This window comes from Drosophila willistoni, assembly GCF_018902025.1.
Source record: "Drosophila willistoni isolate 14030-0811.24 chromosome XL unlocalized genomic scaffold, UCI_dwil_1.1 Seg141, whole genome shotgun sequence".
Taxonomy (NCBI): domain Eukaryota; kingdom Metazoa; phylum Arthropoda; class Insecta; order Diptera; family Drosophilidae; genus Drosophila; species Drosophila willistoni.
Window position 1 is genome coordinate 6,652,375 of NW_025814052.1, and position 72,089 is coordinate 6,724,463.

General features: G+C 38.1%; 1 protein-coding gene across 1 annotated transcript; it reads right to left on the reverse strand.

Moving 5' to 3' along the window:
- Window positions 1–28,666: 28,666 nt before the first annotated feature.
- LOC6648618 (chondroadherin) lies at window positions 28,667–34,632 on the reverse strand. The gene is made up of 2 exons (XM_002071569.4): window positions 34,148–34,632; window positions 28,667–29,829 (listed from the first exon to the last, which is right to left on the reverse strand). The coding sequence occupies exons 1-2, from the start codon at window positions 34,268–34,270 to the stop codon at window positions 28,669–28,671; spliced, it is 1,284 nt and encodes a 427-aa protein (XP_002071605.1). The 5' UTR covers window positions 34,271–34,632; the 3' UTR covers window positions 28,667–28,668.
- Window positions 34,633–72,089: the final 37,457 nt, after the last annotated feature.

The window sequence follows — 72,089 nt, forward strand, 5'->3', positions numbered from 1 at the left end:
AATATGTGGTATGTCTTTGTAACCCATTTAAAAAGCATATATACCCCAATATTTATTTGATACATTTTTGCATTAATATTAACTACATTTCAAGGGATCAAAATGCGCGACACGAAGCGATCTGCGGTCGGCTGTCCTGTCTCGTTCTCCTTTTCTCTGGTGAACTGTTTTGTTCACTGCTGCAACTTCTCAACGTAATGCTCTTGACTTGGATGCCTTTGGTTGACCGCCGTCAGAACAGCAGCAACAGCAGCAGCAGCATTACGTCAATTGCAAATGAGAAAGGGGGTCGGGTAGGGGATTTTTGGATCTCTACCATGTCTTTGGCTCTGGCATTCAGTGGCAACCGCGACTTGTATAGTTTATGTGTTTAATAATGCAGAATTGTGTTAAGTTGAGTCGAGTCAAGTCGAGTTGAAATGATGCCGCAGCGGAGTTGCTGCTGCTCCTGATGATGATAATGATGATGATGATGATGGTGGCGGGGTGGGTCAGGGAGGGGAGGGGACTTACCTCTTGGGCCACATTCACATCATCATCATTTTGGGGGGCAGGCATTGTTATTATGTGCCAACACGGTCGTCAACGTGACGCTCAACAACGACAATATCAGCATATGTTACGATTGTTGTGTGTGTGTGTGAGTGTTTGTGTGTGTTTGTGAGTCCTGTGAGCGGCATCTTCTTCCTGCCGCTTGCATTGTTCGATTAATGACTTAACGACGTGAGTTGAATAACTTTGATTTAGTGTCATCTCATTTTGTGTGGCACGCAACTGCAGAATCCAAAGGCAAAGCCAGAACCAGCTAATTGTATTTATTTACTGGGCGTGCCACACACACACACACACACACACACACACACACACACACACATACACACAAACGAGCACACACCAAAAGAGTGTGAGAGAGTGGAAGAGAGAAAGACATGTGCTGGCAGCTAAAGCCTTGAGCCTTTAATTAATATTAGAATCCCCCATGGCAATCAAACGAAGGCGCATGAGTAACATTTTAATACAGACAAAAAAAAAAAAAATAAAAAAGAAAACATCAACTCAATCTTTTGTTTTCTCTTCTCTTTTATTACACTTTCGAGTGACCAATAGGGCAACTGAATCATCCTCTAATGTCCATAAGACACACTATTTAGTGGGCAACAAACACATAAATTATCTCATTAATGACTAATCGTCTTTAAGTAGAAGTCTTGGCTATAAAACTGTATAAAAGCCACCGAAATTTCCATTTAAATCTAAAAATCAGCAATTCCATTGTTAATTTATATGACCTTCTTGGCATATGCGCAATATTTGTATTTAGAGTAGTGCTCTAAAATATTTGCCACAGCCACTACAACATATTCAAAATGCATTCAAACCGCTGACTCGCGTACTTGAACAACTCCTTGTTGGAAGTTCTCCATTGGAATTTCAGAACTTCAATGGAGAACTTCCAAAAGTTCGATGTTTAAATTCGAACATTGTGTTTTTTTTTTCCTGTGTTTTACTTTGTGACTCAAAATTCTTACTGATCAGAATATTGTTTACTATTTAGTATTGGAAATGCTTGGTTCTTTTAATTTTTGATGATTTTAATACATTGCCCTATGATCAAGAGGACAATTTTAAATGCATCCCCAAAGTAGGCAACAAATAGTTGTATTTTTTTGAAATTTGCGAAATTCTTTGTATAACTGTGAACAATCAAAAATTAGTTATTGCAAAAAGTAGCATCCAACATTATTTTGTATTTTATATAAAATCGTAATCAAGATTTTTATATAAAAAGATATAGTCCAATAAACAATAAGTGGAAATGCAAATGTGTTTTCTTTCTATAATCATTTCTAAACATCAAAAAGTGAATTCTTCGATTGCCTATTGAATACATTAGTAGGAAATTTTGTTCCGCCATCGATAATTTATGTATGTACATACATTAAGCAATAGTTTAGACTAAAACAATTTACCAAACTTAAGTTTATATTGAATTTATAGACAAATATGGTCATATATTATCAAATGTAGAATGTATATGGGTGACCCAACTCATCAGCTTGACTCCTTTGCTCTAACTGAAAACAATTTCTCCCATACACACACACACACACACACACATGCACATTCCCATTAAATTTGACACAGCTGACGCCGCTTTGACCAGTTGCATGTGCTTCTTCAGCTACATATATGAGACCCAAAAAACGCTCAAACATTTTGGGCTATGAATAGTGGTAGTTGTGGCCCGGCTCCCCTTCCGTCAGAGGCCTCAGGCCGATCACGTTTAATTAGCTCTAATGAATATTTAGCCTAGACGACTTGTGCCCCCATTTTCCCCTTGCGCACTTTCTCCTTTCTTTTTCGATGTTACTCTTTTTGGCTCATACGCCTTTTCTATTAGTATCCAGGCGGAGGATTTTGGTATATATTCCCTTATTTTGTTTTCTTTTTGTTTAGCTCGTTATTTGTAATTTGTTGTAAGTTTTTGTTTCAGTTTTTATTATTGTCGGTCGGTCGGTTGGTTGGTTGGTTGGGATGGCTGGCTGGCTGGCTAGCTGGCTGGGCGGTTGGTTGGTTGGGTCGCCGGTATTCTTGGCTCTCCTTTGCCACATCCTTTGTCCGTTTTATCGACATTGAAATGTGGCCCCAAAACAGTTTCAGCTCATAAAAATACAATTTGCTGCTGCTTATTTTTTACGATGCACATGAGGGCGATGGTTTCGCCCTGTCCATGCTCCTCATACTATCCCAGGTCCTGGCCCTACTCCTCCTAGCTCTAGCACTGGTTCTGGTTTCGGTTCTGGTCCTCTCTCGGTTCATCCTACTTCAATGGGTTTTTGGGCCAAAAACTATTTTGCCCAAAACATGAAATGGTGCGCACACATGTGGCTCCAAGTGCGTTCCAATGTCCAATTTTTCTAGTGTGGTACCCACCAGAAAAACTTATGAGTGGGCGTAACGATGATGGTGACGGTGTCGGTGATGGTGTCGGTCACACAAAACCGGGTCGGGGGGGGGGGGGGGCGGGGGGGACGAGAAGCAGACGCAGGCGGGCATGGCCCACATGCAGCTGGTCAACGAACATTTAAAACGTTTAAACGGGATTTGTTTATGTGTAAGCGTTTGAGTTTGCGTTTCGGTTTCGGTTTGGTTCGGTTCCAGCAGTTCAGGTGGCTGTGAACCGAAATTGGCAAAACTAACATAAACATAAAAACCATCAGGACCGACGGCAATCAGGCTCAACGAAAACCCAATGTATTCATAATCCAGCCTAATAATCCTAGGGCTACTCTGCAACCCGACTCACTCACTCATACATCCCCTCACTCTTTCTGTTTCCGGTTCAATTTTTTCTCTCCCCCCACCCTCTACTTATTCCAACCTTTTTTTTTTTGTAGTTTGTCCCCTTTTACAAATGTAAAGTCAAGAGCAAATATTTCGATTATGTGATTTTCAATTACCAAACACACAAAAACAAAACAAAAAAAAAAAAAAAAAAACAAAAAAAATACCACAAAATTTTGTTAAAAATTTCATTAGGTAATCGTTTTTATTAATATTTTCTACGATCGTTTAGCGCTCTTGAAGTTTGCTATCATTTTGGAGTATTATTTGAGGCAGATAAAATAATGTATAAGATTTTCTTGAAAATTTTGTTTGATTAAAAAACTTGTTTAAAATATTTAGCTTGTTTTTTGACTTGGCTAAAACTGCGAGTAAAGTTTAATATGATAAAAAAAATATTTGGCAACACTTTTGCCGATTATCGATTTATTAATCAATGTTTTCTCTTCTTTATATGAGAAGACTGAGCACATTATTTCGTCTAAATTGTTTTTGTAACTTATTAATAAAAAAGTTAAATGTTAAATTTATAATTAAAGTCGAATTAAAGTAGCCAACGATTGATTGTTGAATTGAAAAGCATCACCTATGAATCAATTAGGCCCTCGCAACTTGGGATATTGAATTATATTTAGATATTACATATCCGCCATGCGTTTGCCCTTAACCTAATGTACTCGCACATCACAAAGACACACACATGTTCACACATACATAGTCATTTACATTTCTCTGTGTGAAACGAGATGAGGCTGTTTCGCAAACAGAGGTGAGATGGGGCCAAATTCAAAGGTAGACAGCAGGTTTGGGTTTCAGCAGCAGCAGCAGCAGCAAAATTGAAGTCATTGCACTTATTGTATAATTATGCAGTTTAATGAATACTAAAAAGCTTCTTCTGTTGCATGGTTGGGTAAAGTTGCTTACAATTTAGTTTGGGATAGGTTAGTTGACGGGGGCAGAGGCAACACGTGCAATAAATACAAACTGCGCAGTGGAAAACAGCAAAAACCCCGGAATGCTGGAGTAAAAAAAAAAGGCAAGAAAATGAAAATGAACGTGTGTATAAAATTAAGAAAATGAAATGAAGAAAATTGCAAAAACAACAAGATCAGAAAAGTACAGAACAGAACAGAACAGAACAGAATGGTAATACAGTCCAAAGGGAAAGTGTCTGGGCTTGTGGGTGTCTGTGTGTGTGTGTGTGTGTGTGTGTGTGTGTGTGTGTGTGTATGTGTGGGAGGGGGGCCGTCATGTTGATTATTATAGTTATTATTGTCGACAGGGAGTTGCAGTGCGAATGCGAATGCGGTGCGGATGCTGCAGCATTTTGCAGCTGCCCGAAGCCAATGTCGGACAGCAGCAAAATGAGAGAATGGCCAACAACAAGTAACGTACATTGCGAGTCAAAATCAACCAAAAAAAAAAAATAAAACCAGGCCCAAACCCCAAACCCAAAACCCAAAGCAGACTCAACCAGACCAGAGATAACGATGCGGCATTTAACATAAACCGTTTTGCTTATTGCTTTGCTCGGTTCTATTATTATTATTATTTTTTTTTTGGTTTTTTGGCCCATTGTGATCCTCCCTTGGCCCATTGTGTTCCCTTGACATGGCTTTTAAATTTTTTAGTCAAATATTTTGTGTGTTTGGCATTTTTGTGCTCTCTAGCAAATGAAATGGATGATTTAGAAATTATTGAAAAACTTTATTAAAAACATTTGTGCAGATATTTATATTTAGCAAAGATCATTAACACTTTTGGATAGAGTATTTGTTGGCCAATCAAGTGGAAAATTTTATATTTCTGCTGCTTCAATTGCTACATCTTGTTCTCTTTTCATCTGTTTCGGTTTTGTGCTTCTTTTTCTACGTTTTCTTCTTGTTCAGTTGCGTTTTTAATTTTGTTCCTGCTCCTCAGATGCGTGTGTGTGTGTGTGTGTGTATAGTGCTAGTAGAGGTGTGTCTGTGTGTGGGTGTGTGTGTCATTTTATGCATGAATTTTTTAATAGCTTAAATATGCGGCAATAAAACTTTAGCACGCTCATCTTATCGCCAAACGCCTGGCAAGTTACTCCCAGTGACTCCTTCCTTTCATCCTCATGGCTGACCCATCCGCACCGCACTTTCACCATCTTCCGACCCCCCTTGCTGCTCCACTATAGACATGCTGCTTGCCATCTTCTCGCTGCCTGGCCCACGACATTGCACGTACCTAATAAAAGCCCAAGCCACGCGAAGATGTGGATGGAGTTGGTAATGCGAGTATATGCGGGAGTGGAGGCTAGAGATGGCAGCTGCCGACATGGCGCCATGCACGTGCTCATCCACCTGCAGCTAGCCAGCGAAACCCCACCCCATCCCCCACCCCATCCCCCACCCCATCCTCCACTCCTCATTCTACCACTGCCGAGCATCTTGACTTTTAACTAGCTAACTTGATAAAACTACAAAACTATACAATAAATATGCAAAAGCGGCAAGAGAAAAAGCAAACTAAAGCAGAGAAAAACTACTACTACTACAAAAAAAAAAAAAAAAACATGCTAAAAGAAACCGTAACCAGAAGAAGGTGGTAGGGAAGGTGGCCGGAAAAGACGGAGTAAAATTGGCGAAGAGTCTTCCAGCAGCATAGATATAGCATAGCATGGCATAGAGAGTACATGCATACATAAGTGAGACGGCTGGCCATTGGATGAAGATGCCCTCAAGCATGCTCCCTGGCTCTACCTACTTTCCGTCCTTCCTTCCTTCCGTCCTTCCTTCCTCCTGACCTTCCTTCCTACTGTAAGTGCCTTGGGGTATCCTTAGCTAACACCCTCTGGAGGTGTCGCTGCATTGGCAGTCTCGCAAGCAATTTAGCTTAGTTCCCGCTACGCTATACCCCTAAGAAACCATCTACCGTTCCGCCGCCTATTTAGCTTGTCGCCAAATGTTTCTTTTTTTTTTTTGACCAGGGACGGATTAGCCTAAATAAAGAAACACCCTTAACATTAAACATAAAAAAGTGCTGCCTGTTACAAAAGAAGGTCTAAAATCTAGTCAAATGTATTTTAAACTTTTCATTGAGCAGGCTCGAGGTCATTTTGTGAAGCCAACAGAGATGAGCAGCTGCTCTCATCAGCGCTAGAACTGATTGGGAATTACAATTAGTTTTGCAATATTTATCGCAATTTATGAAAATGATAAATTTAATTCTGTACTATTCTACTCAAAAGTGTGTGTATTGAAACTTTAATGCTGTTTTTTTCCCTACCTCCATTCTTCGTCTCTGTGTTTCTTTAATCATTTCCATTTCATCATATATTCCAAGATTCTATCCAAACACACAGTTATCGTGTCTTTTTGGGTTTCCGGTGCGTGCGTGTGCGTGTGAATGGCTAGCCCATTGGCCCATTTCGGAGCATAGTTTTTTTTTCCTTTTTTTTTTTTTTGTCGAGTTTTATGGCCTTGTTATTTCATTAGCATAATCAAATGGCTGATCGATCTCCATCGCACCATTTTTGTCTCCATTACCATCTCCATCTTTATCTTCATCTCCATCTTCGTTGGAATTTTTTAGCCTGGGGGCGTGACTATACCCACTATACCCAAACATACATACATACGTATAAGTACATATCTTAATTCTCTAGTTAAGTTTCTCGTTTTCCTTGCTCTTTTCAATCAATTCCCATCGCTTTTACCGTTGCCTTTGTGCTTTTTACTGCTCACACACACGCACACACATACGCACCCACCCACAATACTTTAGCTTTCTCGTTCCCCCCCCCCCCCCCCCCCCCCCTTGCCATCCTTCCTGCAATCCCTGGCACTCCATATCCGTTCCGGTGGCAAATCTCTGCTGAAAGCCATCAACTTGGAGGCATTGTCAGCGACATAACAAGGACAACGCAAAGCTGAAGAAGCTGTTTACACTTTTCTCAGAGAATGAGAGAGGCAGACAGAAGAGAAGGAAAAAAAAAAAAGTTGTGCGTTTTGCATAAAGTGCGCTTATCCCCGCAGGATATGACTGGCAATGACGCGAGGCCCGCTTTATCCATCTTCTCTACTTTGCTCTCCTTCTCCATCCCCTTCTCGTCTTTTTAGCTTATGCGACCCTCTGCTGTCAGCCCTGTCTAATTTCGCACAAAACTGGGCAAAATTCTTGTCGGTAGAGAGAGGGGAGTGCCTCCCTCTACTCTCTCTCCCTCTCTCTCAGTCTCTCTCAGCAATATGTCAAAAGCGTTGGCTTGGCTTTTCAAGTGCACGTGCCGAAATGAAGCTGGAAGTGTGTCAGGCGGCATTTCCGTTGCAGTCGCATATTCTTCTGCCATATCTTCCTACCGTCCTACCATTGCCTTCCCTTTCTCCCTCTCTATCTCTCTCTCTCTCTCTCTCTCGCTCTTTCTGGCTGCTTACCACAGTTCACCCGCTCAAACTACACCACACAATGATGCAATGTCGACGTTGTCTTTTGTGTGTGCGCGTGCATGTGTGTGTGTGTCTGCGCTTGTCGCTCGCTTTTGAGTTTCAAGCTTTGATTTATGTTAACGCTACCTGTCCAACTGTCTCCTATAACCCCCTCCCCTACCCATTTACCGCCACCTGAATATGCCACGCCCGGTGGGCTCAAATTGTCAGCATCTGCATAGAACAGCGGATAATGGTCAACTGAAATACGGCCAACCAAATGACTGACCGACAGACCAACTGAGCAACCGACCACCAAACAGCTTCATGCAGCTGAATGTCAGAAATATGTTTGTAGATATGTATGTAGATAGGCTGTGTGACATAATCCAAAGCCAAAGCAAGAGAATGAGAAAGAGAGAGAGAGACAGAAACGAGAATTTGCCTAATCTACAATTTATCGACTATCTGTCCAACGAAATTTTTAATCAATAATTTGGAAAATGAGAATTCTATTTTTGAAAGATCTAATTGTAAGCAGCAATAAATATAATCTCTAAATTCAATAGGGTAGAGTAGCTTGAAGAGAGCCAAGCAAAAACAAATCAAAAATATCAATGTATGCAAGTGTGAGCGTGAACAGGCAAAAGACAGGCTTATGCGAATGAAAGGAAAGCCAATAAAATATTTACTCTCGCAGATTCGCTCTCTCCACTCTTCACCTTGGCCCAGCCTCACTCGTTCTCTTTCTTTTAGTTTTAATTAACCGCTCATCGTGTTTGTTTTTCGTTGTCAAGTGGATTCTTATTGGGTTTTTTTTTGTTGTTGTTGAAGTATAAAAAGTTTTACGAATTGTTTAATAATTAAGTTTTGCATGAAGTTCTTGAAATTATATCTGAAATTCTTATATGCCCAATCCAAGGAAAAGAAAGAGAAAGAGAAAAAAATAGAAACCTCGTCTATGCCCAAGAAGGAAAAAGAAAGAGAGAGTGAAAAATGATGGCGCTCGTGTGAGTGTGTGTGTGAATTGATCGAGATTAGTTTTTGTTGGTTTTTTTTTATGTGTGTGTTTGAAAAATAACAACAAGAAAACGCAAAGCAGAGTTAAAAGGAAGAGTAAATCCCATGTAATTCGTAAGGTAAGCAACTTTCTACGTTTTCTTCCATTTCTTTTGCATAAATTTTTACTTAAGAAGTTTATTAAATGTAAATGTACATACCTAAAAATTAAAAAAAAATTTTAGTTCCATAAAGCGGCTTTACTATAGCAGTTGTTTAAGTTAGTTGATTGCACTTTAAGTAAAGGAAAAATAAAGGTATTTCGTCCCGTCCCTCCGGACCTATCTTTGACGCTTAAAAAAGGCATGTATTACCGCTATTTTCAGATTTGGCACAACATAATCAATTAGAAAAGTAAGTGAAAGTTGGAAAGTCGAATCATTTTTTCTGAAATTAATTCATTTATGGTCGACTTTAAGTAAAAGACTTAAAATAACTGAAAGTCATCAATAACCCTTTGGATTATTTTATACTACACTTACATATATAACAATGAAGTATCCCCAATGTAGTTTTAGATAATTTCAAAACATGTGTTTACGCAGAGAAGAGAAAAGAGGAGTAAAAACGTTCCTCAAATTAAAATATATGCATTAATAAATAATATGGAATGACATATGAATATACATATGTAAATACTTATGTATATATAGAATACTTTTGATACATATTCATGTAGGCTTCTCCATTGTTGCTCACTTTCGCTGTTTGTCCTGAATACGAAAGTGTCGAATGGTGTCGAATGGTTAAACGAGAAGTGAGGAAAGTGCAATTGCAAGTCTATAAGAAACAATGCGAGGCAATCACTGTAAACAACTGTTGGCCTGTTGGAGCCTGGCACAAGTTGCTGCTGCTGTATGTCCTTTTTTCCGTTCTCTCTCTCTTTTATTTTTTCTGGTTCGTTTTTATTTATTTTTTTTTTTCCAACTTTCAAATTGAATCAAATCAATTTCGCTTCATTGAATGTTTACCATTTTACGCGCGGCCAACATTGAACTCGCTCTTCTTCGGCTTGTTGTTTTCACGCGCATTTCAAGCCCGATGCCCGATGTCCGGAGTCTGGAGTGTCCGGCCGTAGACCGGACGTGAAGGCGTCACGGTTGAACATGACCCCTTATCTTGGCTTGTCAATTGGGTTGAATTCACTTGAATCGACGACATCCATTTATCTTGGGCCAATTATGAATTCACTTCGTTTTCAATTCTTGGATATATTTTTGTACATGCATACGAAGAAGAAACGAAAAAGGTTAATTCAGAAAAAATACAGTTCCCGAGCAAAATCTAATACCAACACCAAAGGATTTAAACTCATCCATGAAGTTTTCCAAATATATTACACGAACATAAGGCTAGGAACTCATCTATTCATCTCAAAACTAATTATAAGTTGGAATTTAATACTGAAATAAGTTCTTAACTTTTCTTTCCTTTTTTTTCGATACGAGCACTACCTGTCTCATTCTGACGCATCATAGAAAATGATTTCAGAATTCGGTCTATTGGGAAGTGAATTAAAGTAAAACTAAGATTTTGCAAACAAAAGAATCTGAAAGAGATGCGAAATTTCCTGACGTGTGAGTTCAAGACCTTACGCTGATGCTGAGAATTGCCTGGATAGTGATTTCAAATATGATTCTAGTCCTAGTTCGAGTAAAAAAATGGATCCATTAATGGATTGTATATATATATACATGTATGTGTGTATGAAGGGCAAGGCCATGTACGGGTTAATAGATGAAGTTGGCTTACGAAACATTTATATATATATATTTTATTTTTTATTTTATTGAGCAGCTAACTGTGAAATTAAATTGTGAATTAAGAAAACTTGGCCTGGCAAGGTAGTCGAATGGAAGGGAGAGGGGCGGGGGAGTAGTTAGGATGGTGTTAATGCTAGTTGGGGGGATAAGTCTGCGAGGAATTCAAGTTGCCATTGCACATTTCTTTAATGTTCTCTTCCATCGCCCACACAGAGCGAGAAAGAGAGAGAGAGAGAGACAGGAAAAACTCTTTTGGCTATTTGCAGTAAATTGAAAAAGTATTAAATCAATAAATAAAAGTTACACACACACACAGTCAGAGGCACAGACATAGCCCAAGCACACACTCATGGGACGTGTAACTTTTTGGCCATGTGCGTGGATTGCTGCTGCTTCCTCAATTGCTGCTGTTGCGCTTACGTTGCACATTTGCCAATACACAGGCCCCCGCGCCTCCGCCACCACCATCAACCCACTCGCTCATCTGTTTCAACTCCCAGGCAAACCAAACCCATTGGCAACTACTTCTCTCCGTGCTATGACCATTTGGGGTTACACACGCCGCGTGTTAATTACTCAGAACATTTTAAACGGCACAAGAAGCAGATTGGTTTGTGGGCGGAATGACACAGGAGCAGATTGTAGCGCATTCAACTGGCCAGCGGGCCATGGCGACCCGCGAAATTTGTTGTATTGATTTAAAACGAGCAGCATCAGCCACGACGCGGGGGGCGGGGGTCAAGTAAAAGTAAGCCAAAGACGAACAAAAAAACACCAAAAAAGTTGCCGAGTGTGAGGAGTGTTGAGACGAGGTGGGGTGAGGTGAAGTGCGGATGGAACATTTGCTACTTTTGGTGCTACTGTCGGATTGGTTGCCCAGGGTAACCCAGGTAGATGGCAATCAATGCAACCAACGAACACGTAGAAAATGCTTTTCAATTTGCTACCAAAATGTAGTCGACCCATGGCATATCCTCATAATAAAATTACTATTTTAACGTTAACCAACACTACTCAAAAATGTGTTGAACCGTAACGTTAAACAACACTGTGCAAAAATGGAATAATGTTAAATGCAAATGTCTTTTAATTATTACAAAACTCAAGCCAAAACAAAAGAAATTAGGTTTTTTTCTTCTCCCGCTCCTTCTTTTCTCCTCTTTTCATTTGGACATGATTTCAACAAAACTGTTGACATCTTGATACCCTCCCTCTTTTTTGTATAGCCAGGCCAAAAGGTATAAAAATGCAACCAGTGCAGAATGAAAGAAGCCAATACCAACAAAAACAATTGGCTGGTAAATAAAGCGTTTGCCGGATCGACTGTTGGCTGGATAGAGAATCAAGAGAAAGAGACAAGAAGAGAGAGAGAGAGAGAGAGAGAGAGAGAGAGGGAGGGAAGAACTCACTATCATCATTGTCGTTGTCATGGTCATCATCATTCTCATCATCATCCCCATCATGGTCATCATTGTGATTGTAATTTCTGTTGCTGCAATGTTTTTGTTCAAAGAGATCAAGTTGCTTTTGTTTTTTATTTCGTTTTCTTTTTTTTTTGTTTTCTTTTTTTTTATTTTTTGCATGTGGAGTTTAACGCGTATTTTTATATAATTTTTTTACAATTCTTTGACAATGCCTTGTCAGGGATTTTGCCATGGGCCAGTCAGCTCGCATCTACGTACTTATGATGTTTATTAAATGCAAATGCGAAATTTTTAAGCATCTTTGGGAAATTTAATTAATAGCAAGTTTTAACCAATTTCCATATACACCACACACACACACACACATACACAAGTGACCTCCCTTTGGTTCCCCGCCTGTTTCACTAGCAACCTGAACTTCAATTCTTAGGTTGAGGGTTCACTTTTTATTAGAATCGTAAATAGTCTTTATGAGCTGTACGTGCCCAAAATTCCCAATAAGCCAAAAATATTTCCCTTTTACCAAGAGCAACAGCAACAAATTATCAGCCACGCCTACGTGGGCTCATGTAACCATCAAGTAAGGGGCAAGCAAAGAAAATAGAGCGAGAGATAGAGAGAGAGAGAGAGAGAGGGCGAGAGTTACTGAATGAGATGCAAGAAATTTCAAGGGTTTTGCCCTTCCCCATTGCCATGAAATTTCATAATCATTATTATTATTATTATTATTATTATTGTGATGATGATAATGCAAACAATAGAATAATGTCCATTAATAGTGCAGAAATCTGTCAATGAGAAAATTCACAACAGGCAAATTGCATAGCTCTAAGAAATTTGAAATTGGAATTTAAGCACTGCAAAATGTAAATTAATTCCTATATATAGAATAAAATTGAAATTTAACATTTAAGATTCTAAAGCCCTGGAATTTCACAAAGTATAGTTTGGGGCTGAGGTCGGAAACCGTTCGATCGGATATAACGGGTATATCCTGGTGATGGCCAAAAGGAAAGTTGTAAATATCAAATGCTCATGATGTCTTTTGATTTTTAAGAATGTCTATGTAACATGTTACTTTGGTATCAACGATTTTTAAGAAATGCAAAAGCAAGAGAAAAGGAGAGAGAGAGAGATAGAGAGAAAGATTGAGAGAGAGAGATAGATAGAGAGAGAGAGAGCAAGGTAAATATTTATTGCATTAAATAATGAAAACAAGCTGCGTTTTGACATTTTAATTGAATAAAATCGTTTTGTGGTCTTTAAAGGATTATTTCATGGCCAAACAAAAGGGGCAACATTTTACCAAATGTCTCGTTAACCCCCCCAAACAAACTGAACCAACCACCCACCCATCACTGCCACCTCCACCCAATGTTTTTCCTACTCCATCGCTTTTATATACATATAACTGATGTGTGTGTGTGTGTTTGTGATTGTATTTGTAGATGAGTGTTTGTCTGGGCATCGGCATCCGAAAATGCATTGCATGAAAGTGCATTTGAATGGCGTTTGTTGTGTTTGTGCATCAAGTGAAAACAGAACTGAAGTAGAGGCTATATAACTAATATGTTGAATTTATCTACACAGATGGACACACACACACACACACACACACACACACACACCGACGCACATGGAGGAGATATACATACATCTATTAGGGTGTTTCTTTTCAAGCTAATGATCAAGGGCTTGCAATCTCTTGGACAAATGATTGAGAATTGGTTCTAAGACAAGAAAAGTAAAATTGTCTGCAAATTGTTATACTCATTTGCTCTTTTCAGTGAAAAAAGTTAAAAGTTAAAAAACCATAGCTCAAATATAAAACAAAGTTTAATATATTTTTTTGCAAGTTATACCAAAATTGCAGAAATGTTAAATGTTTTGATACAATAATGAAACGATTAACAAAAATGTCAATCCTTTTTTGTTTTGCAGCTGAAGGTCGATTAATAAAAAACACAACATAACAAAAGTCTTGAACTAAGTTTATGTTTAATCAGTAGTTGATCTCGGTCACCAGTTTGTGAGAAAACATGATTCCGTTATGGGGTGTCTGGGGAAATTTCTTCCGTTCCTCTCAACCTTTCCCAAGATCAGCCAATGAGTTTAAATGAGAATTGTAAACTAATATTTATGTTGAGCCTCTCAAAATAATAAAAACTTGCAATAATTACATTCTTTGACAGAATGTTACCTATGTAAATCACCTTCATGTGTCTAAGATTGTAGTATTAAATATCAAAATACTCTACCTAAAGCAAAAGTTTTTTTTCAATCTGTGGCCATTATATTGAGTAACCCCAACTAAAATGTAGATCTATATATGTAGATATGTATCAATATACTTATATATAAACTTATCTAGGTAACTGACTATGTGCATAAGAGAGTGCCGATGCAATGTGCCGGCTGTCTATGCGTCAGGTCTGTCTGCACAGTGTGATGTGTTTACCTATGCGCATTTGATGGCAACGTAATCATCAGCATCGACATAGTCATCATCATCATCGTTGTCAGCAAACTAAACACCCGTTGGCCACAATGGCAACAGCAACAACAACAATAACAATAACAGCAAGTTCAAGTCTCACCTTGCTTTGTGCCCTCTCGCGCTCTTGGTCCAATATTCTCGTGTGATTTGCATTTAATTGCAACAATTTTTTGGTCAGACAAGAGGCAAGTGCCCTCGCCGACTTGCACATGCGGGGGAAAGTACGGAGATGTACGTACGTATCCTATATATGTATATATGTACATATGTATATATGGAGAGATTGTTTCTATGGTTTCTGTTTGCCATTTTTGTTGATGCTGTTGTTGTTGTTGTTGTTGTTGTTGTTCCCTACGCTTAAGCTGCTTTAAATTTATTGGTGTGCACAGTTTAAGCTTTTTTTGTTTTTGTTTTTCCCCATTCCCAAACATTTCGCCAATTGCCCAACTGCCACCTGACACCCTTCTCGCCGCTTCGTCCCTGTTCGCAAAAATGGATACAACTTGCCAATTATGCCATTCGATGGCCAATGGACTAAACTCTGACTGTGAATGCAACCTACTGCTGCTGTAATGTCAATTTTTTGCTTCTTTTTTCTTTGCTCTTTAGTTGTTCATTCCCCCCGCCCCCCCACCCTTTGTGGAAAGGGAAAACTGTAAAAAAAAAAACCAAAAGAACTTAAAATCAATGCTCATTGTTGGGTCAAGGTGTCGACTAGTTTATTACCCTGCTTAAAAATGATCAAAGCTAACAGGAAAGTAAGTACATACATCAAAGTCAGTAGAAGGTAAGAAAGTAAAATAAATATTTGAGTTTCCCCCTTAAGTGAAGGAGATTTGAATCATTTAAAAGATTTCGTTTAAAGTTTCTTATATGAAAACACAAAACAAAAAAGTTATGTATTCGCCCTGTTGGCCCAGTATGCTTTAATCACTTGCCATATATATTTTAACTGCTCATGAAAACTGAAATTTTTGGAAATTTAAGTTAAAAATAAACATATGGAAATTTAGATAAGTCCTCTATAAATACCCTTATGTGTGCAGGGTATACAAAAAAAGTGGAAAAAATCGTGAAACCCAATAAAACAAAATAACAATTTTTCACTGCATACTTTGGGGCTTTTAAATCGCGCGGCATTGTTCGCTGCCTCTCTCTTTCTCTCTTACTGACTTGCTCTATTGTCGTCGCCAGTGCTAAATGTGGCATTAAATTTTTCGACCAACACAACTAGCACACACACATAGACACACACACCCACAGCTAACTGGACAGTAAAAATATGGTCGGAAAACTTCCTGCTCTGTCTAACGTAGCATAGGGTGCTCTGGGCATGCTAACTAGTCTGTTGTTTGGATGTAAATGACTAAACGATATAACTAAATAGATTATATTTAGGTTGAATACATATACATACATATACATACATATACAAACATACATATGTATATACATATGTATAGAAGGCAACTTTCGGCTTGAGGCTTTAAATGTAATTAATTGATAGATGCATTCAATTGAATTGTTTATGCTAAATATTTTTCAATTGCATTTCTATTTGTTATTCTTTTTAACTTTGTTTTATTTATATGAAAGTTCTGCCATGGGAATACAATTTAACGTTTTAACTTTTATTTTTAAATTCTTTTATTTTTTTGGTCCTATCTCTCTCTCTCTTTCTCTCGCTAATTAAAGGTTAAGTGAAGTTATAATTTGGAGAGCCATTTTAAATAAGTCGTATATTTTTTAATTTTTAATAAAAATCATTTTTATTTATTACATCTAAGTAAAATAATAATTTTTATTCACTTTTGAATATGTAGTATATAACAATTATGGTCCTTGTTTTTTTTTGTTATAAATCAATAATAATATAAATAAATTGTTATTCATAACTTTAAAAAACTCTATTTTAATTTCATACTGTTGTACATGTCGTATGAGTTATATTATATGTAACTTTGATTTTAACATGTCGCATGAGTAATTATTTTGAATGATTTAAATGTAGTTTCAAAAAGACATATGTTTTGTTGTTAGGGTATTTGTTTAGGAGTTATTGCTTTTCAATTTGAAGGTGGTGGTGATTTGTGGTGATTTTTAGCATAGAAACATATGAATCGTTATGGGTCTTTGAGCTTTAGATGCTAATGGGGCTTTTTCGTATACGGTTTAGTATGGATTGTAAAGTCGAATTAAAATAGATACACTATAAATATTGTACTTACACTGTTTTGATGGATACCTTGTGATAACCTTAGGATGAAAGTTAATTAAAGTTAGGGTATTTCATAAATTTACACTCCCCTTCGCCCTTGTCGCGTCCCCCTGAACCATGAACCATTTTCGAATGCCTCGCTTCGTGCAGTTACCAAAAACTGCTGTCGTTGATATGTAGTTGTTTGGCCATTGCGCGGCTGCTTCCGCACTTAGCAGTACTTTGGACTAATTTTTAATGCCGCTCATATTTTGTGCACAAACACAGACAACAGAAAACAGCAACACCAACACCAACAAGTCAGCCGCAGCTTTAGCCGCAGCTCTAAACCTTGCTTACTACAGGTGGCCACAAAAGTAATTGGCCAAAAATGGTGTCCTTGTGCGGTAGTTGAGTAACTAGTTGATTTTCCAAAATGGTTTTCCAGTTAAGGCAAATTCATCAGGAGAACGGTTGAAACTTTGTCGTTTCTTTTTTTTTTTCGTTTTGTTTTTGTTGTTTCATCGTTTGTCTACATTGTTTTGTACACTAACTGTTGATAGCTAGTGTGTGTGGGTCTATGATACAACTGGGTGAAATCATTTCTGGGGCTGCCTGCAACTTGTTCCTGCAGATACAGGAAAGGCGACTTATGCATACATTTGTCTTCCGTCTCGTGCGGCCCAAAAGATAGAGTGGGAGAGGGGATAGGACAGGAGGAGGGGGTGATCTAAATGGGTGACTGACGATGAGGATGGTGGAGAAGGAATTGGGGTGGCTTAACAGCGTGTGTGTTTTGTTTTTCGGTTTTTGTTGTTGTTCTTTTTTCTTTTATTTTTTTTTCTTGGTTTTTTTTTTTTTTGCATTTTTTGCTGTGGCTGCGGTTGACTCGCGATATTTATTATTGTTGCTGAAATTGCTGTGTGTTGTGTCCTCGTCGTCGTTGTCGTTGTCGTTTTCGTTGTCGTGGCTGGGAGTCCTTCTTTTACTCCATCTCCATCTCCGACTTCATCTCCAAACGATGCCTCCTTGTTGTTGGTGACGCATTTAAAGCTTTTGCGGCATATACTCGTAAATAAAAAACTAGCAAAGCGGAACAGGCAACAGCAAAAGATGGTAATACAAAACGGAGTAGAGAAAGGACCACAATCACCAAGCCAGGACAATGGGCAGGCTTTAAGTCCCCCCTCTCCCCCCACCCCTTTCTCTGTCTTGCATTCTCTGTCTCTCTTTCACTGTGTCGACTATCATCAGTCGAATGGGAAGCATCTGCGTTGCGCCAATGCTTGATTTATGTATTAGCAGTAGACCCCAGACCGGCACTTACCACGCCCACTTTATCCCTTTCTAGTTTAGGAAAATCAAAAAGAATCCCTTGGCTTGGCTTATGAATTTTATTAGGTTTATGTTTAGGTTTTCGTTTGGCTTCATCATAGATTTGATTATTACATTATCGTTATCGGTTATCGCTTATCGTTTTATCGCTTTACGCTTGTCGTTATGCTAAAAAAAAAAAAACAACAAACATCACAATTACACACACACGCACTCAAACACCACACACACACACACACACACACGTTTTGTTGCACCTGTAATAATATTTTCTTTATATGTATATTTAACCTACAGTTAACATTATCTCGAATATGCTCTTAAATAGGATTACTCAAATTAGACACAAAATTAGACAATTAATACAATTACATAATACATTAATTTATATTGGTTTTGTAATATATATTATATATATATATATGTATATATTTATATTTTACTGCTTTATCAATTATTCTATTTTACAATTGCAACAATTGTTTAAACATTCGACACTCGCTAAAGAAGCATTTCAGAACGAGCCAGAGAGCGAGAGAGAGAGGAAAAGATAAATACATACATTTCTAAACAAAAATATAAAGGAATTTCCTCTATTTTTATGTATAAAGTAATTTCTATATACTATATGGCTATATGTATTTATGCTTCATTTTTCTAATAACAATTTTCCACTGCTAACGAACAAAATGCAAAAGATTTGAAAACGAGTAGTGTTGGGCGACTCCCTCTTAAGAGAGTGTTGTTAAGTAGTTCTTTTTGACTCACTTGTTCATGCATTTGCTCATATGCCTACTTGATTAGGTAAACATAACCAACCACGAACAAGAGATCTTTACTTCATTTCAATAAATCAAAATTGAGCCCAGCTCTAATTGCCTTTGCGATTGGAGCCAACGAGTAAAAAGTGAACAACTGACTGAGTGATATGAACAAAATGAGCAATTTGACACAAAACTAGCAAGAGTTGGTAAGTTAAGTAATTTTCCCAAAGTTTGCTTTTTGATTGATTATAACTCACAACAATGACAGAACTAGATCGTAATCAAAAAAGACCAATTCATTTCATATTTGTAGAAATTTGAAAGCATTGTCATGTCAATAAGTGGCAAATTATTCACGAATAATGAATAACTTTGCCCCTACAGTTATTCAGATTATAATTGGCTAGTTGAAATATTACAAAACTTTTGAACGAAAACAGATTCTCTTTAAGCTGCCATAATGATGAGAATAATATTTCAAAACTATTGAATTGAACAAACACATGAATATGGACTAACTTTTGTTGGGCAAACTTTCTAAATAAATAATATAATAATTATGAGAAATTTGTTTCAAATAAGCAAAGACATGAAAATTCAAAAATTTGTCTATTGCGCCACTTCAATTTGAATTCATTGAACAATTTCTAAATATCCTAAAGTTTTATTTTCATAATTTTCATATGGTTTTCTTTTTTTTTTGTTGCTTGTTGGTTAGCACTTTATGCAAATTAATTTGCCTCTCTATGAACTTGATCTCTTTAGAAATAATTTATTTTTTGCCAGTTTCTCTAAGTTTCTCAAGCATTTATATGCATTTTTGTGTGTATGTTTATAGCGAATGTATGTTTGTATGTATCTATATATGTATATGATTAATTGATCGAGGAGTTTTGTGAGTTGTGAGAGATCTTTTGTGCTTTTGTTCGTTCATTTAAATATGTACAGTCTCGCGCAAAGTAGCTAAAGATTCTTTTCGATTTTTTACTTGTGTTTATGTTTTTTATAAAAAGAAACAAATTTAATTACTGTTATCACATATTTATCCATATCAATAGTTTATATATATATATATATATATATATATATGTATGTATATAGATTTATATAGTTTCTTGTCTTGTTTTTGTTTCCTATATATGTAGTTATTCAATTTGTTATTATTCCCAGTTGGTTTTTTTTTGGAATGCTTTATAAAATAAGTACAAATTTGTTTTATTTTTTAATTTTATTTAAACTATCGTAAATAGATATACATATATATGTATGTATGTATGTATATATCAAATACCAGATATAAAGATACAAAGATACAAGATACACGGCTGTGACATTAATTGACTAGACTGGGCAATACATACTTACAAACTTATGTTTCACATATACACATATACATATATATGTATATATGTATATGTACATAATAAAGTTATTCATCTCTGACTAAGTGATGCAGATGTTGATCTTGATGTTATTGTATTGTTGTTGTAGCTTGTTGCTGGTATAAATGACTTTTTTATTAATTGGCCAATAAATTTTCCAGTTATTTATGAACTACATATCACTATGATAAACAAAAAAAAAAAACAAAAAAAAAAACATAAAACACAACAAACTTTAACTAAAAAGGCCAGCATGCCGACTTCTAAATACTCTGTAACAAGATTTGCTCCCAGATGTCATTGATTGAAATGCAAGTGAATCCATATATCGATTTCTTTGGCTTGAATGGATCGTTAGCATGTACGACGAAAACGATTTATCGATTTCTCTAGATCGATAATATGTTAATGATGATCGATAGTGCGATACTTTTGTTTAAATTCTCTTTTACAAAATGGCAATCATTTTGAATTATGAACAAGGTGGCGACCATTTCTATTGATTTTGGGTCACATTATGTATACCCAGTTTACCTTATGGATTCATGTACATGGTAGGTAATCTACAGGGTCTTTTGAGTGTATGTTTAAATATGCTTAAATTGTGGATTTCGGTTTGGTTTTTTTTTTGTTTTTTGTATGATTTTGTTTTGCTGTTGTTATTCGTTTTGTTGCCAGTTGCTTTTATGATTTACACAACTTGAATTGAAATTCAATATATAATAATTTACTATTGGCATTCGCATTATGCAATTGCATTGTATGAAAGACAACAACCGCAACAAAAACAACAACAACAATAAAACAGAATAAAAATATTTATACAAAAAATTGAAAATAACCAAATAGAACAACTAGCAAAAACTAAACAAACAAACAAATAAACGAGAGACGCCCTCAGGGTCAGGATATGCAGGATTAGCCAGGATTCAGCTGAAATGGCAGCAGCAACAGCATCAGACATAGCAGTCGCCAAAGAAAAAGAACAACAATAACAACAACAACAACAATAAGAAGAAAAAGCTGATTTTCGTCCCTAAAATGTTTCCTCTTTTACCATCTATACATATATGTACATACATATATATGAATTATATGTATGTACATATGTATGTATGTGTCGCATGAAAATGGAAAAGTGCAGCGTTTTACGTTTGACAATTTGTAGCTAGATTTTGTTTGTTTCCTTTGCCTTTCGCTTTTCATTTTTTGTTTTGCTATTGTTTTGTATTCTATCTATAACAAAATAGCAGTTTGGAGATGCTGACTCGGGAATGCTAAATATACCCATACATAGTGTACATGTGATATGTGGGGTATATACGAATATTGATAGCTGAAATTTTATCAAACTTTTTCATTTCAAAGTCTGTAATTAATGTTATTAGAATATATTATATTTAGAAATCTATTTTTTAAAGGAAATATTCTAATAACATCTTGATTTAGGTATCATTACTTGAGAATTCCATAACTATTTAGCCATGACTTCGATAGATTATTTATTTCGTTCTCCTCACTTCTATTTAATTAATGGTCTTTTGGTGTCTTTAGAATGTATTTTTGTTTCGATCTTATGAAATGATAATCTAAGCATTAGTTGTACATTGTTAAAACTTTCAAAAAAAGCTTTTATTTAATTGACCATTATAGCCATGATTTTAAAATCGGTTTTCGTTAGACTTAGTGTATCGATTCAATCATTTCAAACATTGTGTCTGTATGCCAATTCTCTAGTTTCAATTTCTTTATTTCGATTCCTTAATTTCTGATGGACATTTTTACGTGCTGATAGAATTCTGTGTGTCTGCCCTTAAAGGGCTTACTATCTGAGTTACAGGGTTTCCAACCAGTTGAGTTTAACCATATCTTTTTTCTCTCTCGATATGTGTGTGGTAACAATTTTACTTTATTTTTGTTGTTTTTGTCCCCTTCCCCCTTTTTTTTTTTGTTTCTATGGATGCATGTATGGGAGTGCGTATGTTAACAACAATAAAACGCTTCGTTGTCATAGCTCAAGCAGATTGATGTTGCAATCCGTACACTCAGTTCCCTGATTCCTCCCTTTTCCCTCAGTCCATCCTGACCATGCAAAAAGTACGACATCATCATCATCGTCATCGTCATGTTTTCAAGGAGCAACATTGGAGTGCACTTGCATGCCTATCTCTCGTACAACTATATACATACAGTTCATATACATATATATATATATATAGAGATATATATACATGCAGATATATATTTGGTTGCCCCTTCTCAATGCTTTAGCAAGTGCAGTGCTAAGTTGGCGCCTTGATTTATGTCTTGCTCTCACTCTTGTACAGTCTATGTCCTTCCCTCTCTGTCTGTCTGTGCAGTTCTGTTTAAACATGGCCAAAAAAAAAAAAAAAGAAGAGAAGAAGCAGAAGAAATCTGTTAGTACACACTGGCGGCTTGTTTGTGCTTTTGATTTGATTTATATATGCATTTTGACTGAATCAGACTGAGTCAATGCAAAGAAAAACCCCGTACAAGGCTAAGAATAAAGATGATCCTAATCTCAATCAGCAGAATGCGTGCTGACATGATGATGTTGATCAGATGTTGCTGTTGAAGCACTCAACACTCTCAGACTCAGCTGGCTCATGTGATTTGCATGTGTCACATTAGATCTATTTTAATGTTAACGTTTTTCATTTTTTTGTTAACTCCAAAAGCACACGCACAAGGTGAAAGGCACACGTGCCCGAAGTTCTTCAATTAGTTTTGCCAGAGCTACAAATTTCCTTGGGCTTTTGGACAGAGATTGCGATAGACGGTGAGGCAGAAAATGTGTGTGAGTGAGAGCGAGCGAGAGAGAGAGAGAGAGAGTGTGGGACAAGAGAAATCCTACATAATTAAAATACTTAAAGGCTTTAAAGGCAGCAACAAAGTTTTTAACTTTTAAATTGTTGAGCCTCCACCTTCTTTTTGCCACTGACACAGCTTTTGCCCCCCATTTTCAACCCAACCCAACCCACCAGTTACTCCTCCTACTCCTTTCATTCGTTGCCCATCGCTCTTGTTGGGATTCAGTGTAGCATACAAAAGGGCGCACATGTGTGTAGAAATGCTTTATGGCTGGTATGGGGTGTCTCTCTGAGTAAATATATATATGTTTATGTGTGTGTGTGTGTGTGTGTGTGTGTGTGTGTGTATGTACTCAACTCACTAAGCTTACTTAAGCATTTTGTGCCTCGGCCTCTTTTACTCCACTTTCCACTTCTCAACCCCGTCAACCACTCTCCCTCCCCCCGTTGTCAGACTGAATCTTTGAACAGAAAATAGAAAATAAACGCTTCAATATAAACTTCTTTCCAGTCTTAGTGTCCCTTTTATCATTTTTTATATATAATCTATTGCTTCAAGGTGAAACAGATACAGAACAAAAGCGGTTCAGTTAGGGATAATTGAAACTTCAATTGTCAAGATCTTAAGAATGATCTATAAAGTTATTTTTGGGTCTTCAAGAAGTTTTATTCTTTTAGCCGATGGCCCAAAGGGTATGTAAGCCAGGCCAATTAATTGGGCCTGCAACATTATATGAAGAAAAACTAAATTTTTAATAAGTTTATTCTTACATGTCTGTTGTGTTACTCATACGCCCTGTGGTGGCCCTCTCTCTCTCTCTCTCTGTAGAGTTTTGTATATCAACGTCTAATTGACAGGCAGTGTGATAGCCCACATATATTTTCATAATTTTTGCACACACACACAAACACACACACGCACATAGAATAAAAACATAATGAGCAGGCGGCTTAGAACTAGGGTGCTCTGTGAGGTGAGGTGTAGGGTGTAGGCGGGGGAGGGGCTTAGAGGTCATCTGGTCGCATATTTTATTACATTTGTATTACCCCCAAACTCGTAATCTTCTATGGCAAGCTGTTGTTGGGCTTTTAGCCTCATTCTCATTGCCGCCATATCCTTTACCTCCAACCTGGACCTCCATCTCCCACTTCCATCTCCTCCCCATTTCCCATGCCCTGCCATGGCTGTTGCTGCTCCTGCTCTCTACTCGTTTTTGACCTCGATTTAACTCGATTTTGCTTTGTCATTTGGTAGTTTAATTATGTGCATGGAAATTTATGTGCGACTCCTTGACTTTAAATGAAGTGTAAGGGGCCAATGCCAATCCTTTTCTGCCGCCAGCTGTTGGACAGGACTTTGGGACCCCAGGACCTGGGACCCCAACCAGTTATTTATGGTTTGAGCGTCTGATAATACGCAAAGCGACAGAGAACGAGAGAGAATGAAAGAGAGAGAGAGAGAGAGTGAGAGAGAGACTAAGTACAAAAGAGAGAGCGGTGGCTGATTAAATTCTGTATTAGCTCAATAAATTTGCAATGGCCAACTTTGGGAAAGAAAAAGGAACACACAAACAAACAAATGGACAGACGGACGAACAAAATATATATAAAAAAAAAAACGTCTTGCGACACGCAAATGGACATTGCTTAACCCACCACTGGCCGATGTCATATTTTAGGCACTTACAAAACACACACCCACCCACACACCCATACCCCACTCCTCCGATGTGGTTGGTCTCTAATTTATGGTGTTGGTAATTTGCCAGCTTCAGAGACAGACTGAAGTTGAAGTTCAAGTGGAGTAGAGATTTCGGTAATTATCTAAACTGAAGTTAACTTAACAATATAAAAAAGGAGCTCTCACTGAAGAGTATTTTCTGCCTCTTATAATTCCCAACTAGTTGACTAGACTATTAGCATTGCGTTTTCCATTTTTGTTTTTTTTTTTTTAATTGTTTCGTCTGATTGTGAAACAAAAGTGAATTAATCTACAAATGCTGCTCAATTCTGGGTTAATTTAGTCTATTCAATTTGGTGACATTTTTTTGTTTCGCTTTTTTTCGCACTTTTTGCTTTGTCTGTCATGTTTTAGTTGAGTGAGAAGAATTTATCACAATGTCGGGGCGTTGGGACTCTAATTTGACATGGAAGACGAGAATCTAATATGAAAGTTCTCAGTCCCGGTCCCAAACCCGGGCCCTGGGCTCTGGGGTTGCCCTGGCGTTAATTACGCGACTTTTGCTGCGGTTGCCTATTTGCTGATTGCACGGCGTAGCTAGAAACCAAAAACCAGCTAACAGAGAAGAGGCACGCACGCACGACTTGCGCCCTTCAGTGGCCTCAGTCAGCGCTAGAGTCAGAGTCATGCAACCACCATTGTCACTCCACTTGCTCCACTTGCTCATTCCTCTAACCATATCCACTCATGCTACAACATGTTGCTACAATCTACCATCCTCTCTCTTTCTTCTTTCTCTCCGCCGTAGAGTTAGTCACGGCAAAATTTTTATTGCATTCCTGTAGGCGTTCACGACTCGAGGCGGCAACGGAGGTCAGAGGTCGGGTTTACATGGGCGTGACTATTGCGACTGCTATCAGTCGCCACAATGGCGTTGGCAGTTTTCGGATTTCAAGCGGAACAATTAAGTTAACGATCTGAGTGCGCCTACAGAATGCGCGTGGTCAGGCTACGTAGCATGCAGACAGAGAGATACATAGATAGGGGAATAAGCTAGAATGAACCGGAGAGATGGAAACGTGTTAAGCGGCCACATGGCCTAGCTGGACACAAATCTAAGTGAAGCAGAGCCTAAAAAATAAAACAAGAGAATATATGTATGTCTATTTTTACATATGTAGTATATGACTCTTGCTCTCTTTAAAGTTAATAGATAGAATCAGACAAATATTTAAAGATTTGGTAAAACTTATTTCAAAAAGCCAACCAAAAAGAGATAATAGTAGGGGAGAGGGCCCAGTTGTGACTCAGGCCCAGTTATGACATTCTCAAATATTTTTGAAATGCGGTATTGTATTACAGTTTGAGCCCTGTAAATCATGTTTGTTAGACGTTCTGCAGTTTTTGGACAGACCCCAACGTTAATAATCGTATTGTATATACGCGTACCAAACATCGTGTTGAAAATCGTGCGAAAAAGTTTTTTTCCTTTTTTTTTCAAAGTACCAAAATTTTATGAAATTAACAGTGAAAAGGTGAGTGTAATGCATCAAATACTGTATTTGCCGTATATTTTGTGATTCTATAAAAATTTATGTGATTATGTTGTGTCTATAAAAAATATACATATAAACTTTAAACTATAAAAAGGCCCGGTTATGACTCAGCTGGGGTGCCCAGTTATGTCCCTTTTTTTTTTTGCACTCGGATTATGTAAAATTGTCAAATTTCCACATTTTTGTTGTTGTTTAACAACAAGGAAAGGATATTTTCATATTGAGACCAGTTTGTCCGAGAATATTCTGGAAGATCTCGATCGGGAATGTTCATTCGAAGTGCGCTAGCATTTAAGCAAGTTATTTCGCTTGCAAAAACTGCGAAAGTGACATGGAGGACGAGGCCTTAAAATCGTTCTCATTTATGGCCATTTTCTTTTGGGGTTTTCATTATTTTTAGTTTTGAAGCCCTTCATAATAAGTAAACCATTAAATCACAACAATTCGCGTGACATTCCTTTCATATTTTCTTATTTTCAGTGAATTTCTTAAGGTGAGTCATAACTGGGCCACTTTTTTTTTGGGTTAAAAAAAGTTATCCAAATTAAATCTGTTCCAAAATTTTTTGAGTAACTCAAATAAACATACATTCTTTGGAAAAAAGTTGCGTTTGGTTAATATTTAAATGTTAAACTTCTTAATTTTTGATTTTCCGGAACTGAAGAAAAAATTTCGAGGTTTTTCAAAACCCGGGTCATAACTGGGCCCTCTCCCCTACACTCTGTCCTAGTCACGATCTAGACCTAAACAAGAAGCAAACCATTACACTAAAATAATTTGATGAATTGCTTTGCAATTGCGAGTTTAAAGGATCAAAACTAATATACATATGTACCTACATATATATATATATAATATTTTTGTATATAAAATGTATCCCCCCAAAGTATTATGTATCAGCTGCGTCATTTGAATTTGCGTTGGCATTTTCGTTCAATTAGACGTACAAAAAAAAAAAAAAACAACAAACCAAAGAGCAAAGGAAAAACAGAAGAAAAAACTGATTGAAGACATCCTTAGCTGCAGGCTCAGGCTTACAGCAATGAGTGAGAATAAGAGAGAAAAAGAGTTGGGCCAAAGTTGAAAAGCCACATGGAAAAAGGCAAAACAATCAAAAAACAAAAAAATTTGTATCCTGAACCGAACATTAAGTTAAAGTAGAGAACAAGGAATGCTACAGAAGGGAAATACAGAAGGAGAGAGAGAGAGAGAGAGAGATAGAGAGTAGTACACAAGCAGGACACATTACAAAAACGTAGACTTAAAAGTAAACAAAAGTTTTAATTTTCCTTCAATGATTTCTCTGGGCATTTGTTTTTCAACTGGCTTCGTCCTGCCATCATAATCAAGTTAGATAAATCTAAATCCTTTGCGATAAGCGTCTAAAGAATAGCAAAAGTTTAACATAGACCAAAAGAGAAAAAGAGAGTGAGAGAGAGGGAGGGTGACCCTGTCCAAGGCAACGGCAACGAAATTAGAGACAACCGGGCGAGTGAATAGAATTTGTAATTTCCGTTTCCGTTTTGTCGTTTCTTCATCCCTCTCTCTCTCTCTCTCTCTCTCTTGCTCTTTCTATCTGTTCTTGGAACCACTTAAAATAGCCCAAGTGTATAGGCAAGAAACAGAAGTTGTCATATCTATACAATATTTTTATACTCTTGTAGTAAATTTCATTTTTTAAATTCGATAGTTTTAATTACCAAAATTAAATTAATTGTAATAGAACAAAAAACTCTTTACACTCATGTACTCGTCACGAATTCAGTTAGCTTTGTGAAATTTGTTAGCTGGGTCACTTTTTTTTATTCGTTGCATTTAGTTGTTATTGCAATTATAAAGTCTAAGAAAAAAAAAATTATGTTCAATTTCCAGACGAATTACTGCGGGGCGTTTTAAGGCATTTTAGCCAGTGTTAAGGGGGTAACTAGAAGTCGGCATTCAGACTTGATTTTCGTATTGTATGCTAAACAATAGAGTTAAGCTTCGATGTTGGAGCTTCGAGCTTCAGTTGCAGCTACTGCTGCATTTAAAGCTACGGAATCAATTGAGGAATTGAGGAATTCTAAAGTCTAAGAAAAAAAAAATTATGTTCAATTTCCAGACGAATTACTGCGGGGCGTTTTAAGGCATTTTAGCCAGTGTTAAGGGGGTAACTAGAAGTCGGCATTCAGACTTGATTTTCGTATTGTATGCTAAACAATAGAGTTAAGCTTCGATATTGGAGCTTCGAGCTTCAGTTGCAGCTACTGCTGCATTTAAAGCTACGGAATCAATTAAGGAATTGAGTGGGATTAAGCACTGCCTAACTGACTGACTGACTTTTCTTACTTACTATTAGAGTTTACCCATTCGTCATTCCGTTTACTTTACTTACACAAGCGAGGGTTTTTTTTTTTTTTTTTTTGGTTTTTGCTATTTTTTTTTTGTTGGTTTTGGTTTGCTTCTAATTGGAGTTGGTGCTGGTGCAGCTGGTGGCCCTTCGTCGTTTCCTTCGCCGCCGCCAGGCAAAGAGCTGGGCCAGCAGACGCACATAACGCCATTCCACACAACTGGCCACTGCCATCAGGAACATGGAGCACTTAATGCCCAGGGCAAGAGAGGCTGCCGATGAGCCCAAATTGCCTTTAGTCAATTGATCCGTACATCGACCGATTGAATCAATATCCAGTTCACTCATCACCCTGCCATTCACCTCCAGGGGCGAAATGCAATAGTTCTTTTGTAGAAACTCACTCAGATTGTGAGCCCCCTCGGCTAGTGGGCCATCCAGTAGAGTGTGTATATGACAGCCGCAGGGAAAATGATTGTTAATTAGCTGCAAATGATCAACACCATCCACAATGATGGCATTCGGATCAGGTGTCTCAAGTACATGATTGCCATGGAATTTCAAATGTTTAATGGCTGCCGTATTGGTGAAATTGAGCTCCTCAATTGAATCAATCTTATTGTTCAATATCTGTAGTGTATCCACTTGAGTCAGACCGGTAAATGCATCGGCACAGATCACACCCAAATCGGATTCCTGTAACGTTAGCAACAGAACATTCGATAGCCCACGAAAGGTGAATGGTGAGATCTCTTTAAGATCCATATAGGCAAGCTTCAGCAGACCCACCGCATCCATGCCAAAGAAGGCGTCCTGTTCAATGCTTCTTATGCCCGACGGTAGAATCAAATGACCGACATTCGTTAGACTGGAGAAGGCCGAACTATCGATACGTATCAGCGGATTGTTTGTGAGCAGAATCAACTTGATATTTGAGGTGCCAGCAAATGCATTGCCCTCAATGCGTTGAATTTGATTGTGACTCAATAATATTGTCGATAAATTCTGCAGACCGGCAAATGCGAATTGGGCAACCGTCTGCAATGGTGTATACTGTATGGATAGCTCCTTGAGACGGGGCAGTCCGCGAAAGGCAAACTGCTTGATGCGTGTTATATTATTGCCATCCAGCGAGAGTTTCTTTAATGCACGCAGACCGGCAAATGAGTCCGGTTTGATGATCGGAAAATTGTTTTTCGTTAGCGCCAGATTTTCAACAGTTGCTGGCAATTGTCGCAATGGTATCTGGTCGAGACCGCCCGTGTTACACAGCACCTGTGGCAGAAAGAGACACCAAAAGAGAAAGAGAGAGAGAGAGAGAATGAAACAGGAAATTAGTTAATATAATTATGTAGAATTCATTTTTATACCCTTGCAAAAAGGGTATATTAATTTTGGTCAGAAGTGTGCAACGCATAGAAGGAAGCATTTCCGACCATATAAAGTTTATATATTCTTGATCAGCACAACGAGACGAGTTCAAATAGCCATGTCCGTCCGTACGTCCGTCCGTCCGTCCGTCTGGATCAATGCAAACTCCTCCTAGACCGTTGGAGCTACAGAGCTGAAATTTTGCATGTAGGCTTGTATATACTGCAGGCGTTGTATATCTCGGGTTCAGCCGAATCGGATCACTATATCATATAGCTCCCATACAAATGACAAAGTCACGAACAGTGACTTTTCTTAATAACTTCGTTATTTTCTGAGCTATGTCATGTCATATAATTTAATATTGGTGAGTTTATTACACATATAAATGAGTATGCCAAATTTGATCAAGATCGGGTGACTATATCATATAGCTCCCATAGGAACGATCGGTGGAAAACAGTAACTTTGATCAATATCTTAGTTTTTTCCTATGCAAAGATTGTTGGCCGTTCTTTCGCAAACATTAGCCTTTTTAGCTTGAAAGTTTTTCCATTTTGATGGCTATAGGTAAGGAAAGAGTTACCAAAAAAGTTGCAAGGGTATACAAATTTTGACGCGGTCGAAGTTAGCCCCGGCCCTCTGGTTTTTATTTAAATAATTAATTGTATTTATTCTTAAGGCATTATATTCTTTTACTTTTTTCCCATCTGTCTATGTTTATTTTAATCATTATTATTAATTTTTTTTTGTGTTTTATTTAGCAAATTTTACTTTAGTTTTTCTTGCTAACTTCTTGGTCACCTCTTGTATTCATGAAATTGTAAGATTTTCAGTATTTTAAAGCTTGAACTTGTATATTATTATTTTCTATATTTACTATATTGAGTATCTCTTTACTTTTGTTTTCGCTGAGTCTCTTACTTTTTTCATTGCATCAGATCCGTTTGGTTTCATTTCTTGTTGCTGAAGCATTCTTCGTCCTCTCGGCGGCAACAGGATGCCATTGGATCTAGTGTCTGAATACTTTGACATTAATCACTTTTGCTTTATGATACATTGACACCCTGTGTCGTCCCACCCACTGGGCCGCCCACTTTCATTCAGATCAGAATACAACTCTTAGCAGATGGACAAGACAACCCCGCCCCGATTTTGGTTTGTGTGTCGAGGACCAAGGGGGGCGGGGTACTTTGTTTCCTGCGTGGCGCGAAAATTGAATTTGCGGCTTTATTGCTGCAAATAAAATTAAATCGAATTTTTTTTCCGCTTCGGGGCATTCGCCGCCGCGTTGGCCTCCCCCAACTTCAACTCCAACTCCAACTCCTCCTTGTCCTGGTCGTCGTCCTGTCGGCCATCCTCATCGTACGTCTTCCATTGTTTTGTTGTTGCCTTTTTCCGTCTGTTGGTTGTCGCCCGTTTTCTGTGTTTTCGCGTTTCGTGTGCTTGTTTTTTTGTTTTTTTTTTTTGTTTTTTGTCGGCTATTCTGCTTTGTGCTTTTATTTTTTATAACTATTATGTGCTGATGTGTGCGTTTCCTTTGCACACCCCTCCCAAATGTTTCCCCCACAATGCCCGGATAGCCGGAACGCATCCCTTTGTCTATGTCAGTGGGTGACCCCGATGCCGCCCCGTTGCCCCCTGTCCGAAGCCTACATTGCCTGTGTAGATGGAAGATCTGTCCATCGGCTGTCACGTTGTCTAGTACATACAATCTGTCCGGGACGTCCCTTACCCTTCACCCCTCATGTTGCCATCAGAAACTGGCAGTGTTTGGTTCTTGCTTAACATTTACACAATTTTCATACGCTTCACCTTTTTAAATGAACGAATTAAAAGTTTCTTTCGTTCGCTTTTTTTTTACTTTCTCTACAATTCACATTGTTGTTGTTATTTCCTCCCCCCCACAACCATTTTGTGACCATCGTATCCCGCCGTTTGTTGTGTTTCTTTTTTTCGGTTGCGTTATTCGATTTAATGAAATTCTCTTTTCATACGACACAAACAACAAACAGAAAAAGCAAGTAACTCAGGATTGATTGAAATTTTGTATACCCTACATTTGGCATCAACAGTTAATTTCTCTTCCATTGGAGTAGTAACTGCTTAATTCTTATTGGAAGAATAGAAGTCTGTTTTTTTTTTAAATTTATTAAACTTTTGCAAAGTTCATGACCCACATAAGTATGCTACTTTTTTTACATTTGCCGTATAGAGTATAGCGAGAACCAAAATAACCAGGTTATTCAAGTCCTTAACAGAACTTTAACTGTGTTGACCCTACCAAAAATAATATACATACATATATATACATATATATATATAGAAACGACAACGATGTAGAAGCAGAACAAGAAAAAGTGGAATGAAAGCAAGAAAAATGTAACAAAATGAAGAACTTTTGTTACCTCATTCTGGGCTCGGACTAATTTTGCTTCTTAAATACAGTTTACTGCAGTGAAAAACAGCCAAAAAAAAAGGAGAAGAATGAAAGAGAGAGAGGGGACAGCGTAAGGGAGATAGAGCCACTGCTAAAGGCAGGTGCTCAGAAAGGCCGAGAGAAAGAGTAGCGGGAATTTCTGTGACTGACTACTTTACCCCTTTCTGGTTTGTTTTTTTTTTACACATTTTTCGCCATCTCAGAGTGCTGAGTAAATCATTGCATTGTCCATAATCTGGAATAATGAAATCACTTAAATTCTCAATTTGGGTACAAAAAGAGAATTGCCAGATAGAGTGAGTGAAAAAACAAGAAAAAAAAATATCATGAAGGAAAATGGAAATGGCCAAGTATCCAGTACTTAGTTCCCACTGGTAATAAGGATTCGCATTAAGCGTGCTCCACAAGCTCTCGCGGGAGACAATTGAATAAGGATGGCAAACACACACACACACACACACACACATACACACGGACACAAAAGCGGGTGTAATGGTGAGAAGAAGCAGCAGCAGCAGCAGCAACACCACAGGCAATGTAACAAGTGGAACACAGCAGTAGTAGCAGGCTGTGGCAAAACAAAAGGAAAATATAACCATTTTCCTGCATTTTCGATTTAATTTTTGTGCTCATCACCAGGCCCAAAGAGGGAGCAGTTCTCTTGGCCCCAGCCACTTCCCTTCCCCTTCCCTTCGTCTACGTCTTCCACCGTAATGCCAATCCACTCACGCTGCTCTTGGCCCCATCAGCCTCATCATCATCTAAGAAGTATCTGCAGTTGGAGCAGCTGTGGCCATTGCCTCATCTCCGTATCTCTGCATCTCCATGTCCATCTTTATCTCCATCTCCATCACTAGTTACCCATGGGGAAATGCTCAAACTCTTTTTAGACTGCGGGCCCTTTTCTGACCTGAAGTTGATGACGATGATGACGATGATGATGATGATGATGGTTTTGACTTCTGTCCACCCGCTTGCAATTACTTGCATACAACTCTTGAAGAGTGACTCTTGTTGGTTTTTGCCACAGTGGTAAATAATGAGAGAAAAACTAAGCTAAGCTCATTTATCCTGAAAAGGAAAAACATTAAACTTCAAAAACCCAGAAGTGTAGTAGGTTAGCCCTATAAAATCTCGAATGGATAGCGAAGGCGATTAAGTCTTATGTATCAATACGGGCAACTTTAACAAACTTTTCTCTAAATTACAGGAGACGGTTACATTGAAGTTAAGTATAATATATTATAGTTAATTTCAGACTGCTTCACAAGTAAATTAAAAGTTTCTGACAATGCCAGTTTTAAATAATCCGTATATTAACACTGATAACTGCAATATATGTGATTTTCCAACACCAATTGATAAAATACTGTAAAGTTGTTTCTCTAAATTATTATTAAAATAGAATTGACCAGGAAAGGGTTAAATTTTAGCCCACTGTTTATTTAGTTCAATTCTAATAGCACTTCCACCACGGTGATGCTACTTGGCAAATGGATTTTACTTAAAGCCTATTCTGCTGAAATTTCTGACTAACTCGACATGGAATTTGCGTTACAAAACTTATTAGTTGGTTAGTTTCGTCTATCTCTTTTCTAGTGCATTTTTCAAATGGAATATTTTCACTGTACCCACTTGAATGCGTTCCATACGAAGGGAACATTCCGCATTTAACCCCAACCCATCGCAACCTAACTTGAATTGAAGCAAACCAGGCGAATACCTAGCTGAGGGAAAAATAGTAGTGGGTAGTAGGTAATACAAGTAGATTGTTAAGCTTACTTGAGTCTGGGACAAGCAGATGCACTCGGCTGGGCATGATTTGGATGTTTCGGTTTGTTGCGAGTTCCACAGGCAGACGACAACAGAGAGCGCAATTATGAGCAGCAGCCAGGAATTGCACATTTCACGTTGTTGCTGACACGACAGTTTGGCGGCGTAATTGAGCTCGATTCTCTCTACTGCTAGTCCTTTGCTGTCCGGTTCCGGCTGCTGCTACTGCTGCTGCTGATGCTGATGCTGTTGCTTCTGCTGCTCCTGCTGCTGTTAGTGCTACTCCACCTCTATTCTTTGGCTGCCTTCCTTCCGTCCTTCCTTCCCTTTTGTCCGTTTCGTGCTTGTGTCCTTCCTCTTCTACTTACTTCTTTGCTTGCTTGCCTGCTGTTTCGTCGCCGTCGTCGTCGTCGTCGTCTTGGGCCTTTAGTGCCTTGTTTTCCGCGTCTCTCTCTACTTTTCGTACTTATTTATGTTTTTCTATTGCGTTATTTCATTTGAACTTTTCTTTTGCTTCTCTTCTTTTTCTTATTTTTCTTCTCGTTGTTGTGTTCTCGTCTTGCTGCTTCTTTTTATTTTTGCTTTACTTTCTTTTAGTTCTGTTTTTTTTTCTTTTCTTTTCTTATATATTCTTAAGCTTAATCATATTTATTTATGCTTCCATATCTGATGCTGCCGTTGCCAGGCTACGTGGGCGTTGCGGGGGCGTGGCACGCGAGCAACTGTAAAAAACGATACAAAAAGAATAGAGAGATATAGATATATATATATGAGAGAGATATAGAGCGAGGTGGTTGGCAATGTGGGGGCTAGTGGGGAAGGTCTAAAGTCCTTTGGAGGAGAATGTTGAACAAAATGGCAATTGTGCGAATTCGAGTCGTCAGTTCGACTGAATGGAGCAATGCGACACTTAAAACTTATGACTCACTCAAACTATAAATGGAATACACGGAATAAACATACAGAGTTATGTATACGTATGTGTGTATACATACATACATACATATATGCATATAAAGCTATATTATATACAAATGTACATATATTATATGCATTTACCCCATTTACATATGTACGCACATAAAATTAAGGGTAGAATGTTGAAATCATTTAAAAATTAATTAAATTAAAATTAAATATCTAAAAGATGCAACAATTTAAATGTATCTATGTATATAGTTTGCTTTAACTAGACCAAGACGATTAGAGCTAACACTTGGTTATTAAAGTAGTCTTCGTAAGAGACCAATACAAGTAAAATCTATAAAAACCAAGAAATCGATGTCTTCACAACGTTCGACTACACTTCCCCCACTGACTATCGAAAGCTTTACATCTCTAACACAAATGCCAACATTATTTCGATGTGTTGCTTAAGTGTTGGAAATTTTGTGTTTTATTCAATATGAATATTAAATATGAAAAGAGTTTATTATTATTTATTGATAAAATGCCTTCAGCGATCTTAAACAATGGAGAACAATCCAGATATAGTAGTGAAATCTAAGCAATTCTACAGGATTACTCGATAAAGAAGTTACTTATGATTTTTTGTAACGTTAATTCACCTCAGTCAACAGGATCCAGTTGATCGTGGTAAAAGTGTTTATAGTAAATTGAATGTTTGTGGATTAATCTAAGGAATAAGGAATAAATTGGTTCTTAGAAGAAGGTAGACAACTGACTAAAGAACCAATTGGAATCGTCTGATGTAAACATATTCATAATTTAAGCATAGTCCCTAGTAATGCAAACAAAAAGCCCGAATACAAAAAATTGAAGAGAGAGAGAGAGAGAGAGAGAAACCAAGAAACAAAAAAAAAATTGTTTTGTTTTTCTTGATTTTGATTAAAGTCTCAATGTTGCTGGCCAAATATATGACTAAGCCCAGATGAATGTGGCATTTCATTTTGTTGCCATTTTTGGTTTCTATTTGCTTATTTGTTTGGCTGTTTGTATGTTTGTTTGAATGGCTGTTTGCTTGTTTTGTTTGGTTGTTGTGTTTGTTTGTGTTTCGTTTGTCTTGTGGGTATCCCGGCTGAGCCGAAACCTTTCCATTTAAAGCCTTCTTCAAACTTGGACACGAACGAAAAACACCTGACATGCAAAATTTATACGCAGATTAGACATAACAGTACGAGAGAAAAGAGCAAGGCAAGAAGAATAGGTGAAGCAGAATGCAGTTGCCGGAGCGGGGCCACAGGAGAGTCAGTCTCAGTTTTTAGTCTGTGGCATTGATGGCCCGAATATAGCTGCTACTGCTGCTACTGCTGCTGCTTGTTAATCATTAATAATAAATAATGCCCAGGTTGGAGTTAAGTTGCAGCTGCTGCAACTTGAAACGAACAAAGCCAAAGCAATAATAATAACTAAAATTACTCGAAAGAGAATTTCCAATGAGCGGGCATCGCCAGCATTTGCCATTGCCCATTGCCCATTGCCATAGAGCCTGGCAATGGCAGCGCCAACTGGATTGGACTACAAAACTGGGGGATTGGGGTGGGATGGGGTCGATGTGAGGTGTTGTGTTGGATAAGTGACGGCGGCGGGTGTTGCAAAGGGGGCCAAAAGGCTGAGTTAGGGTTTAGGTTTGTTTGAAATGTTTAAATGCACAAATCAAATATGCAAGAAGGACGACAAGAGGACGGCACAGGACAGGACAGGCAAAAGCAGCTACCGCCACCTGATGTTGCCTTAAATCCTTGAAAGCTGCAACAGACAGCAGCAGCAGCAGCAGCAGCAGCCCGACGAGCTTTTAATTGAACATTAAGAAGGACAAAGGAGGGAAAGTGTGGAAGGAAAGGGAAGGGGAAGGGGAAGACGAGAAATGAAGGTGGAACAGGCACAGGAGAACGAACGACAATTGAAAACTTAACCTATGACATTTCGAGACAGTAAAATAATAATTATAAGCAAAATGCCTTGATAATGCCTTCAAATTGAATTGCATTGAAACGAAGATAAATATGCTGATGCTCAGATATCACAGACGAAGCCCCAAAAAAGGATTCAAGAAGTAATTACAATTTTGTTGACCAATAATTGCATGGTTCTCATTGCTAGATAGTGTTGAAAAACTAACAAAAAAACCAACAACAGTCGAAGTCCAAAAGGCTTGTAAGTGTTCAAAAACAACAAAACACCGAAATTTTCTTTAATTTTCATAAATTAAATATTCCTTTTTACATTGTGTTGTATTCTTTTATTTTCTGGTTCTATTTTACTTAACTTTTAGCGGTACTAATGACTTGCATTTTTAACGGATTTTCATTTTTATTTAACTTTTGTATATATGTAGTTTATTGTTTTGCATTTCTGGCCGTCTTTTGCTTGCCTTTTTGCAAATTGCATTGTTAACTTAAGTTATGAGTAATTAAAAAATAATATCAGCTATGATTTTGTCTATATATATATATATGTATAATACAGATTTAAGTTGAAATTTCTATTCCCAAGTCCTGTAGAAGATAAATGACCAAAGTAAATGCTTAGGACAAACGAATGTTAAATAGATAAGTAGAGGAAAGCCAGTAAAATAGCAAATAGAATTACTTTGCCATGCGAGCAAGAAAGTGGAAAAAGGACCTAACGTAAGGGTGAGCCTTCGACCAGACTGGCGAGCCAGGACTAGAAACCAACCGTGGCACACCAGGGCAAACCAGGCAGGGGTTAATGTTTCAAACTTTGTCGTTTGTGGAAAGACCTCGGCACCTTAGTTTAAAGCAAACGGGAGTTGGTCCAGCGGTTAAGTCATTGGCATGAAGATAATTTCACAAAAAAAAAAAAAAAAACCACAGCAAGGACCCACACAGCCAGACGCATGGACATAGGGGAACCAATAGGACCTGCAGGCAGGCAGTCAGCAAAGGCCATCAGTCAATCAACAGAAGCAGAATAGACTGAACTAACTTATTTCTGTTTTCTGCTACTGCATCTTCTTTTGCTTGAAAAGCAAAAGCAAAAAGTAAAAAAAAAATGATGCCAAACTTCAGTGCTTCTACTGGAGTCAAAAAGGACTCTTCATTAATGATCGACTACTGCTGCAGGTCACTTTAATTGCAGTTTTGGCAGCTCGCCAGTCCAGTTTAGTCCGTGTCCAGTTCAGTTCAGTCCACACCGGCTTAGTGTCCGGAGTCCGTCGTCTCGTATCCTGCGCTTTGCGTCCTATGTCCTGTTAGCACTGCCTTATCTTTTCACCCAAATGGCTGTGCAAAATGTCACTAATCAAATTATGAAATGTTTACAATGAGCAATGCTGATGAGCTGACGGATAAGCAGTGCCAACAGCCCGGAACCAAATCTCAACCTCAACTCATAAGATTTTACACCCAATGTCCTTGTGCACTTTCACTTTGATTGCATGTACAGTTGTTTTACCCCTTCTTATCCTTAATCATTGACATAAACATAAACGACATTGGGTCGGCATGAAATGTGATTCAAAATTAAAGTCAAATGATTTTTACTTCAACATCGCAAAAGGAAATAATCTTAAACTTAAAATTTGAATTTTTGGCTCGGTAAATGTTAAAGTTGCAAATGGACACTGAGTGACAGAAGGACTCTAAAAGGAATAGGTCTTCCTTTCCATAAAATTCTCAGACCGAAATTCGAAAAATTTGTCTCTTGAGATGTAGTTTTTGTCATTTTTTAGTTAGTTAAAAACGATTGGTTACGCTATTGAGTCGTGAATTCTTTATTTGAAATTCGCCATAAATAATTATAATCTTAGGTGAATATTAAAGCCAATAGAACTAGTTGAATTCGAGGGACAAGTGTATATAGAAATACTATTTAGCAACTCAAACATCGAAGTTAAATTTAAAATTTTGAATTTTTTGGCAATTGAATTGTGAAATATTTTTCTCATATTTTAAAATAAACAAGCTAGAATCGGGTATAAAAATGGCTTAGTAATATCCATAAATTTTGTCGTTGCTAATATTCATATTTAAAAAAAAAGAATATTAACGTTTTTTTTTTTTTGTACAAAAATTCGATTAGATTTTAATTGATTGATGTTTGCAAATGAATTTTGTTCAGGGTGATACATTTTTTTTTTTTCGTATATTTAGTGTCGGTGATTTAGCTGAATATATGGCTAAAAAGGTATCAATAGGATTACGAATAGGATGAAAAGAGGAGGGTGCAGGGACGTGGGACAAGGGGGCTTATGTGAATTGAGTTCAAGGCTAAATCCAGACGTTGTGCTATCGGCCATCGGGGTTTATGGTTGTTTGTATTAGTCTCAATATAAAATCACATGAAGCTTGTATATGTGTGTGTGCGTGAATTATTGGCCAAAGGTCAAAGGTTTGGATGTGTTTGTGTAGAGCTCATAGAGAGATAGAGAGAGAGAGAGACACAGGGTGAAAGAGTTTGTGTGGGTTGGCTGGACCCAATTCTTTGGACCTGGTGTGGTGTTGTTGTGTGGTGTGATGAAGAGTGACCCATGCTGGCACATAATTCAATCATTTAGTCAAATAATCAATCATTCAAGCATATCATTAATTAATTCAACATCAACCATTTAGCTTTGACCTCAAACTCGGCAGCAGCAGCAGCAGCAACAGCAGCTTCAGCAATTGTTATGGCCAAGCTAACCTCATCTTTGGCCCAACACCCAGGCACCCTAACACCATAATACCAATATCCAGCGAGTCTTCTCCTGCCACGTTTTTACTTCTTTATCCACAACTACACCCACACACACACACACACACACACACACACACACCCACTCATAGTCAAATAAAAGCTAAACCCAAAAACGCTTTCATACATACATATATGTTTGTAGGTATGTAAGGGACGAGACGGGTATGAGAGATGAGAAGAAGTGGCTATGGGATTGGGTACGGGTATGGGCGGTTCAATGAAAGCCAGTCTGGGTCCTTCACTCTGGTCGTGGTCCTTATTTTGTAGATGGCGCTGACTTTAGCCTTCGACGTTGTAATTAACTGTTATTTAATACGATTTTGTGCTTGATTTTGTGGTAAGAAAATTGTGTTTTGAAACAACATTGGTTAAGGAATTCCTCCCTCGTTATCTACCCAACCAACTAGTCTTGTGCTCTATGGCTGGCTGGCTGACTGTCTGCCTGTCTGTCTGTCTGTTTGTCAGTCTGTCGTCTGCCTGTCTGACTATCTGTCTGTTACCACCCTTCTCTTTGATTTAATTTGCCAAAAAGTTGTCCGTTCGCTTTTGGCCTTATCATTTGTTTGCCTTGTTTCCGTTAATGATGACACTTCTTGTTGTCAGCTCAGCATCCACTTGGTGATTTGTCACTGATAAGCACACACGCACACACACTAAGGACGGACTTTGCCTAGTCCTTGGCCAATCTTGACAGGTGCAAGTAGTGTGCAAAAGGGAGAAAGCCAACGACAGACAGGCAGATAGATAGACAGAAAGACAGCCAGATACTGTCCGCTTCAACTGATTAAGTGATCCTGTCGTTTTTTCCCCGCGAAATCCAACGGATGCGGGCCAAAGTCTAGTCTACTATATAAAGATGATACAACAAGTTGCCAAAAGCTAAGGATGAGATAATGACTATGACGGCGACAACAGGGACAATGTTCTGAATGAGACTCAAAATGAAGACGATGACGAAGACGATGACGATGAAGAAACACAAAAGAGAAAGGAAAATGAATGAATGAGAAAGTAGATTGGCAAAATATTTCATTTTTTTTGCACAGACTGACTGATACTCATGAAAAGCTTAATCAAGGTCAAGGGAAATTGTAAAAGTTCTTGGAAAGTTGCATTTAATTATTATTGTTTATTTCATCGATACACGATTGCTTTCAGTGTTGGTAATTAAAGTTAAAACTTAAAAATCGTTTAAAGAAGTTATGAAATATATATGTTCTATAGCCTAATTATCCAAATGATGTTACAAATAAATAAATAACATTCAATAAAGTCCTTTATCAATAATTTTTACAAAATTTCCAGTGTTGCAAAAGTCACAGTAACTTTGTGCTATCAATTTATGGCAACTCTAAATAAGTGTTTGTACAGAATGCCAATTTAATTAGAAGTGGTTAATACAACGAATCGACAAAATATACCTAAATATATTTATTTAATCAAATGACATATAATCTGAAACTAATCTACCCACAATATTGCTATACAACAAAAACAACAACAACTACAACAACAAAGCTGGGTTATAAAAACATGTGTAACTAGACGACTTACAGGGATCACGCACTCCACTGACATTTAATGCCACAACGTTGACGTCAGCGTCAGCGTCAGCTGAACTGTGAACTAGAGCACACACACACACACACACACAGAAAGAGAAAGACTATGTCTGTGTGTGTGTGTGTCTGTGTGTGGGTGCACGAGAACGAGAGTATAAGCGAGAGCAAATGTCACCAACTAACACAGACAAACGCAATTAGCTTTTTAGCCATCATAACATTATGAACGAAGGAGACGGCGACTGCGACACCGTCTGAATGCTAACTGCTAATGACGATGAGAATGATAAAGGGAAAGGAGGTGGGTAGAAGTGGCAAGAAGGGAAATGGCAGTCAGGCAGTCAGCATTGAGTTGGCGTTGATGATAAAGACGGAGAGCTGGTGTTAGACGGAGGGAGGGACGGTGTATGGCAGTTGTGTTGGCGAACTGTCGGGCAGAAGGTGCTGCGGTTGGGAAGCATTATGTTGATGTAGGATGGAGGACCAACAGACCCACCATCATCTCTCTAGCCGCAGAATCAGAGTTAGAGTGAAAGAGAGTAGTTATGGGTGATGGGGGGGAGAGAGAGAGGGAGCACACCAATGGCACGCGGCTGCCAACAATGCTGTTAACTTGTGTTGAGATTAAAATAAGGACACTCGTAGCATAGAAAAAGGCCACAGTCGAGCACCCCCTTACCACATGCTGTCACCCCGCACCCTTGTAGGGGCAACTCAGTTGGACGTGCCCCGAGACTTTGACTCGCATGAGTTGCGAGCTGAAGCTTTGTTTATTATAGAATGTAGAGATGTTCAAGATGGAGATGGAGATGGAGATGGAAATGGAGTGTCCTTTTTTGTTTGCTGTCTGCCTCTGTGCCTATACCTTCCTCCTCCCATATGCCTCTTCTCGCTCAGCCTCTGTTTGACTGCTAAAAATTACTGCGTAAATGATGATATGAGATTTAGAACATTTCTGCGGCATCATTTGGCGGAAACGGATATACGAGTATGAACTACCGACTCCGGGTCTGATGGGCTTCTGCCTGCTGCTGCTGCTGCTGCTGTTGGTTGTCGCCACCGGAAGGAAGTTATTTAACACATCCCCACACACACACAGACACACACACACACATAAGCACACACAGATGAGGGAGCGAGATGAGTGAGGGGGATGAGGTTTTTCTGTGTGCTGCTCTGGATAATCATATTACGATTACGTCGCGTAAATTTTTTGCTCGCAAGTCGAGAGTTTGGATTTAAGTGGAAGTAACCCCAGAGTCAACCACAGCGACAGATGTAGTTTGAGTTGAGAGTTGGTGGAGACATCAAATAATTATGTAAACCTTACCAAAAAAGGAAGGATGTTACCCAGGCCAGGCCAGGCCAAGTCAGGCCGGGTCGGGCCAAACCAGAAGGGCCAAAAGGTCGACGTTGGCGTCGGCGATGAGGCCAAGGCAAGCCTTTTGACAAAACAAACAAATTTATTCAAATTATGACATGTTAAGGTTAAACTCAGTGTTGACGGTAAAAGCGGTAGCTAAAAATGGAGAGTGGAGACAGAGGGAAATGAGTTTAGCTGACAATGGCTTAATATAAAATATGCATTTACACGTGGAATCTGCCATAAGCGGTAAGCGGAGGGGAAACCCAATTTTGACCGCATCTACAGCAAAGAGTTTCCATCCAGCGGGACTTATTGGATTATTGAGCAAATCTGCATATTGAAAATGTATATGTTTAAATATATGATTTATAAAGTGACCGAACACATGTTCACGTATTGTTATAACCTGCTTCATCCAAGTTATTGAAGGGAGTCCTCAATTCCTCAGAGCAAATGGTGAGAAATGTTTAGGGAATTCGAGAATTGTTTGCCATTTTAAAAGTGTCTCTTAGATCGGCGTAATACTGTATTTTATTTAATGAAGCAAAAGCATTTTATAGTCCAACATTTTCAACAATTAGTTTAGCTTAGTTACATTATAATGGACGCAGATGCGGGTCTTGTTTTTTGAGACCTCATGTTTTCTTATGTTTTGCTAGTTAAAGTTGTTTTTTTACTTCCAAGAGCGTTCATAATTGTGTCTAGAGATCAGCACACAACATTGCAAGATTGAATGGCTTTTAAAACTTGCTTTAATGTGGATTGTCTGGCTATTATAATTGAATTATTGATATATGGAGTTGTTGATAGCGTCAGTTGTTGATAGGGAAATTTTAACAAAAACATTGTATTAATGTCTCTTTCTGAATGAATGCTTTTTGAATGATTCGCCTGTTGTGTAAGATTAAGAGGTAAATTTTGAACTTGATGGACATGTCTTTCCATTATTTGTTTTTTTCCGTTGGCTTACAATTGTATGAACGCCGAAGGCGACGTAGGGAATACGTAGTTAATTTTCTTTTCCTTTTTAAATGATGCCAATTAAATGTGTGTTAGTAAGATATAAAAATTAACCAGCTAATTAAAATATTGGCCAAAAATTAGAATAAGCTTAAAGTTAATTATGAACATTTAATTACTTTTCCTTTCCCTTTTCGTTTTGTTTTGCTTTTGTCTTTCATTTTGTTTTATCTGCTATTGCTCAATGTTTGCCTGTGTTTTCATTTATTTTGTGAAATTCATAATTGTTTAAAATTTATTTCATTGAATGGCGAGGACTTTCAAAGAGGTAGAGAGAGAGAGAGAGCGAGAAAATGGGAAACAGGGGACAAAGAAAGTGTCAGAAAGGAAGATAGAGAGTGAATGAGAGGGAAACTGTCACTGTCACCAGTCGGCGACATCAACGTCAACCTGCTCCTGGGGGGAATCTATGTACATAGTTGAAAAGAGTGGAAGAAGGGGAGAAGGAAAAAGGAAAGGGAAGGGATGGGTAGAGACTGGATCGCTTAGCGTTAATGTCTTTCATTTATTGTCATTGTTGTTAATGTTTTTTGTGTTGTGCGTGAGAAAAAAGCATTTGCATTTAAACGTTTCGTTGCCATTGTGGGTGGTTGGGTGGTTGGGTGGTTGAGTGGGGCTACGCAGTGGTTAAGCCAGTGGGGGCGTGGTTAATGCAGAGATTTTGCTTGGATGATTTTTATTGCTCGTTTGTAGTAAATTTGGTGTGTAATTAGAGAGAAAAGGGTTATTATGTTCGTTAACGCAGTGAGATTCCAACAGAAAAAAAGACACTATGGTTAAGACGACGGGTTAGTGACCATTCTAGGGAGGGTGGGAGGTAGGGTGAAGTTGCATGAATCGTTTGGCAAGGCAAAGTAAAGGGGTTATGTGACACAAATTTTGTTTAGTTTTTGTTTTTTTTTTTTGTAGTTTTAGCTTGGCGTTCTGATTCCAAAAGGATTCTCTACATACCAAAATGGAAAAATGGAAAAAATAAGCAAAACTAGGACTAAACAGCAGAATGACAAAATGAAATAAAAATGTGGTGCAGAGGAAAAGAAAGAGGCAGAAAACTATCGAGATGCCGGGCCGTCCAAGTGGTTGCTCTCTCCATTCTATTGTGGTTATTCGCAGTCGAACTGTGTGTGTGTGTGTGTGTGAGTCTGTGTGAGTATGTGTGAGTATGTGTAAGGTCTACGAAAGGTAACTCCAAGTATATGCGCTCAAACCAAATGTAAGATCAAGCTATTCAATTTGTTTTCAAGTGTTCAATAAATATACTTCAATGTAAACCAATATCAACTATCAAATATATTTATATATATATATACATTGTGTGTGTGTGTGTGTGTGTGTGGCATATGTGAAAACGATTTGTTGAAAAAGTTGTTGAAGCATTTCAAAACAACTTTCGCATTTCATCGTTATTAAGTTTGAACAACTTTTAATATATTTAATGAAAATTCCACATAGATTTCAAATCAATTACAATCAATCACTATCGTGTTACAACCACAATTACCACACAAATACATTTTACATAATTATTTAGCACAAGTCTTACAATTACCCACTAATTACTACATGTTTTAACATCCTCAAGTCCATTGATTATGCCAATATGATACCTGTAAATATGTGTTATTAACAGCTTTTAAAATAAAAAAATTAAACCAAACGCTGATATCTAAATTATATCCACAAATGAGCAAAACAAAAATGAATTTGTTTTAGAACTAGTCACTAAATTCTAAGAATATCATTTAGAGAAAAATTATATTTTACTGCAGTGAAACCTCAATATAAAGACTCTAAAAATAAGCAGAACTTTTTTCGTTTTATCTATTGATTCGCTCAAGCTACTTATTAGTAAAACAAAATTAAAAGAAATCTGAAATAAAATTCGTTACAAATACTGTTTCTACCTGTTTACATAAAAAAACTGATAAAAAATTTTAAATTTTTGGTGGCGCAAGTTTTGAATTTAGCCAACAATTCTTGGCTCAACAGATGCTAAGCCATCAAATGCACTTTTTGGTATAGCTTCCTGTGCCTCGAGAAAAGTTTGGAGCTTTTCAACCATTTATTTACCTTCTATGGCAGTGATAACGTTCTCAAACTCTTTATCCTCCCCATCAATGTCGACTGTATTTCTGTTCAAAACACTATCAACAATGTAATCATCAGTAATAAGACCCGTAGTGCTGACGTTAGCATCGAAAGTGACAAAATCATCAAATCATTCATCCAAATTGAAGTTTGGGCTTGCCACAAATTGAATTTTAGCATATTTTATTTTATATTGTATAGAAGTATTCGAAAAATTGCTTCGCCAAAAAGAGGCTTTCAGACTCAGAAATTCTTCATCATAGCTTAAACACATTTTTGTATGAAAAACTTCGTAAAAGCGAGGTTTTTTAAAAGAACTTAAAGAAAAATTTGTTGAGTTTTTCGTTATATCGAAGTTTCTCTGTAAGATGTTTTAGGTTCCAAAAATGCAGCCTTCAAAATTTAAAGTAAATAGACAGAAGAATATCGAAGTAGTTAGGAAATATATTATAAATTACTTGACAGTTTCTTTTACCTTCTTCTTTGGATTCTAAGAATTTCAACTTTCAAATATTGTATAAGTGATAAGTTTCACTTGTAAATGGATCAGTGTGAATATGATAACAGAAAGTAGTATGGTTAAAGCTGCAGCGGTACGTATAAATGTTACAATCAGGTCAAAAGAAATATCTCAACTGTGGTAGTAACTTCATAGCTCGTTTTATTTGTTGCATATATATGTATATATGTATATTTTTTTGCCTCGAACGAAAGAAATAAAATTTCAAATGTAACTTTGCTGCGGTGGCATAGCGATTGTGTGTGTGTGTGCGGAGCGCGGCTTGCGGCCTGTGACGAGACTGCAACTAGCCAAAAAAAAAAAAAAAAAGAGGAAAAAAAGAAAGTCTGTGGCACAACTCGGACTCGGTCTGTGACTCTTTCTCCTATCTCCATCTCAACCGTCTTAAAGGGCAATGCAGTTGGCATAAAATTTAATTCGCTGCCCTTCGCAAACGGGTAACTCTCGCCACAGTACGTGCTAGTTCTGTCTCTAGAGACACAGAGAGCTCCCGCTTCCTCGGCTCATTCTACATGCTCACAGTTTATTTCACTTCGCATCGACCAAGCAAGCAAGCAAGTCTGGGCGGAACACTTCAAAATACGCATCGAAATATTGTGATTTTTTTTCCTTCTTATTTTTTTTCGTTTGCGTTTTTTGAATTTTAACCAGTAAAGCGAGAGAGTGAGAGAAAGGAAAGAAGAAGCGTGAGAACCTAATGAAAATCACCAGCAGCAAAATAAAATTGCAGCAAATATTGCTGGTGATATGAAGTTGTGAACAGCTCAAGCAGCAAACGAAAGAAAATACAAGACAAAAGTATTAACAGCGGCACCAACAAGTAAGCCTTTCCAAGGTGCCAGAAGTAGAGAATAACATCTTAATGCATTTCTAATGTCTAAATGGTTTATATTTCATTAGCTGCCAATTAAAAGTATAAATGAAAATCCAGAGATATCAAAGGCCAACGTGTAAAATGAGATTATAGACGATTCAGATATAACTGAGCTTCACTTTGACTAAAGATCCTAAATAACAATCTAACAAATATTTGTATATTATTTGCCAGCGGGCGTATAATTGATTAACGAGTGCTCACTTTGAATAATAATATATTATTACCCACAAAAAATATGGCTTTCACACTCATAAATTAATTGCAAATGATCATTTATGATCGTTTTAATTGTTTCATGCATTAATTTTCCAAACTAGCAATTGCAGCTGAAAAGTATGCTACAAAAGGTTTTAAAATACATTTATTGCGTATACGACAATATGTACAAGCAGAATAATAAAAGAAATGGATGAATCTTCATTTCTTCAAATGGTTCGGGAAAAGATCAAACTGGATCAAAATTTTTGAAAAATAATTTCGAGATCTGCATCTGAAAGCTCTTGATTAAAAGAAAAATATTTCTTAAACACATATATTCCTTTAATTCTGTAGCAAAATTGAAAATCGGCAAAATAAAAATTTGTATAACATTTTGATATTTCATAACCAGAGGGCCGGGGCTAACTTCGACCGCGTCAAAGTTTGTATACCCTTGCAATTTTTTTGGTAACTCTTTCCTTACCTATAGCCATTAAAGTGGAAAAACGTTTTATCTAAAAAAGCTGTTTCCGAAAGAACGGCCTACAATCTTAGCATAGCAAATAACGACGATATTGATCAAAGTCACTGCTTTCCACCGATCGTGGGCTATATGATATAGTTACCCGATCTTTATCAAATTCGGCACAGACATTAATAGATATATAAAACTAACAAATATTTAATTTGAAAGCAATCACTTTAAAAACAACGAAGTTATTGACAAAAGTCACTGTTTTCGACCGATCGTTACTATGGGAGCTATATGATATAGTCACCCGATCTTGATCAAATTTGGCATAGTCGTTTATATGTGTAATTAACTTAACAATATTAAATTTCACGACAATAGCTCAGAAAATAACGAAGATATTGAGAAAAGTCACTGTTCGTGACTTTGCCATTTGTATGGGAGCTATATGATATAGTGGTCCGATCCGGCTGAATCCGAGATATACAACGCCTGCAGTATATACAAGCCTTCATGCAAAAATTCAACTCTGTAGCTCTAACGGTCTAGGAGGAGTTTGCGTTGATCCAGACGGACGGACAGACGGACAGACGGACGGACGGACGGACGGACATGGCTATATGAACTCGTCTCGTCATGCTGATCAAGAATATATATACTTTATATGGTCGGAGATGCTTCCTTCTGTGCGTTGCACACTTCTGAGCAAAATTAATATACCCTTTTTGCAAGGGTATAAACAGGAAATATGTATTTATTTGATGTGAATCATTCTCGATTTATCTGATCTTGGTTAAGATTAATATTTTCGTTAGGCAAAGATCACATTTTGTTTTAGTTGGGCTTTTATTACTCACTCACCTGTGCGCATACATTGAAGCTTGTGCCTTGTGCTTCTCTACTTGCAATTGTTCCCTAATCTCAGATGGTGCAACTGCAGTTGTTGCTGCTGCTGCTTTTGCTGCTGCTACTGGAGTAGTTTTTGCTGCTGTTGCTGTTGCTGCCGATGTCGATGATGATGATGATGATGATGATGATGGTGTTGATACTCATGCTCATACTCATGCTTGGGTTGCGGGTTCATGGGTTGGTTGCGACTGGCATTTAGTTTTAGCACACACTTTCAACTACTATATTTGCATTTCACGCGTCGAGCAGAAAGTCTTTAATTGCAAAACTGCCAACTGCATTGGCAGTCAGGAGTGTTGGAGGCACAAGCAACGTGAGAAATGAGAGAGGGAGAAAGAGAGAGAGAGAGTGAAGTGTATAAAAAGGCTGCAGCAAGTTGGCTAAAATGTTTAAGTGAAATAAGAAACAAATCACAAAAACCACACACAAAAGTGAAGAAAAAAATAATAAAGAAAAACAAAAATCTGTTTGTGTAGAAAATTACTAAAAGAGGAAAATGCAAAATGGCTTCTGATGTTCTCTGATGGTAGCTTCCTCTGCACCGAAACTCTTATTTATACGCCCTTCCATCCATCTATCCATCAACTGCACTTATAATAATCGGCGTTTCGGTGTTGGCTTTCAAATTGCCCGCGACCACGATAAAGTAACCGCAAAAACTAGCTAAACGCAGGCAGCCTGACCGCAGGTCGGATCAGAACACGGCAACTGTTGCAGGGTCAAAACAATATCTCTCTGTGTCTCTTTCTCTCTCTCTCTCCTTATCTCTCATGCTTCCTTTATATTACACACAATCCAACAACAACAACAACAAAAAAAAAAAAAAAAGAAAACCCAAAAAAAAAGAAAAAAAACTAAGAGAAAGAAATGTCAGATTTTTTATTTTTTTTCTGAGGATTTAATTTTACGGGGAAACCCACCAACACTTCGAGCTAGGCTATTGTCGAGATTATTAAACACGAAACTGACTACTGCTGGCTAGCTGGTTGACTGAATAGCACGTGTCGCTTCGCTTACGATTCGCATTCGCATCCGCATTCACATCCGGCAACCCGGTCTACTGTACTGATGTCAACAAGCTACCACACGCAACTAAATTCCACACAGAAATCCAAGCGAACGGATTACGTACAGAACACTATGGCAGGACTATGCACAGGACTACAGGACCACAACCACGGAACAGGCTCAGAGCTGCTGCTGCTGCTGCTGCTGCTGCTGTTAGACGAAGTCCTGAAGCCAATCGTTGGCCAACAGTATGCTTGCTCGTGCCTCGTGCATCTCATTCGTTTATGGAAACGAAAACTTACGACTAACGAGCGCATAGCCGAACTGTGCTTCGGTATGCTTAACTGTTTCATCGTTCGGTCCAGTCAGCCCGGTTTCAGTCGTTGGTCGCTGGCGTTTGGTTACGCACGTGGCCTCCGTTTGCCAAAAAAAAAAACAAAAATGAAAAAAAAAAAAATTAGGCAAGCGGCACAAAAGGGGAATCCCCTATACCGATAGCGATAACCGACACCAATATGCCGAGTCCATTGCGTTAAAGTGGGCATTGTGATGGGGTAGCATGGGTTATGCAGAGGAGGAGGAGAAGGAGAAAAACAGCTCAGCTTAACCTCCTTTTTTTGTGACCTTTTCCCACTTTCAGTTTTGCTCCTTTTTTTTCAGTTGTTTTTTTTTGTATTATTTTATTTAGACCTGCCCAACACGTGGGCTGGCCAATTTCAGGCTCAGCTTGAGAATCAGCTTAACATTTGTCCATTTTTTTTGCTCTCTTTTGGATCACCTCTGACTGCTTTCTGTATGTCTGTCTCCTTTGTCTGTCTGTGCGTGCGTGTTGATAAATGAGTTTTTATTTTGATTTTATTCACTGTTTACCTTGTTTTTGCATATGCCAACTCGGCAACTGGCAGACACCCACACACACACACAGAGACACGCATGAAGTGCGAAAGGACCCACAGACTAAAGGACTAACGGACTAACAGACTCACTGATTTCGTTATATATATATATCCATACATATATAGTACATCTGTTTGTGCCACTGCCACTTACTCTGACTCTGATTCTGGCTCTGGCTCTCTGACTTTTTGCTGCACAGCCTTCGAAATGGTTTTCAATTTATTAGCAATCAACGGCATTAACAGCCGCATTGCAACAACAATGTGTTGTTTGATAAAAACAGACAAAGAGAGAGAGACAGAGAGAGACAGAGAACAAGTAAAGTCCTTATGCCTCATTCACATTCATCAAACCGATCAACACAATCAGCAAGCAAAAATCTATCCAATTACAACTGAAAATCATTGCAATTAAGTAATAATAAAAACACATAAAATGTAAACAATATGGCAACTTATTAACTAAGAGTCGTTTAAGGCAGACTCTTAATAATCTTTGATTTAGGGCTCTTGTGAGTTGTATAACCATCATGGCGTATACGTAATGCATGCATTTTCCATCTCTAACTTTACTATTAAGGCTTCATTTAGTTGCAACTCCCAACTAGTTATGGCGTTGAAGAAGACATGGTATGGCTTTTACATTTCTGGAGTTCTTTCGCAAAGTCTGCTGATGATGGAACTTGGTGGTTCTTGAAATAGCTATACAGACAACCTGCTCACCTTTTTGTGTGTTGCCTTTGACTTACATTTATTATTTATTTATATTTTATATCCCTAGGGCATGTGTAAAAAGCAAACAGCAACATGATTTTTTAAGATATGCAAGATTGAGGTTTTTACGAAAATCTAACTCAATTTTTTAACTAGAAATGTTTTACTTTCGATTCTCCAAAATACAAAGGTGAAACAATTCACAATCAAATTAAAATCGAATCAATTCCATCAGAAACGAATTCTAAGTGGAGTAACCAATGCTGAAAGAACTTATTTTACATAAATCGATTAGTTTAGCATTTTTATTTTAACTTGAATCTAAATATGTATCTATCGACTATACATATGAATAGTAATACATATGAGTAGTAATAGAAAAAAAATACAAAATTTGACGTTACTCCATGAAAATGACAGGGAAATGCGTGATAACGACCAAGCGAATGTTAACGAAAATGTTGAAAATTTGAATGAACACATATCCGTAGTGAGAATGAAGATGGTTGACGATGACGATGACGATGATGATGGGCAAATGGGTTAATGGATGAGTGCGGAGATGGGATAGTGGATTTTGAGTGTGGAGATGAAGGGAAAATTGTATCGTTGTGTGAGTATGTGTGTGTGTGTGTGTGTGTTTGAATGTTGTGAAAGTGTCGACACCAGTATCAGGCATACATCCAGGCAGCAGGCGGGCAGACATACAGACAAAACACATGGCTCTCTAGGCTGGTGACCACCAGTTTCCCCATTTGGCTATCCACCTATTCCAATACCACCTTCTTCCTCTCGTTATCTTTCTCTCTCACACTGCTACAATTTCTCTTTCTCTCTTGCTCTTTCCCTCACTGGTTCTCTTTCTTTCGCTACTCGTGTGAAGGAACGAGCATAAAGAACCGCAAAATCATGAAATGCAATAATGAAGGCTTCATGGTCGATCGCTCAAACACACAAACACACAAAGAGATAGATGAAGAGTGCGAGTAGATATAGGTCGAGAGAAAGAGATGGAGAGTAAGAGAGAAAGAAGCTTGCAGGACGTGCAATCGACACGACTGCCAATGGGATGTGTGTATGTGTGTGTGTATGCGAGTATATGTCGACACCACAAAGTTGCCATATTTAAAGCATAAAAGCAACATTTCCGTTTGTCGTATGCCGTTGCAAGAGACACGGACCTGGAATAGGCAGAGAGGCATATAGACGGAGCCATGGGGAGACGGTAAAAGGACGGATAGTAGACAGAAACCGAAACTAAGCAGAGGAAAGGCCGTGGACTACACGAGGTCGACAAGGCCTACCTCCATATACATACATACAAACATACATACTTGTGCCCCATGTCCCCTCTCACACCGTACCCTTATCCTTCCATATCTTCCATGTGTGTGTGTGTGTGTGTGTGTGTGTGTGTGTGTGTGTGTGTGTGTGTGCGTGCGCGTTGCAGTCATGTACAACATGCAACAAACGTGAGAAACTAAAATGAGTGCTATTTGTATGCCACGTTTACGAAAGGATGAGCCAAAACGAAGCCATAGTTGAAGCCGTAACCAGTTCGTGGTATCAAAGGTGGACTATTTGGAATTGGTCTTAAGTTCTTTTCTTGTTTTTTTTTTTTTTTGTTGAATTTAACTATAGGTAGACATCTATAGCTATCCAGTCATATGGTTTGACTGCCCAATCGACACCTACAATCATGGATAGTCCTTTGCGAAATGATTGAACAATTAGAAGAGTTTACAACGTTTTTCGTTGAGAATGAGAATTTTGAGAATTTTAAATTAGTTACATTTCACAGCATTAACATTTTGAGACAACAATGATAGACCATTATACACGCTTTTCCATCTAAATTCCATTCCCATATAAGTAAAGACAATGGATTACTTAATTGAATATGGAATTTCACAGTCTCTGCTCTATGCAATGATGAGAATGGGATAACACACAGAGTCGAATTTCAACCACATAGAGCGCATCGTGTTGCTTCTCTGCATATACTCTATATGTACATGTACATATATACATATATATTTATTTTTTGCCTTTTCTTTTTTTGGTTTTATTTTTAATTTTCATTTTTTTGCATTTTCGTTTTGGACAAAATTCATTTTTGCTTCAATTGTCGCATAAATTATACAGATTAACATACCACATACAGATATATGTATATGGAAACCCATTTATATGTACATAAGTATATATATGTATAATGCTGGATCTCATCATTAAATTATTTTGTACAAGAACTGCCCGTCCTCTTCCTCCTTTAGCTCCTTGTTGTGTGGTATTGCTCCTGCTGCAGCTGTTCGTGTGCTTTGGCAATTGTTTAAAGTAAATTGAAACGAAATGCCACAAAGAGAGAAGAGACAACAAGACCAACTAGGGCAAGAATAAAACGTCGACAAAAAACACGCACACACACACACACACACACACACACACACAAATTAATATAAACGAAATTAAAAGAAGAAGCAAGAGGTGGGGAAATTGGCAAGTATTTTAATATAAAAGTATCTATACTCTATATTATAGGCTAAATCTTGATTCTAAACTTGTATAATAATCTATGCAACATTTGCTTTATTTTAGAACAATTCTAATTCGAGTTTTTAACTAAATGAAGCTCACCTTTGTTCACCTTTACCTAATCTTTAGGATGGTTAGTTAAAACGTCCGATCACTTCAATTGTCACTCACAGAATGTCTCTTTATTTCATTTATCTCGTGGTTCAAGATTATCTCTCTCTTTGTGAGAGAGAGCTTATCTTTATCTTAAGAACTATGTATTGCACAATGGGTGTTATTGGAGTTTATCATCATACTTATACTTAGCTTAAATATTACTACAAATCTTATAATTTTTCTGTCTGCCTTTTGAACCTTTTGTTCAACATTTTATATTTACACAATATTTGAAATCCTTTAAATCTAAAAAATTGAGTAAAATAATTATTTTTATTGAGCTCAGGCCATTTTCATTTTATTGACTAAGAGAATTTAAATGAGTAAAACTGTCAAATACTATGCACATATTTTTGAATCGTAATTATAATATATTTTTTCCCATAAGTACCCAAGTACATATATACTATAAAATTCTCAAAAAAGTGTCAGTTTTTTGTTGACTTGAGACAAAGTTATCTTTTAAATAAGATTTTTCAGTCTACAGTGATATCTTATACATGCATTTTTGTTTCGGAAATTGTTGAAAAACAAATTTGATCTCGTTTTTCTTTGGGCAAAAATGTACAAAAATATACATAAGTTTTTGAAGTTTTGAAAATTAATAGATAATTTTTCAGGCCATAAAATCCAATTTTGAAATCGTTCAAAGAATTCTAAAATGATAGACCCGTAAAGTTAAAATTTGTATGATTGTTTTCAGAAAATAAAAATAAATAATTATTTCGATTCCTCAGACTGTATTGTGGCCAATTTATAACCGATTTTAGAATGCATTATCTGATTTTATTCGCAATTCAGCATTTTTGAAAATGGCATCAAACAAATTATAATATATATTTTTTAGTCTACAACTTGTAAAAAGAATTCATAATTCTTTTGTAATCATTTAATATGTTTAACTTTTTGGACGTATATTACAGCCAACCCAATATGCCTCTCTCCTAGTCTCTGCACACTTTTACAGGGTATATAAAATAATGACAATTATGTTGCAGTTTTTCAAGAGGAAGAAGCTGAAAGAGCACAGACTATAAAAAGGGCCCGAATCGGTTAAGGTTGCTAACAATAATTTCGAAGCATTGTTTTCAATGTCTCGTCGCAGCAGCTGCGGCCGCAGCCTTTCATGTTATTTCGCTATTTGAAACTTAAAATTTAAGTCCTTGAATCTTTTTTCCTTCCGGCCACATGAAAGGCATAGATAATCGCGTGCAATAAGCCAGAGGCAAAGGCAGAACCTATATATGTATGTATGTATGTGTTGTATGTTGATGATGGTAACAAGGAATGCACTTACTCCCAGGTTGCAACTTGCTGCAGCCAGTGTGTAAGTGTGTGTGTGTGTGTGTGTGTGTGTGTGTGTGCGTGCGACATGTGCGGATCGTGCTTCAAGTTAAGGGACACTGCTGACATTAATGGCACTGCCTGCACTCCAGCTTGTGCTCTTCCCTACTCCAACTGCAGCTCCTACTTCAGCTGGCTCGTTTGCTGGCTTGACATTCACAAAACCGAAATCTAATTTAGTTCGTCAAGCCAAAGACAGAGAGAGAGAGAGAGAGAGAGAGAGAGAGACAGAGAGTGAAAGAGAGAGAGCGACAGAGAGACCCTACTCTTTGTGTAGTAAGTGTGTGAATGCGAAAGAGAACTGAAGGGGACTGAATTGAAGCAGCAAAGGATTGGGTCGAAATGATGCTGCTCCTCTTGTGTCTTGTCACGCTGATGCTTTAAGCAACTGCATATCTAACTCTTGCATAGGTTCTGCCACTCCTCCTTCTCTTCTCGTTTATTTTTGTGCCTTTGTCGAGCGGGGAGGCTGGTTTGAGGGTGTATGCCATAATTAAGGTGTCACTAACTTAGAAGGTGAAATTGGTGGAATCGCTGGATACTGGGCAGAGTGGATGGTAGGGCAACGATCCATTTCCAAAATGTGGTTCCTATGGATGCACATTGGTTTTATGGAAGGCGGGCAGCAGCCGAAGGGAGCAGGTTAACTTGGGGAGGTGGGCGGAGGAATAGGAAGAAAGAAAGAGGTGCCCGGCGGGCAGCTTCAATCCACCTTTTGCTTATACATATCTGGAGATTAAACTGTCTACCGAGTTGCTATGAAAATGGCTGACAGAGAATTTTCTCCTTCCCCTCCCTATCTTTCTCTCTCTCTCTCTCTCTCTCTCTGTCTCTCTGTTGAAGTCTCTTGGGGTTAACTGGTTGGCTGATGGGTCGGAGCAGGAAGTGAAGGCAGTTGAAATACATATACTAAATATAAATGCACATAAAAATTCAATTTCTCTAAAGTGTAGCTAAGCATGTAATTGAATTTGTAATGGCGAATATCGTTGGGAATCGTATGTTTCCCCCCGCCCCCCTCCATTTCACTCCCAAAATTTACCCTACATGCCAACTCACACCACTCACCCCACCTCTACTTCTTATTCCTCCACTTATTTTTGCTGCATGCCCCATCGCGAATTTAGTCAAAAAATGGTAAAATGTCTACCATTGACTGACATATGTATGCATGTGAGTGTGTCTCTCTCCCTCTCTCCCTCTCTCTCTCTCTGTGTGTGTGTGTGAATGAGTTGTTCAATTGTACAAAGTCTGTGTCATTTGCCATAGGACTCAAATTTTCCACTTTTCTTCTCACACTCTAGGCTAAAGGAAAAAAATTTCATTCAAAACTCACACACGGACACGTGTCAGGTGATGACAAAATTAATTTGTATTTGTATGCGTGTGTGTGTGAGAGTGTGTGAGTATTTACCCATCAATTGCTAATGCCAAGCATAAAGTCAATATGACAAAAATCCTTTTCCACATTTCTTGAATACATATGTGAATAAAGTTACTGGGGATATAATGCTAGCATATCAAACATTTAGACATCATCGTGTCTATATTCATTAAACATAAATCAATCATTTGCACTTTGCATTTAAACCAAAAAAAAAACTTGCTTACTGTGCTCAATTTTGTCTCGACTAAGTTTAGTAAGTAGATTCATTTTAATTATGACCTTCATAACTAGTTATTTAACTAGATTTTCTTCTTCATTTGACTAGATCAACTTAGCGACTGTAAAATGATTCTTATTGTCAAATATTGTTTCAAAAGTTCTCAATAACTTGCAACATATGAATTCCTTGTTTTGCCATTGCATACTTTAAGGGCAATTCTCCAACTAGATCCGCCATTGTTGGCACCATATTTTGTTCAAAGTTGTAAATTTGACATAGTTTTAAGATTCTTTGTTACGTATTAAGACCTTATATATAAACTTTGTAGTAAGCATTGAAATAAAATCATATGGCAAGAGTAATTGCTAGCTACAGATCATCCGATCACCTTCTATGCTTAGCATAAAAATGATGTTAAGCTCATTTAGTATTCCACTTTATTTAGTATATTTTCCCTTAGCTAGATTCCATTCATTTTAAAAAGTAAAATAAGAAATTTCTATGCTAGTACATACTAGAAAGAAAATTAAAGAAACAAATCCTTGTTTGGAACTACACTAAAAATTTGATTCGTGCTCAAAGCGTTTTTCTGACAGCTTTTCATGATGGTGGCCAAGCAAGGAATATGTATATAGCATGGATGGGTTTAAGTCTAAGGGATAGAGATGAAAGTAAGGCAGAAGAAGCCGAAAGGGTGGTGGTAAGGGGTTGGGATTGAGGGAATAGTTTTGATAGTTGAAACTCTGAAAATCTGAAAGTGGAAGCTCAAAGCACAACTAAGAAAAAGAAAAAGTAAAAACTGGCCAAGAAATAAATACATAACTGAATATGACACGTTCGTCCGCAAAGTACAACAAAACAATACGACAAAGTGTCATAAAAGTTGTACACAGAAAACTTAAAAGTAGCTGCAACAACAGCAACAAGAATCAAGATGAGGCCGAAGACGTTGCCAATGCTTGGACTAAGGAACTGCAATTGTTGCTACTTCGATTGGGTTGGAATGAAGATGATGATGATGATGATGGTGTTGGTGGTAAAGGGCACAAGGAAGGGGCCAAAGACGGGGACGAGACTGAAACTGAGGCTCAACCTAAAAATAATAAGAAAGTGAACTTAAAATGATTACACGATAAAGTTTTTGCCTGCAATTTGCCGGCGAGGTAAAAACAAAAGACCAACAAAAGCAGCAACAACAACAATAGCAATAAAAACAAGAACCACAGCAACAAGCTGCTAGATTTACGGTTGCAGTTCTCAACAGTTGGTGAACTTTGCATTTAAAGCTGTTGCCGCTGCTGTTGCTAATGTTGCTGTTGCTGATGTTGCTGATGTTGCTGTTGTCGATGTTTGCTGCTGTAGGCTGCATATGGATGGCTATTGATTGCGCTTCAGTTGGTCTCACTTCTTCTCTATCTCTCTCTCCTTTTGTGCTTTGCCTGGTCATGCCCATTGTGTGTATTCAATATGATTTTGGCAGGCCATAAAAAAACGTTTAGCTGGGAGCTGGGAGTCTGGTAGGAAAAAAGCATGCGGGCGGCCGTGACATGATGATGGCAAAAGGCAAAAGGGTGAATAAGGCAATGAATTCTCTGTGTGTGTGTGTGTGGCAAAGTCAAGTGGATATATGTGTGTGTGTGTGTGTGTGTGGGTCATTGAGAGAGAGATTTTCATTTTATATTTGGCAGCAACAGCACAAACAGAGCAAAAAAAAAAGGGACAGCTGTTGACTACCATAATCATTATTTTAATGCTTGAGTTCTTTAGTTCAGTTTTTGCCACTTACACTTACACGCACATACACACACACACACACACAGAGACCCATATCACACACTCATAAATATATGTATTTATTTATTTATATCCTTTGACAACAACCCTACCCTACCCCCGTCTCCTTCTACTCCTTCATTTAGCCGCCCCTTTGGAGCCCTTAATGTTAAATGTTTATGGTTTTTGTTTCAACTGTCGCAGCACACACAAAAATGTGTTGCCTACTTTTTTGGATGGCCTCAAATGATAATGAAATTTGAGAAGCGTTTAAATTAGCCATTTTCATAATAATGGCAATCCCACAAATAATATGAAACGATACTTGGCACCGATTTGTATTAACATCCTTAATTTCTTACAGTTTCATTGATGATTCCTAAATGATTAGTGATTAATCAGTAAGAAAAACTCAAAATGAATAAAGAAAACAAATTTATTTCAGTGAAAAAATGTTTTTCTTAAAGCATTTTGAGTTACTGGTCTGTTTAATTAGAATCTTTACTTTGCTAATGATTACAGTGTTCTCTATTTAATTTGCTTATATACGTAATCTGTATACTAAAAGCTCTCTGTATTAGTGTAATGCTCCCTTTTAATTCTAACCTGTAATCGTTAAATTCAGAAGAGAATTCATGAAATGGCTACGTCTATTCATAAGCAACACTATAAATGAGTATGAAAAACTTTGTATTGTAAAAGCAAATGTGTGAATACTTTTTCACAAGCTTCGATTTCTTTGTTTCTTTTGTTTGCTGATTTGGACCAAGATAATGCCACACTTAATATGCCACTTATCTCTCAGGATCCCGACCTCAATTGTTGCTTTAGCCTTATGTCTTCGATATCTACTTAGTAGCACGTAAGTCTAGTCTAGTCTTTTAGTATGAGTCATTGTTGTTGTTTTGGGTTTTTTCGTGTAAATTATAAAGTCAGGTGTCTCTCTGTGTGTGTGCGTGTGTGCGTGTGTGAGTGTGTGTACTAAGCTCTCAAACAAAATCAACACAAAAGAAATGCCTTCGCCTCATTCGTATGCCTTCGTTTTTTTCTTTTTTTGTTTGAGGGGAGGTGAGTCTTGTGTTTGTGCATCATTTGATTAACGTAATCGAATGACACGCCATATGCCAGTCACTCAGTGAGTCAGTCAGTCAGTCAGTGAGTGAGTTAGTCAGTTAGTCATCTTGTCGTCTTGTCATCTCCAGAGGCGGCGAGTTAAACGAAGTAAGTCGGTAAAAAGTCACCAAGGCATACATGGAAATGTCGCTTGGGCTTTGTGTGTTTTCTTTCTCGATAAACAATTGACACATATATGTGTATATGCATACACTTGAGGAGTAAAGAGGATAGGGTGGGAAATGGGATTGGGATTGTGACTGGGACTGGGAGGGCGAGATGGGAATGTGAAAGAGGGTGACACATGTAGCAAAATCAATTTTCACCTTTTCACTTGATCAATTTCTTAACGGCAATGAAAAGTTTTCTGCGAAAGCAGCAGGCTCCAAGCACGACTGCGGAATGTCAAGCAGGAAAGGCAGGCCAGGACATCCAGGCTCAGGCACAGATAGCATCATTTGCATTTACACACACATAGAGTGTGTGTGTGTGTGTTTGTGTGTGTGAGAAAGAGAGAAACACACACTTACAGCTACTTGTGTGGGTAACGAACACGCACGAAGGCAGCATCAGCAGCCGTTAACAGTTAGTTGGCGCCCAACGTGAGGGCTGGCAATGCAGCTTTCTCACTTTACGTTTCGTTGCGTCCCATTAAAAATTATGTTGGGGAACAAAACGTAAAAAAAAAAAAAAAATAAAGAAAAGAAACCAAGGGAAAATAATGGGGGAAGGAAGAACAAGAAAAAGATGCAGATGAAAAAAGAAATATGTACATATACCATGGCATTGGCCATGCCCAACGGATATGGCTGACAGATGCGGAGGAGCATATGAAACAGTCGAAGTTACCGAATGGAGCCGGAAGCAGCAAATTTTCATTTTATTTATTTTGTAAAGTGCTGCTCCTTTAGCCATGCTTCTTGGTCTTAAAATGGGGTCGTAGGGTTATACCTGTGTCACGCAAACGAATCGTGTCACGTTTCTTTGACTGATAATGAGTAAGAGCAACCGAGGGGATCGATGTGTGCCTGTCTGTGTGTGTGTGCTTGATTGATTCTCGGCAACTGTATTGTAATTGCTTCCTGTATGCCTATCATCTGGAAAATTTCATCATTGGCCCAAGGGAACAACAAGTGTGGCTCACATGCAACATGCCAACTGCCACACGCCCCTCCGCGGAGGTGTCAGGTAAGGTGATAATGATGCCGGTTCGATCATCGGCCATATGAAAGCTTGTTAATTGATTGGCCTGCCATATTTGATAGAAGCCGTCTTTCTGACTGACTGACTGACTGACTGACTGAAAAGCTGAGTGGCTCAATGAGTGATTGACTGACTCACTGACTGACTTGCTGCTTGAATGATGCATGGGGCGTGACCAGAACTCTTCTCTTTCACTCTTTGTGTCTCCCTTTCTCTCTGCATCTCCCTTGCAACGGCTTTACTCTGCTCTTTTATTGCCATTGCCACCACATTGCTGCTGACGATGACCACAACATGGTCAACAGTTCAAAATTAGTTTGCCGCTGGCAAGTCTCGCCTTTACCACACACACACACACACATACACTCACACCATACAGGCAGGAAAACGCACTGAAGCTGCTGCTGCTGCTTCTCATATATGAGCTTATTTAATGGTCAACAAAATGGAAAATGACGTTACACTCTCCCCCCCAACCGCCTTTGCTTCTCACTGAGCCCTTTGCATCCAGATTGAGCCAGAGTTTCCGAGTTTAATGCACATCTTTTGTTGCATATTTACTTTCAGGGAAAATGAGAAAAAGGGAACGAAATGAACTGAGGCTTAATTTTAACGATATTATTAACTTACATATGTATACGAGATACTACATATATACGATACGTATACGTAATATACCATGCCAATGCAAACAAAATGAATTTCATTTTCACCAGGAAGAGATCTTAAATTGCCACAGATTGTAACGCTATTTTCACAGAATTTTCCACTTTTCTTTTATGTTTCTGCATAGATCTGCATACTTAAACCATAATTTATTTATTCAACTAGAACAACAAAAAGTTTCCCATATGGAGTATTTAAGACGAAGAAGGTCGTTTCTATAGCTGCTGCTTCTTCTTTTTGTCACTAGGGTTGCCACATCTCACTTAGAGATCTGCTAGTAATATGTTGTTAAGTCGCTGTTATTGCTGCTTTTAACTGTTCTTAACTAATACAAACTATAAAATCAAACTATGCCCTTTAATCCTTCTCATAAGTCCAATATTGCATAGGAAAACAAGTGGAAATAATATGAAATATTTTTTTGTAGGTTATAAACGAATATATATTTCTGTTTAACTTACCTAAAAGTTTCAAAAGGTAACACGCAAGTGAAAATGATTAGATGGTCTTAGATTTTGTGTTGTGTGTTACGAGTTAGTGTCTCCTAGATATAATTCAATTCAGTTTCAACTTTACCCCCAAAACGCTTAGCCATAAACTAGGTATCATGATGATCTCTCTACCCTACTCCTGGGGGTCATAGTTGGCTGTTTCCGGCAACAATAAGAATAGGAGTAACATAAACTACACCCCCCAATCAAAGCAGTTCCAACAACAGTTCAACTTGGATTTTGGCAAGACGATAAGGCGGCAGCCAAAAGTCTTGACTTTCACCTCATCTTTAGCCCCGCCCCTTTTTTTCGATTCCTCCAACGTATCCCCCAACGAACATCGTCATCATCCTCGACGTCGTCGTTGTAGTCGTAGTCGTAGTCGCCGCTGTGTAAGTGCTTGAAAGTCAATTTTGAATTTAAAATACACCACGTAACGCAATATGTTGATCTTTTGAATACGAATGTGAAATCCAAGTTGAATTTTTGTGGATGGCAGATGGATTGGGGCCGAAGGGGAGACAGAGGGATGGGGGCAGGAGTGCTTTCTGGTAACTGGTAACACAAAATGGCAGCACAAGCAAAAACACACACACACACACACAACAAATTTAAATAAACTTTACTAATAAAATGTCGTTTACAAGTGGCAAGTGTCGACGGCGACAAGCCCCGAGAACAAAGGCATAGAGCTGACAGACTGACAGAGAGACAGAGAGACAGAATGAATGACTGACGGACTGGCAGACTGACGGGCAGACAAACCAAAGGAAAGGGGCTGAAAAACGGAAACACAGGACCAACAACGTATTAATTTTGTGTGTATCAAAATAAACTCAAACTTATTCTTCTAACAAAAACCAAGAAATCAAAAGAAAAAAAAAACCATTTCCAACAAGACTTTGATTTTGAAATACCCTAGGAATAATTGAATACTTTTTTTTTCATGTGTTTTCTAAGATGTAAATTCAGATATCTTCAACTAGGTTTCGGGAATAAAGAAAGAAACGAACAATTCATCTAATTAGACAGAAAATAAATTCAAGATCTTTGTATACTTGAACTGGATCACCATCAATTTGTATGTATTCACTAGCAAGTTAATCAAGCCTATTATTTTGATTATAAACTATAGCACGATTATACCCGATGCTAAGAAATTGGGCAACGAATGGGTAAAAGAAAGCATGCCAAGCAAAGCTATGAGACAAATATCGACTGAGGCCAGACTCTCCAGATTCCAACTGTAACTTTCAATTCGGCATCCGTCTCCAACTCCAACTCCAATTTCGATTCCATCTCTGTCTACATTTTCGACTCTCGGGCATGTATAAATATCTACATCACGTTCCAAGCTCGGAATGCCAATGTAAATATTTTCAAACTTTGATGAAATAATCAAGGTAAACAGTAAATGTTGTCGTTGTCCTTGTCGTTGTTGTTGGGCCTGCCCTCTGCCCCCCGCCCCCTCTATCCATATCCATATCCACATCTTTGGTGACTGCAGTGCTTTAGCTTGGAACGTCTGCGGCTCGTATGGATTTTGTGCTGTGTTGCAGGCAAGAGATACTTCCTTTTTGGACAGTTTACTTATTTTTATTTTTTTATTTTGTCTTACTCCACTCAGTGCTAGCAACTCCTCCATCTCCTGCTCCTGCTCCTTTGCCTTTTGTGTTTGTTTGTACCCTCTGGCCCGAGCGGCACATCGTCTTCTCTCTGACCATTTTGTTTGTCTGGCAGACATAAATGTTTAACTGCAAGCCGACTTGAGGCCTGAAATGGTAAAGAGGAGACCCATGGAGGAGCAGCAGCACGGAATGAGCAGCAACAGTGAGAGAAAGAGCTGCAGGTTAAGGATAAGTTTAAAAAGCTAGTACAAACAATAATAACAACAACAACAACAACAACAATAGAAGAAGAAGGTAGAAATTGTCGAGACGTTTTGTCTAGTAATCAAGACACCCTGTAATTCAATTACTATCAATTGCAATTGAAGGGCGTTTCTAAACACTCTGACGATCATTAGCCATTATCTATCGGACTTCGAACTCTTATAAAATAGGTTTTGAAAAATAAAGTGAGGTTAAGTGAAACTTTGATCGACTAAGTTTATGGGCATTGACTAGCATTTGCTCTATTAATAACAACAAAATAATAACCTTGATTTCGATGAGTAAAATGAACTCATTTGATTTATGTTTTTAGGAAAAAAAGTGAGGTTAGGTACAACTTTTACATTTCATTTATATTTTCTAGAGTAGCAAAGGAACAATCAACACTGCCAACCCACTAGAAAATAACAATAACGTTAGCCCCACCCTGTATGCAAAATATATATGCAATAATCAGGCCGAATGGTAACCCTGTATATGAAAAAATATATGGCATATGCCGCATTTAGTTAAGGCAACATGCATAAAATTGATAGAATTGCATGAGAATATGCAACAATGGGTGGACACCCAGTGCACAATCCGGAATCCAGACTCCGGACTACCCCAGGCCATGCCCGGCCAGAATGGCATGGCCCGAGTCAAGTTTAGTCTAGTCTAGTGGCCATGCATAGCCACATCATCAATCACTGGGAGAGAGATTTGCAGCTCTGACACGGGGATTGGCCATGGCCCAGGGTATATAATGATGAGACCTCCATAGGATTGCTGCGGCTGCTTGTTTAGTCAAGCATAAGCTCGTCAAGGCTGCCCACGATAACCTTTAAATTGCTAGACAGGGTGACCCACACACACACACACACACACACACATGACCAACAGGGGGATAAAAAATAAAAGAAAATAAAAAAGTAGATCAACAACAAAAAGCAAAGGGAAAAATGGCAGTCAGGTGCCATCGGGATGCTGGCGATTGTCACTTTGGCGACCAGCTTCGATTCGGATTGGGATTGCTATTGGTATTGGTATTGGTATTGGGGTATTGGGTCGACAGCTGGGCAACTCTAAACGCTTTCAGAAGGCATCATGCTGGAGGCAGAGGCGGAGGAGGAGGAGGAGGAGTGCCAACTATAGCACGTTTGGCATGCCGCACAGCCGAATGCACCCAGATAAACCACCATAAATCTGTTGCCATCATTTTAAAGCGATTACTACAAATGGATGTGCACACGGGCAATGCTGGCTGCAGCGTCGACTGCGTTGACAACGCTGGGCGCAAAACGAACGAAAAAAACCGAAATGGAAACTCTGGGCGGGTGGTTAGCCAGGTGAGAGCCAGGTGAGAGCCAGGTGAGCGGTGAGCGGCAAGCAGAGAGAGGTGACCATGTACTGTATATAAAAACCGTGTGAAAACACGGCCAGGCAAAACGTATGAATAGCAAAACCAAGTTGGCTCTAACGAGATGCGAACAAAAAGAGAGAAAACACGAGAAACAAACAAAAAAAAAAAACAAACAACAACAACAAACAGTGGGAAGCTGTTGGCTACTGCATACGCGAAAGAGCAAAACAGAAAAACAGACAACAAGAAAGCAAGCAAAAAAACACACACACACACACCAGGCAAAAGAAAAAAAGCACAGCAAAAACGAATAGAAAAACAAAATATAAAAAAAAAATACTCACACACAATTCCACTCACTCTCTCTCACACACACACACACACACACAAAATTCGCGCAAGTAAATTGCTCTGGCGAGCACCACGCGCCAAATGTGGAACAGCATTCCGATTGCGGAACGTTGCACATAAAGGGTACTCCAGCTAGCGGCCAAAATTACCAAAAGAATGTTGCCCCAAACAACAAACCATTCGAATGAAAAAAGTGAAATGAAATGAAATGAAATTGAAACATTTAGAAAACTTCACGAAGGCAAACAAAATTGAGTAGCAAACGATTTAGACTAGTTCGAATAGTTTTCTGTCTGTAACTCAGAGTGGTTCATGTTTTTAATTGGCAAACAATTTTTAAAGGAATGCAATTTTTAAATGCTGCAAATTCTGCTTTATAAATAACTTTGCTTACTCATTGCTTCAATTTAATTTGATGATCGTATTATGAAGTCATAACATTTCGAAACTAAAATCGTAATTGTACTGTAGATAAACTTTTATCTAGTTAGAATTTAGATTCGCTCAGTTTCTTTTTGGTACTTAAGGTTGTTTTAATAAGATTGAGTTCTTAAAATATTGAATGTCATGCATCTAATACTCTGTTGGTTAGGACTAGCATCATTATGTTAAATATCAGAAATATATTTATAAATTTAGTTTTAGCTTTAGTTTTCTAAGCGATCTAGTTAAATTGAATAACGTAAACAAGTAAATCATTAAATCGCATTTTATTCTTTTTAAATGATTAGATTTTAATGTGTTTTATATATATATACATATAAATATATGTTCGATTCAGCTAGAAGCGAATTATATTTTTTATGCAGAGCAATCTATAATATTTTCAATTTAAGCTATTAAAGATGAATATTTTAATAGATATTAGATTTTCCAAAAAAAATCTTTACTAGAAGTACCTAAATTATTTTAGTCACTTTAACTTGGCTTCTTTAAGCAAATGTAATTCGACTTAAAGCTGGAATTTGTTAACTTATTCTGACATATTTTATTAGGTTTAAAATTTAGTTTACTATTTTCCTGAAATTCTCATATAAAATAAGCCGTAAAGTATGCAATGTCTGCGAACGAGAATGCTGCCCACTTTAACTAAGTGAAAGAGCAAATCTGATTTGTTGTTTTTTATAGAAATAAATTCATATTTCTAATATATTTTGTATTACTTGCGTTCAATATAAATTATTATACATTTTACTAGAGTAAAAAGCGTATTTTGTACAAATATTTAGTGTCTTACAACACCCAAAACTAAGACAAAGGTAGCCTTGACAATTTTTAATTTAACTTTTGTAGTTGATTCCATAAACGACTTCCATCTCTCTCATAAATGCTTGTAAATTTTCAAAGCTAGTTAGTGTGTAAAAAGGTATTGAACACCCTGTATGTCTGCACTTGCACACATGGATATGTATATAAACATAAACACACACACTCGTACAACTAGTGTCAATTGATGTGTGGCGCCTGAGCACAAATGAAATTTAATGAGCCAATTTAAAGCTGCGCCATATTTATAAACTGTAACTGAAATGCAATTAATTTACCAACTGAAAATGGAACTGACATAGTAAAAGGAGAGAGAGAGAGAGAGAGAGTGAAAGAGAGAGGAGCAGAGAACATAAAAAAGGCGGATGGAGAAACAAAGATAACCCAACATGGATTGAGCCAAACGATTGAGCCCAATTATCACTTGGATTTTTGTTTAGTAGAGCAGACTAAGATTTGCAATGGAAAAGGGAATAGGATAAAAGGAGAAAATGACCATGAGGGGAGATGGAAAATTGATTCAATGCAACAAAGTGGCAAAGTGTGGTCAGACGACGACGACGACGACGACGACGACGACGACGACGACGACGACGTCGACGAAGGCAAAGAAGAAGTTTTGATGTAGATTGTTAGTTGGCCAGGTGCCGTTTTTCCCAAAACGAAAACGGCGACTTTACTGTCCTGACCCAGCAAGTATTCTATTTTCTAGTTTTTTTTTTTAGATTTTTTTTGGGTGTGTCGTGTCTTTTGAGAAGGAAGTGATGCCAGTGCCGCCGCTGCTTCTACTGGCCTCCATTCTGGCAGTGCTTATGTTTGCATTCCTTTTTGGCATTTTTGCACTTGAATAACTTTGAAATATGGGATTAAATCGTCTCTTATGGGATTTTCTCGATTACAGCTATCATGGCGAATGGCAGCAAGATGCGAAGAGGAGGGCTAAAGGAGATTTTGAAGCGGGTATAAGCGGGAATCCAAAGCAAAAACGCGCAAGGGTTGCCAGTGAACCTGAACCTGAACCCAACACTATTTTCACCCACAGCAGCATCTCCTTCTCTTTAGTAGGGCAAGTGTTGTGAATCTCGCCAAGCGTGTGGCCAGTGGCCAGTGGCTACTGGCCAGTCACGTTTCGCACACACACAGACGGAGCTAAGAGACGGGTAGCCAGGGAGACATTGAGAATATGAACAGAAGCGAGCGCATCCCTTGCCAATAACTGGACTGGTTGAATCCTGATGACCCCGCAGTCCCCGGCTAAGCAGTAAAACAAAGCGGCAAGCAAAAGCTTAGCACGCGAGCGGCAGCTGCGGACTTTTCAGTTGAACGCTTCGCCATCGCTGTTAAGCTGCAACTTTCATTGCCCAGCGCAAAAAGGGGAAAGCACCAACAGCGAGAAGTAGCAGTTTTTTATATAAACACACACTAGCAAATAAAAAAAACAAAGACACAGCAAGAATAAAAAGGGGGAAAACAACCAAAAAATCTTTTCCACACAAACAAATTGAGCAACATATTCGTTTGGAACGCACCCACACATAGATGAATGGACACAAAGATCTCTCTTACTGTTGGTCTCTATGAATATATGTATGTACATACAGTGCGGGGGGCGGTGGTGTGGGGTTCAGCTAGAATGCAACAACTTTAAACTGTCAGCGACAGCACAGCAAGAAGGATGGCCAACAACATGAGAATGAGAACGATGTATCAGAGCATTCAGAAGGCAAAGGCAAAAGAGGGAAGGCCACGCACTTATTGAAACGTTAACCAACATGGAAACGACTTTATTGTGCTCTATGGTTATGTCTTTCTCTCCGAGGCAATTCTGTCTCTGACTTACTCTGACGTTTTCTTCCCCTCTCTCTCTCTCTATTTGCTTCATTTTTCTTTTCTCGCTTCTCTGGCCTAGGCAGTCAACAACAATTATAAGAGTTTACATATTGATGCATTTACCCTATAGCACTTTCAGTTCAAATTCATGACCATTAAATATTTTTGGCATTTGGTTTTTAGCAATATGCAGCCACACTTTTTTCAAGATCCTTAAATCGATGCTTACATTCTATGCAATGGAATTGGAATTTAAAACTGGAATTTAATATAAAGCTTTCGCACTATACCTATAATTTTGGCATAGATATAGACAATTTCTTAATGTTTTTATTATTTTTTTTTTTTTTTTTTTTGTGCACTGTGGTTAGAATTGGTTTACACTTGAAAGAAGAAGAAGGACATTCCATAATAGGCAGGCATACTATTTGAGGAACAAGCAGACTTTGCCATATTTCTTTAAGTTTTCGTTTGTCTGTGTGTGTGTGCGTGTGTGTGTTTATTTATTTTGACAAAGGTCATACGACTTTCGTTGCAAATGCATTTGGTATTGAAGATGGAAGATGGTTTGTCCTTTTACACACATTCATACACAGACAACCCAAAGGACCGTCACTCGCTTATTTCTTCCTCTTTGTCTCCATTTCCCTCTCTCGTTTTTTCTCTTTATTTTTCTCCCCTCTATGTGTGTGTGTGTGTGTGTGTGTGTGTGTGTGTGATGATATTGCCGTTGCCTGCGGCAGCAATGAAAATAAATTTCCACCAACATGATGACTATGAGGCGAGACATTGCACAAAGTGCTACACCAGCAGCAGAAGCCGTGGCTAGCTAGTATCCTCTTCCCTTTCTTATACACTCTATCTCCCTCTAACTATGTATGTGTAAGTGTATGTGTGTGTGTGTCCCTTGTCCATCTGTTCATGTGAGTGCATTTGCCATTTTGGTTGCCGCTTTATGCACAAACGTTAAGTCAACACAATTTCAAATTTAGTTTTTATAGAAAATTGTCTGTGTCTGTGCTTGTTCGCTCCCCCTCGTTACCCTCACTTTCTGTTCACCTCATCCCAACAGAACGCCCCTCTGTGTGTGAGTGTGTGTGTGAGTGTGTGTATGTGTGCTTTCTTTCAATTTGCAAAATCGTTGCCCGCACCAATTACCGTTTGATTATGCCCCAATGTGCCCATACAGCAAGAGGGAGAGATAGAAAGAGGGGGAGAGTGAAACTGTGTGTGTGTGCGTGTAAGAGAGAGAGAGAGAGAGAGAGAGAGAGATGGTGTAGAAGTTAAGTTCCACAGTGAGGCAGTCCACTTCATAAACTGTTGACACTCCGTTTCCTCCATCTTCATTTTCATTTCCATCTTCTTCTTGAGCAGCATGCCAGGCAATAATTAAGGCAAGTGCGCCTCCAGGAATCGCAAGATGCACACACACACACACACACACACACACAAATATATACATATATACAAATTCTAGCGCTGCTCGACTTAATGAATACGAACAGGCCTAACCGCTCTACACTGAGAGAAATATCATTTAACCAATTAAAAAATTGTTTAATTAGCGGTTCAACTATTTAATCGCTTAATAATCGCTAATAAATAACCATTTGCATTAAATCATTCAGCCGTCATCAACCGTTTATTTTATTTGTATATATATATATATTAATTGAAACTTTTTGTCCGAGTGTAAACAGGCAAAAGCTGCCCCAGCAATGAAGTCAAACCCAAAAGCAGCCACGTCAAACACTGCAAATATTTATATCGCCGCTTCACTCCGCTTCCCTCTCTCTCTCTCTCTCTCTCTCTCTCAATCCCTGTACGCTCTTTCATTCTCTCCATTTCGTTTGCCTTTGCAGTTATGTATGTATGTTGGGAGCCGCGGCATGGCATCGAAATGCAAATGCCTAAACGATGTCAGGAAGAGAACGTTTGACTGTGTGTGAACGAATGGAAGGGAAGGAGTAAGGATGCAGTGTGCAGTGTGGTAGTAGTAGTAGTAGTAGTACTACGTGGCTAAAGGGAGTTGGCTTTTGCTTAGCAATAGGACAAGTGGCAGTGGCAATGAGAGGGAACGGGTGGCAGTTACATGAAACGCGAGGCCGCTGATTGCAAAACGAGGCGCGCGTTCCGTTCCGTTCTGCTCTGTTCTGTTCTGTGTGTTCGAGTGTTGAATTGCAAATGTGTCAATTGTCAACTATGTAAGGCCAAAATGCCACCCCAAATCTCCACCTAACTCTGCCCACCGCAAGCCCCCTCCCCTCCCCCCCTTCCAACACCACCCATTTAGGACCACTCATATGCGTCGACGACAAGAAATAGACGTGATGCAAATGGAATGGGGAATGGAGAGGTTTGCAAAAATAAGGAACGAAATGGAACGACGACGGCCTTTTGTTACACAATTTCTTGGGCATTTCTCTTGCTCTTTGTATGCAATTAACGTGGCAATTTGTATGAGCCATCCGCCTCTGGCTTATGACTTATCTCGGTTCGGCCTCGAAATTCTTTCTTCATTTCAGTTTTCTCCTTTGCTTATCGAACAATTAAGCCAACTAGTAGGCCAAGAAGGCAGTTATTGCAGCAGTAGCAGTAGGAGGTCATCATCAACGTTTAATCTCTTCTCTATGATAGCCCGTCCAATATTAAACTTTTACCCAAGTGTCTAAGTTAAGTTATTAAAGCTATCACCTTGCCAAGGCCTTCCCACTCGCTGCTGGTTTCTATCTCCTTGCACACACACACACACACACACACATGTTGCTCATCTTCTTGGAAGCCAAAGCAAGACAAAGTTTGCCCAGTTGGTCAAGTGAACTAAATCGAAGCACATATTCAGATTTACCCTGTACTCTATTTATTATGCCTCCCAAAAGACATTTGAATTAGAAATAATATCGAATAATGTCCATAACCATTTATAAAATGTGCATATTGATTGTAAATCTATATATACTTTACAGTTATATACCCGCTTAAATTTTTGGTCTCCAGGGTATTAAATGAAGAAGAAGAATTATCTATAAAAAAGATTTGAGTAGGAAAAAAAAAGATGTGTGTGTATATATATATAAAGTACTTCTTAAATATT

Coding starts and splice junctions, on each gene's coding strand:
- LOC6648618 (XM_002071569.4), bottom strand. CDS start 34,270: ATGTGCAATTCCTGGCTGCTGCTCATAATTGCGCTCTCTGTTGTCGTC. Junction 29,830..34,147: donor TCTGCTTGTCCCAGACTCAA/GTAAGCTTAACA, acceptor TTTCTGCCACAG/GTGCTGTGTAACACGGGCGG.